Source organism: Gossypium arboreum, chromosome 4 (assembly GCF_025698485.1).
Source record: "Gossypium arboreum isolate Shixiya-1 chromosome 4, ASM2569848v2, whole genome shotgun sequence".
NCBI lineage: Eukaryota > Viridiplantae > Streptophyta > Magnoliopsida > Malvales > Malvaceae > Gossypium > Gossypium arboreum.
In genome coordinates, this window is record NC_069073.1 from 31,227,136 (window position 1) to 31,299,224 (window position 72,089).

Sequence of the window (72,089 nt, forward strand, 5' to 3'; positions counted from 1 at the left end):
AACATCTAATTTAGACAAATTTTGAACAACTAAACGGCACTTGTTCACAACATTAAACAACTACATGTTCGGCTAGAACATGGTACTTAACTACATCGATTTTAAGCATAATAATTACTCAAACCTAATCAAATTCACATTCGGTCTTGGTACCTAATAAGGTAGCCGATTCCTTTCCCTTAGCACCTAATGCTCACATATGATTATTTGTATAGTTCAAACACTCATCTACCCTTGTTCATCTAAATTTAACAAGAAACAAAAACCTTATTTCTCCATAGCTACAATGGCCGAAAGTTCTAGACATCTCATTACCGAAATTTCTAACATGGGTTGTCTAAAGAATTTGGTAAGGAGTTCAAATTTATCTAACATTTCAAGTAACTTAACACATCTATATAGCTAACATGCTAGTAGTATCAAGGCATCAACTAATATTTTGAAGCCTCTTAGCCGAATCCTAACTCTCCAACAACCCCAATTCCATCCATGAGATAGATAGAATTAAGCTAATCATCCAAAGGATGTATAAACCTCCAAAAGCAACATTGAACATACCTTTAATCTAAAGAACCACCTTGGCCGAACTTCCCCTCTTCTTCTTCCTCTAGTTACGGCAATGGAGGAGCAACCTAGCTAACTCTTTTTTTTTTGTTTCTTCTCCTACTAACCACTATTATTTTATTATCCATGCTCTTTATTTTATTATTTTTAACACAAATGTTAACATAACATATTTATAATATGTTTTAACCCATAGCATGGCCGGCCACCATCTAGACTTTTGGCTAATTTGACATGCAAGTACAAGTATTTTCTAACATGCTTTAATAGGCCACTATAACATTTTCCTAGCACATTTCTACATTTCCTCACATAAGTCCTATTTAATAATTTCACATACTAATGACAAAATTGGAGCATGAAACTTTCACACATGCCTATTTCACATACAATAAACACAAAACTTAATGGTTAATTATTTTTACGACCCGGTTTTGTGGTCTCGAAACCACTTTCTGACTAGGGTCAAATTAGGGCTGTCACAACTTGTTCTACTCGGTTTTAAGTGAAAACGAGAAAAAGGGCTTAATCGGTAAAAATACCTAATATTCATAAGTACATGTTAGAGTGTGAATTTGATGTTGCTATAGAAGGGAAAAATGATCAACATGTCATAAAACATAAGAAAATAGGATGATGTTTAAGTTACGAGCCTTGGGGCAAAAATGTAAATATGTGAAAGTTTAGGGACAAAATGGTAATTTTGCCAAAGTTTGTACAGGGGGCTGTTTTGATGAATGTATGTATTAAATAAATTAATTTGGTATTATAGATCAACAGAAACAAGATTCAAGTCGTGATCGAGGGAAAAACAAAGTTTTCAAGGAATAGGCTCGATTGCTAAAATTTTATATCGAGTTTTGACAAGCCAGCTTGAGAATCGGGATAGGTCAAAGGCTCGTTCACACTATCTGAAGCCCTAAATTGGTAAAATGGCTTGTATATTTTGAGTGTGGCATGTATAGCACTATACTCACTTTGTGTAAATGATCTTATGATATGGTTATGGTTTGGTAAGAAAAGAGTTTGTAAATAATTAGCCATTGGAATGGCCAATCTAAATCATATTTTATGTCATGCATATTTAAAATGTTATTTAGTCCATGAAAATCTATAGTAAAGTAAAATTTGCTATAAAATAGAATACTGCCGCAGCAATGACGTGAATTTGAAAAATCACTAAAAATATTAAAAATGGAATTAAATGATGAATAAGTTATGGAATCGAAGCTTGATGAGTCTATTTTCATATGAAGGAAACAAAATAGGTAATGAGTTATATTTTATAAGATACTTAAATTTTTGTGAAACACGGCCTGAACGATTTCTGAATCCCCTGTTCTAACTTTATAAATTCACTAAAAATTGTAAAACAATAATTAGAAGTCATTCTTTATATGTAGAGATTCCTTATCGAGTCTAGTTTTAAGAGAAAGAAATGGCATAGTCTTTTGAGTTCTGTACAAAGATAAAAGTGGTTCATAGTGAACAGAGGTCAAAGCAGTTGAATGCTGAAATAGGGTATACTTTAACTAATAAACTGTACTAATTGGCCTAACCAAAAATTTTAGAAAAACATTAGTAGATTGATATATGAGTCTAGTTTCAGGAAAAATTTACGGATCTTAATTTTGAGTTTTGGAAATCGAGATATGAATTTTTAAGCTACTGTGTCGCAGATTAACAGTTTATTGCGAAAGTTGGAATAGTTGATTTAAAATTCTTTAAATGATAAATTAAGTTTAGTAACACCTCAAGCTCGACTCTGGCGACGGTCTCGGGCGTAGGGGCGTAGGGGCGTTACAATATCTATTAATATTTATGTTTTTGGAATGGTTAATTTAATCAGTTTAGCTTGAATTTAATTCGTGTTGGTTTGATTGCATTTCATCTGCTTAAATCATTAAAATTGTGTTTATGCTGTTATAGGCCTCGATAAAATGCTTGATTAAGTAATATCATGCCTAAGTTATTCTTGCATAACAATTGAAAGGTAGCTAATGAATTAATTATTTAAACGGATTGAAATTGTAATTAATGGACACAATACTTAATCAGTGCTTGTTTATTCTTCTAAGGTAGCTGAAGGTTAAATTAGCAATGTATCTGGCAATACACTTGCCTTGCATAACTTGCAAGATTATTGTGATTAAACTATTTCAAGGTAAGAATACCTTGTTACCTCACATAGTCTTTTATGTGCTTATTAGATTTAATTATTCGTTTGAATTGACATAGGGATATGCAAGAGATTAGTTCAATTTAATGAGTATGTATGTGCCATAACATGTTTGCTTATTAAAATCTGTTTAATCGTTTGAATCAACATAGGGATATGTTAAGAGATGAATGAATTTGTGTAGGTGAATATGTTCATAAGTTAGCAAATTATCGAGTTGTCGTGAATTTATTCGTTACAACATAGACATGAGTTTAATAATTCTAAGTTAAAGAAATGTAATTAAATCAACACAATTATGTCATCTTGATTAAATCATATATTGATATCGTGCATTTGAGATTTATTTCTTTAGCTACTTACTTTAAAATCCTAGTTTTTAATCACCCTCTTCGACAAAATATTATTCTTCACCAGAGTGTTTTAAAGAACATTCATAAATAGTTCTTTTCACAGTCCCTGTGGGTACGATAACTCGACATTTACTTGTCACTTTATTACTTGTCGCGATTGTGTACACTTTCACATTTCCGTCGTTCTAGCTACTAAAGTGTGGACTAGCGGAAGTTGTTCTCATGTCTTTATTTTGTTATTTCTTTAGTGCTCTCTTTTGAACTGACTTGGTTGTAAACGATGGTGATGGTTTGGAATTATATTTTCCAATCGATGAGTTAAATCTCATCGAGTTGGGGTTATTTTCATGATACTTAACTGTTTTAAGTTTTAATGATATAAATCTGATTACTTTATTGCTCATTCAATTATTTAAGTGCAATCCTTAGGAATAATCGATGGCATAAGCAACATCCAAGATTATTCGTATTAAATTAATTTAATGTAGGAAATGTTATATTACTTAACTAATATTGGATGGCATATGCAACATTTGAATGATGCTTGCATCATAAAAAAGGAATTACACAAGTTACTGTAGTAAGATCTTATATGAGTAGGGACAGTGACTTGAGGTTTTACCCCTGAAAAAGGCATGCCACTATAGGACTCTTCTGCACAGTAAGTTAATCAATCCTTTGTCACAACATTATTGCCAGTAAGGTTGGTTCTGAGTAATCGCAACCTTCCACATAAATATCGTAGGCACTATACTTGATTCTCTACCGAAATATCTTCGTCTTAGCACTCTTAGTTGATTATTTGTTCATTTTTGTATTATTCATGCAATAGTTCCCATATTTACATTTTAGTTATCACCTTTACCATAACAATTCCAATTATTTACACAGAATTACATATTTACCTTAGTTTATGCCATAACATTTCCTTCAATCATTTTACTATAGTATTAACTTGACCTTATTAAGTTAACTTGACCAATTTTATGCCCCAATCCGATCCTTGTGGGAGCGATACTCAGTTACCTCTTTATTACTTGAATCGACATGTATACTTGTACAAAAATCGGACAACAATTTACATACGACAAGTTTCTGCTGTCGTTGCCAGGGATCGACATTTTGTTGAAATTTAATTTGGTTATTTTACATAGTAGTTTTACTTAATTTAGTTTAATTTAATTTTTACAAGTTTGCCATCAGTGCGTGGGAAGAGGCATTCTTGTTAACACAGAATACCTTTCTGATCCAGAGATAGGTAGGACTTTGAAACGAAAGAGAAAAGAATTGAGAAAAATGCTTGGAAACATGAATGATCTCAATGGCAATCCAAATGATCATAATGATAATCCTCACATGAGGCATGTGGTGGATGATCGAGATAGGCCAATCAGAGAGCATGTTGTCTCGATGCTAGATGACTTGAATCCAGGAATAATCAAACCGGCTATACAAGCTCAGCAATTCGAGTTGAAACCAATAATGCTCTAGATGTTACAAACTGTAGGGCAATTTGGTGGTTTACCCACTGAAGACACATGACTAATTTTAAGAATATTTCTAGAAGTCTATGACGCATTCAAACAACAAGGTGTTCCCAAAGACGCCTTGAGACTTAAGCTATTCACGTATTCCTTAAGAGATCGTGTAACAACCCATTTTTGGGTCAAAACAAAAAAGTAGTTCCGAGACCACAAATTTGAACTAGAAATATATAATTTATTATTTCTTTAAGGTTTACAACATGATAGAATAATTGTGTGAAAATTTCGTTAAGAAATTTTATCGATTGAGTGCTCAATTTGACTAAAAGGACTAAACTGCAATAGGTGCAAAATTTGAGTGCTATAGGTTAAAGGTAGTAAATAGCTAGTCCTTAAATGGAAATTAGACCATTATACTTTAGGGTGGACAAAAAGGAACATGGTTAGGTGAAACTCTAAAGTTATGCATTATGGGCATTTTGGTAATTTCGTAAGTAAAGACAAAATTAACTAAATAAAAGATGTCCATCTTCTTCAATTTAGTCCCTATCTGAATTTTTGAAGAGAAACCATAGCTAGGGTTTGGCCAAGCTTTCAAGCTCGATTGTAAGTCCGTTCTTGTCCCATTTTTAATGATTTTTATATTTTTGCAATCGTTATAGCTTGATCTAGCTATTTCAAGGACTAATTTGAAAGAAAGTTAAATTCTAAAGTTTTACCCATGTTTAATATGTTTTTATTTTCATGTTTGATGGTAGAAAATACATGTTTGTTGTTAGTTAAACAACATTTGTAAATTGATTTTCGATAAAAACGTCAAATAGGGACTTATTTGTAAAAGACCATAAAATGTGTAGAAAAGTGTGAATAAATGAAAAATGTGGGCTATTTTTATTACAAATAATATTCAGCTAGGCTTGGGTTGTGATGAAATTGAAAGAAATTCATTTTACGAGCCTAGGGACAAAATTGTAAAATGTTGAAATCTTAGGGCCAAAAATGTAATTTTTGCCATAATGTGATTTTGGACTAAATTGAATAGCTTGATGATTAAATAAGTTAAATGTGGTATTGTAGATCAAGAAAAACAAAGTTCGGGTGTAGATCAGGGGAAAAACAAAATAATTGACGAATAGATCCCTTTTTTCATTTTTGCATTCGAGGTAAAGTTCGTATGTGAATAAGCTGTATTATAATTTTATTTTAAATTATTTAATTTTGTATTCATTGTGTGAATGACTCTATGGGCACGTTCAATGACGTTTTGGCAAGCGAGAAATCTCAATCGAACTTTAGGAATAGATTAGGATACAAGTAACCTGTCACTAGGGTACTATGTTATGTGATCCGGGTGCTGGCTTTGTACATCCTTCCGGTGGCTGAGTATACTGGTATATGTTGTGGTTACTTGACACCTTGTGTGAGTAGCACCGTGTAGCTACGTCTTGACTAACAGCTTGTGTGAACAGACCCATTGATGGCTCAAGAGCATGCATATATGTGTTATGGGATAGAGGTAGAAATGGCTACATATGTGACGCCTTGTCTGCAAGGCTTCCCAAGCATCCAACATTATTATTCTGAGTGGTTCATTAGGTATGTCGAAGATGAGAATAAGTATGATACTATTACGAGTTTGTACAAGTATGTGCATAAAACTTGTGATTATTAAATTCATGTATGTGCATAAACTTGTGATTATTAAATTCGTGAAATGATGAATTCAAGGTAAGTTTGTGATGGAATGAATTATGGCTATGAGACTATGGTAAATTACATTGACTTATATTATATTTCTTGAATGTGAAATATATGACTTATATTATATTATGGTTATGAGACTATGGTAAATTACATTGACCATGTTTTATAATGTTACCAAGCTAGCTCGGGTTGGAGGTCATCGGAGATCACATCACACTATCAAACTATCATTTTGGGTATCGATGATTTTAAACATTTTGAGTATATGGCATGTATAAGGACTTGGTCATTTTGTTATATGTGTCATCATGATTTTGGCCGAATGTATTAACCTGTAATAGTCAAAGGCTTGATTTGGTATTTGGCCATGCAAATTGGTTCATTTTGATTAAATTGATTGTAAGTTTATATATATTTATACATATATGCATGTATGTACCAATGCCCTTGATAATGTGGTTTATATTGATTTGCTAAATGTTGATTGTAGCTTAATGATTTGATGTGAAATGGATGAGTTTGGTTCATTGATAGGCTAGAGTACCTTGATAAGTTAATGCAAGTTGAAAGTAGTCTTAGTGATGTTTTTGAAGGTGAAATTTGTATATTTGATTTGGCATAATGAAATATCATGAGTGTGATAGACAATGGTAATGCATTAACATGTATTGGCCATGATTCTGGATGTTTTGGTTGCCTAAGTATACCATGATTTATGCCATTGAATCTGTGTATGTGTATGTGTAAATGAGGGTGACAAATGGCTTGGTAAATAGCCTTTATTTTTTCCACATGGGTAGACACAAGGCCGTGTGTAACACACAGATTGTCCTATAGGCATGTGTTTTGGCCGTGTGTCCCCTGTACCTTAATTTTGAGAAACAGAATGCTCAGAATTGAGCACATAAGTAGAGACACGGATGTATGTCTCAGCCGTGTGAGGGGCACGACCTTGGACATGGGCGTGTGTCCTGACCGTGTGAAGTCCGCACCTATTTTCTGAAAATTAATTAAACGCACGGCCTAGCATATGGGTGTATGGCTTGGCCGTGTGACTTCAATTTGTTCATGCCTTGCATATAGAGAGTTACACGGGTTAGGGACAAAGGCGTGTGTGACCACACAGCCTGCCCACACGGGCGTGTCCCAAACCACACGGGCATGTGACCCCTATTTATAGCAATAATTTTCTAATTTTTTTAAAAATTCATTGAGTTACCGGTTTAGTCCTGAACTACTTTCGAAGCATGTTTTGGGCATTGTAGGCTCGTATTAGGGACTTTGTGATTGAATACAAATGGTTTTAATTTGGATGCAAATTTATGACTTGATCTGTATGTTCACTTACGATGTAAGTCCGGTAATGCCTTGTATCTTATTCCAGCATTGAATACAAGTAAGGGGTGTTACATTTAGTGGTATCAGACCAATTCTTGGACTAACATAATGTGTATCAGACTAACATAACGTGTATCAGAGTCTAGCTATACATGCCATATATAATTGTGATAGTGTAACGACTCCTGACAACTTAAAATTGTGCTTTCATATAGTAAATAGATCCCGACCGAGATGTAGTTGATGATGTTGAAAGTAATACGATAGCTCTGAAAGTAGACCAGTAATGATTAGTTAGGGAGGAGTGGCTAGGTAAGCCTTCTTCCAAAGGATGAATGAGGGGTTTGCCGAGTTTGTTCGAATAAATCTGGCTGCCCAACATCCTCCACCCCCACCTAGCCCCTAACCGATTCCCGTAGCTCCTCAAGGTGAATTGTTAAGACTAAAAAGCCACTAGTTGATAAGATTAGAAAACAAGAGGCTGAAGAATTTAGAGCTAATGTACCCGAGAGAGCAGAGTTTTGGCTTGAAAACTCTATTAGGGTATTTGATGAGCTTTCTTGTACACTCGATGAGTGCTTGAAATGTGCTATATCACTTCTAAGGGACTCAGCATATTAGTGGTGGAATACTCTTGTATCCGTGGTACTGAGAGAAAGGGTTACCTAGGAATTCTTTCAAGATGAGTTTAGAAAGAAATATATCAATCAACGGTTCATTGATCAGAAACGCAAAGAGTTTTTAAAGCTGAATTAGGGCCGTATGCCTGTGACTGAATATGAGCGAGAGTTTGTTAGGTTTAAGTATGCTCAGAAATGTGTTTTCACCAAGGCCATCATGTGTAAAAGATTTGAAGATGGATTGAATGAGGATATCAGGCTGTTAGTTAGGATTTTAAAGTTGAAAGAATTTGGTGTGCTAGTTGTAACATCCCGAAATAGGGCCTAAACGGAACAGTGGTTGCGAAACCAAAAATTTGAGGTATAAAAATTTATTTTATTATCATTTTAAGGTCTATGGCATGATTGCATGATTGTGTGAAAATTTCGTTTAGAAATTTTATCGATAGAGGGTCCAATTTGATATTTAGGACTATATTGCAAAAGTTGTAAAATGTGTGTTCTAGTTCACAAAGGTATTAAGTACTTGTGAGTAATGGGTTTTTAAAGTGGAGGTCCTTGGATAGTAATTAGACCATTATACTAGTTTGGACAGAAATACCTAAAGGAAAATAAAACACCATAGTTTTTAATTAAGGGCATTTTGGTCATTTAGTTATTAAAATGAATTGAAAACAAAATTAAAAGTCAATTTTTGTCCATCTTCTTCATTAGGCTGAAATTACAAGGTTTCTCCATAGCTAGGGTTTATTCCAAGTTTCCAAGCTCCATAGTAAGTGATTCCAAGCCCTATTTTTAATGTTCTTTACGTTTTTGGAGTCCCGGTTACTTGATTAAGCTTATTCTAACAATAATTCAACCTAGAGTTCATATTTGGAAAAATACCCATAGGTGAAATTTGTGTATTTTGGTGTTTTATGATATAATGTGAGGTTTTAAATTATGTTAGACAACTTGTGCTACTCGGTTTTAAGTGAAAACGAGTAAAAGGGCTTAATCGGTAAAAATACCTAATAGTCATAAGTACATGTTAGAGTGGGAATTTGATGTTGTCATGGAAGGGAAAAATGATCAGCATGTCATAAAACATATGAAAATAGGATGCAGTTCAAATTCCGAGCCTTGGGGAAAAAGTGTAAATATGTAAAAGCTTAGGGGCAAAAATGTAATTTTGCCAAAGTTTGGGTCAAGGACTGTTTTAATAAATGTGATTATGGAATAAGCTAAATTTTTTATTATAGATCAAGAAGAACAAAATCTAGAGTTAGACCAGGGAAAGAAAAAGATAGTGGACTAAATCGATATAGTTGATCGTATTTTGTTTCGAGGTAAGTTTGCAATAAATAAATGCAATATTCTATTATTTTATGTTAATTTTGTTAATTTTCAGCATGTGTATATTTATTTTATGAAATTATTCAAAGAAGACTCAAGCATGAATTGACGGAGAAGTAATTTTAGAAAGTCCCGGTTGAAACTTAGGAATGTGTAGGATACAAGTGTCATGACATTAGGGTTTAAGGATACCATGTAAGACCATGCCAAGGCATGGCAATTGGTAAGGTTTATAAGGCAAGGAAATCATGTAAGACCATGTCAAGACATGGCATTGATAAGTTACTATAAGGCAAAGGTCCCATGTAAGACCATGCCAAGGCATGGCATTGGTGAGTTCATAAGGCAAGGATACCATGTAAGACCATGTCAAGACATGGCAATGGTAAGTTTCAAAAGGATACCACGTAAGACCATGACAAGTCATGGCAATGGTAAGGTACCCGCGTATCCTTAGTATTCCAAGTTGTTCAACGGGAAAATTTAAAGAGAATATCAAGGTAAGGTAAGGTAAGACGAGTTATACTAAAAAGGTAAGACAAGTTCATGCTAGAAGAGCAAAGGAAAGTACATAATGTTCATGTATGCTTGATAAGGAAAAAGGTAAGTAAAATGTATTAATAAATTTGATTAAGTAAGTAAGTATTTAAGTAAGTGAGTAAGTGAAGAAGTTTAAAATATGTCTATGACAATTAATGAAGTTGCATTAAGTAGTATCATGCCAAGTAGTAAGATAATTCTTATGAATGTTGTTATTTATTTGCATGCAAACTTACTAAGCTTAATGCTTACCCCCTTTATTTTCCTTCTTTTTATAGTTTTGTAAAGCTAACTCGGGGATCGTAAAGTACGTCGGAGGTCCAGGCACACTATCACGAGGATTATTTTTGTATAGCTAGACGTTCCATTTTTAGTATGGCATGTATAGCATCGTAGCCATTTTGTGTGTACGATCTTATGATATGGTTGATGAATGGTATGTAAATGCTTGATAATGATTAGCTGTTGAAATGGCTAATCAAGGACATGTTTGGTGTTATGTATGCCTAAATGCTAGTTATTCCATGGAAATCATGAAAAAGGTGAAATTAGCTTTAAAATAGTATCGGACAACAATAATGACGTGAATTTGGAAAATCACTAAAAATAGTAGAAATGGATTTAGATAGTGAATGAGATATAGAATTAAAGCTTGATGAGTCTATTTTCATATGGATGGAGCAAAACAAGTATATGAGTTATATTTTATGAGATAAATTTTTGTGAAATAGGGCCAGAGCGATTTCTGGATCCCCTGTTTTGAATTTGGAAATTCACCAAAAATTGTACAAAGATAATTAGAAGTCATGCTTTACATGTACAGATTCCTTATTGAGTCTAGTTTTATTAAAAACAAACAGCATAATAATTGAAACTCAAGACAGGAGATATTTAATTAAGTAATACGTGGGTCGAGTAGTGAACCACAAGCAGGGAGACTTTAACTAATAAACTGTACTAGTTGGCCCGACCAAAAATTCTAGAAAAAATTTAGTTGATAGATATATGAGTCTAGTTTCAGGGAAAATTTATGGAATTGAATTTCGATTTGTAACTCGAGATATGAATTTTTAAGGAACTGTGACGCAATTAGGTAGCTTGTCTGGAAGTTCTAAAATAAATTGTTTGAGCTGTTTAATTAATGAATTAAGTCCGTTAACACCTCGTGCTTGACTCTGGCAACGGTCTCAGGTTCGGGGCGTTACACTAGTTGACCAAGCTTGTAAAGCTGAAGAGTTGAGCAAAGAAAAGAGAAAAGTTGCGTTTGCGACTAAATATTCGAGAAAAAGACTGTTGAATAAACCATTTCATTCTTCGTCAAGGAAATCAAGGGATTTGTATACTCGTTCAAATGTTTCAACTAGGTATTCCAACAGAGATCATGGAAAGTAATATTTGGGTTCTAAGGCCCAAACAACGGCAATAGCGAGCGTTGGTAATGCTAGGTATAATAGACTTGAATGTCAACACTATGGTAGACGACATCCCGGTGAATGCAGAATAAGCAACCGGGCTTGCTTTAAATGTGGCTCCCCAGATCATTTCTTTCGAGATTGCCCTAAAATGACTGAGAATGATAATTTTCAGAATGTAAGACCAAGCAACACTGCCACTAGAGGAAGGACACCGAGAAATACTGGAACTAGGAACAATAGCAGAGGTGTAACAAAATATTTAACTGCGAGATCAGAGGTCAAAGCACCTGCTAGAACCTATACTATTCGCGCTCGTGAAGATGCGTCATCCGCTGATGTTATCACTGGTACATTTTCGCTCTGTGATATTAATGTAATTGCATTGATTGATCCTGGATTGACTCATTCTTATATTTGCATGAATTTGGTATCTAGTAAGAATTTTCCTGTTGAGTCTACTGAGTATGTGATTAAAGTGTCGAACCCCTTAGGTAAATATGTTTTAGTTGATAAAGTTTGCAAGAGTTGTCCTTTAATGATTCGGGGTCACTATTTTTCGGCTAACTTAATGCTTTTACCATTTGATGAGTTCGATGTAATTCTTGGAATGGATTAGTTAACTTTACATGATGTCGTAGTGAATTGTAGATGAATGATTATTGAATTGAAATGTCAAAATAATGAAATTCTTCGAATTGAATCGGATGAGTCGGGTGAGTTGCCTAATATTATTTTGACTATGTCGGCTCTGAGGTATGTAAGGACAGGGTGTGAAGCTTATCTTGCATATCTATTGAATACAAAAGTGTCTGAATTGAAGATTGAATCTGTGCTGGTAATTTGTGAATATCAAGATTTGTTTCCAGAGGAGTTGCCTGGATTACCACTGATCAGAGAGGTTGAGTTTACTATTGATTTAGTACTGGGAACTTCAACGATACCTATAGTTCCATATGGAATGGCTCTGACTGACTTGAAAGAATTGAAGTCTCAATTGTAAGAGTTGACAGATAAGGGTTTTGCGAGACTGAGTTTTTTGCCCTGGGGTGCACCAGTGTTATTCGTCAAGAAGAAAGACAGATCCATGAGACTTCGTATTTATTATCGTCAGCTTAACAAGGTTACGATGAAGAACAAGTATCCCTTTTTGAGAATTAATGATTTGTTCTATCATTTGAAAGGGGTAACAATGTTCTCAAAGATAGACTTGAGATCAGGCTATTACCAGTTGAGAGTTAAAGATTTAGATGTGCCAAAACCCATATTCAGAACAAGGTATGGGCATTATGAATTTCCTGTTATGCCTTTGGATTACCAAATGCTCCTGCAGTTTTTTATGGACTTGATGAATCAAATCTTCTGACCATATTTAGATAAGTTCGTGGTTGTATTTATTGATGACTTCCAGATTTATTCCCGAGATGAGTCTGAGCATGCTGAACATTTAAGAATTGTATTGCAGACCTTAAAAAATAAGAAATTATTTGCTAAATTCAACAAAAGTGAGTTTTGGCTCTGAGAAATTGGATTTTTGGGACATATTGTTTCAGCAGAAGGTATACGGGTTGATCCGAGTAAGATTTCGATAGTTATTGATTGGAAACCACTGAGAAATGTATCCAAAGTTAGAAGCTTTTTGGGCTTGGCTGATTATTATCGATGTTTTGTTAAGGGATTTTCGATGATTGCTACACCTATGACAAGATTGTTACAAAAAGATGTGAAATTCGAGTGGTCTGAGAAATGTCAACAGAGTTTTGAGCAGCTAAAAGCGTTGTTGACGAAGGCACCGGTGTTAGTGCAACTTGAGTCAGGAAAAGAGTTTGTGACTTTCAGTGGCGCATTATTGAACGGTTTAAGTTGTGTGTTGATGCAAGAGGGTAAAGTGATAGTTTATGCCTCGAGACAATTGAAACAGCCCGAAAAGAACTATCTGATGCACGACATAGAACTAGCCGCTATTGTGTTCGCTTTAAAAATTTGGAGGCACCATTTATTCGGATAGAAGTGTTATATCTTTACCGACCACAAGAGTTTAAAGTATTTAATGACTCAAAAAAATTTGAATTTGCGATAATAGAGATGGCTTGAAGTATTGAAGGATTATGAGTTAGTGATCGACTATCACCCGGGTAAAGCAAACATAGTCGTAGATTCTTTAAGTAGAAAGTCTTTTTTTGCTTTGAGAGCAATGAATACGCAACTAACCTTATCCAATTATGGATCGATTTTGGCCGAGTTGAAAGCTAGATTGGTATTTTTTCAGCAAATTTGTGAAGCTCAGAAAGGTGATAACAAGTTGCAAGCTAAAATAGTTTAGTGCAAATCGAATAGTGATTTAGAATATCAGGTTGGATTGGATGATTGTTTGAGGCTTCGAGGTAGGATTTGTGTATCGATTGTAACATTTCGAAATAGGGCCTAATCAGAATAGTGGTTTCAGGACCACAAATTTGACATCAAAATATTTGTTTTATGATTATTATGAGGCCTAGAATATGAGTATAAGCATGTGTTAAAGTTTCATGAAGAAATTCTTTGAGCCAGGTGTTCAATTGGGAATTAGGGACTAAATTGAATAAATTGCAAAACTTGATTTCTAGAAGCAATTTTTATGAAATTGTTTTGGGTTATGAATTAGAAGGTCTCGGAGAGAAATTTACCCAAATTCTAAATTTTTGGACAAAAATGGGCTTGCATGGATGAAATTTTAAAGAAAGGGCATGAGGGCATTTTGGTCATTTGGCTTTTTAATGAAATAAAATGGGAAAAATGAACCAAAATCAGCTCATTTCCTCCTTCATCCATTCGAAATTCCCAAGTCACCCTAGCTATGGTTTTCAAGCTTTCCAAGCTCAATAATAAGTGCTCCCAAGCCCCGTTTTTCATACTCTTCGTATTTTTGAAATCCTGGTAGCTTGCTCTCTCCATTTCTACCCATATTTCATGCTAGGGTTCACGTTTAAAAATTTACCCATGCATGAGTTGCTTTTATTTTGCTGGATTATGGAGGAATATGAAAGATGAATGTGTATTAAACATCTTTTCCTAGTTGATTGTCATGAAAAACCCTTATAGGGACTATTTTGCAAAAGATGTAAATGTGTGGTAGAAATGAGAAAATAATGGATAATGTGGGCTACCATAAGAAGGAAAAGTGTTCGGCTAGGCTTGGGTAAGATAGAAAGTGCATGTGTTTCGTTATACGAGCTTAGGGACTAAATCGTAAAAATGTGAAAGGTTAGGGGCAAGAAGGTTATTTGGACCGGGGGTAGATATTAAAATTGAAATGCATAATGTAGTGAATTAATGAGTTAATTTTGTTGATATAGACCCCGAGGAACAAATTTCGGAGGTCGATCGTGGTAAATGCAAGGTTTCGGAATAACCGAAACATAACTCGAAAAAGAATACCAAGTAAGTTCAGATAACTTAAAGTAAACCCCTAATATGCATAATTGTATGAATTATGAATGCATGATGATTGCATTTATTATTGGTATGAAATATCATAGAAATGCATATTTAATGATAACATGTGAAAAATGTCTTGGTTGAGGTTAAAAAGGGAATTCGATGGTTTAACCATGATTCACAAGCAAATTGAGATCCTGCATGTGTTACAGAAAGGATTTAGCCCGGACGGGTTATCTGTGATCTCAATTATGAAAAGGATCTAGCCCGAATGGGTGTTCCTTGAATGATCAAGCCTCCCGAAGAATATGTGTTCATTATGGATTTAGGCCGGACGGGTAATCCGATTAGGGTCTAAATTTAGCCTGGACTAGTAATGCAGATCCGAGCTCATTAAGGGTGTTTTTCGCTATAAGGGATTTAGTATGGACTGGTAATCCCGACATCATCTTATGAGTTCATGATATGGGGGATTTAGCCCGGACTGGTAATCCTTCCATAAGGATTGAGGTTCGCGAGAGTGCATATATGTGAAATGATCATTCGTAAGAATTGACGGATAATGGGTATTCCATTGAGATTCCCTAGAAACTCAACGGGATTAATATTATGTATGTCAATAAGATGATGAATGATGAGCTCATCTACATAAATTACATGATGCTTTGTTATGTGACTAACTCATTGATCGAGTGCATGTGATAGGGAATTATTTTATAATTAATGATTTCATGATTTAAATATGGATGTATGCTAAGTACCCGGTAAGTTTACTTTCTGGTTATTCGAGCTTACTAAGAAGGAAAATGCTTACCCCTCTCTTTTTCTCTGTTCCACAGAGCTTGAGGACTCGAAAGAATTGGAAGACGATTGGAGAGTCAACTCACTATCAACTAGACAAGCTTTGGTATAAAGACTTTGTTTGTTTTGTTCAATGGCATGTATAGTATTTTTTAGCATTTTGTTATTTGTGTCATTTGATTTGCCAAATGAAGGCATGTAAAATATGTTTATCTCTTTGTTTATGGCCACGAAAACTAGCTCAAATGAAGTGGACTATGACCTACCAATTTATGCATGGTTTTATTTACAAGTGATGGGTCATTACCAATTGCCAATGAGTCACATGAACGAGCCAATTTCGAATGAATTAAAGTGACATGGGAACCCATAAACACTAAATGGGAAATAACCTATGTATGAAACCAATGATATAAGGTTTCCATACATGTAGTTTAATCAAGATTATTTACAAGTGTATAATTGTGTTTTACTTTGAATTTGGTAATCACTAAGCACAAGTAGTAGAAAGGGGTGACTAAAGGCTTGGAAAATAGCCTATTAGAGTCCACATGGTCCCCTCCCATGGGCATGTGCTATGACTGTGTGTCCCCTGTACTTAAAATTTTAGCTCAAAGTCGTACATGGGTAGGCCACACGGGCGTGCACCATGGCCGTGTTAAAAAGACAGTGTCGTCCGTGGGCAGGCAGCACGGGTGTGTGCCATGGCCGTGTTGATAAGCCAGTGTTGCCCAAGGTTGAAGGGCATGAGCGTGCCCCAAGTCACACAGGCGTGTGAGTCCACACGGCCCATCTACACGGGCGTGTGACACTTTATGAATAAAAAAAATTCCTAAGGAGCCCAAGGTTTATCAAATCTACCCAAATTTGGCCCGCACTGCCTCTAGGTATGTTATAGGCATCGAAGGCCTATATAAGGGACGAGTTGTTCATGGATGAAAAGCTTAAATTTTGAGTAAAACTTGGTGACCCAATTTGGTACATTTTGAAATGTAAGGTCCTAGTAATGCCTAAAACCCTATCCTGGCGACGGGTACGGGTGAGGGGTGTTACATCGAGAAATACTGAACTGATCTAGAAAATTCTTCATGAGGCACATAATGGATGTCTATCTGTTCATCTTGGAAGTACAAAAATGTCTAATGATTTGAAGGAATTGTATTGGTTGTTAGGCATGAAACGAGATATTTTAGAGTTTGTAACGAGATGTTTGATTTGTCAACGAGTGAAAGCCAAACATCATGTGCCTTCGGGTTTACTTCAGCTTGTGGTTGTACCTGAATGGAAATGGGATAGAGTTACGATGGATTTTGTATCGAGGTTACCTCTAACTCCAAAAATGAAAGATTTTGTTTGGGTCGTTGTTGATAGGTTAACGGAATCGACTCATTTAATTCTGGTATGTACCGATTATTCACTTGATAAATGATAAATCATAATTTATACATATTTTTACCCCATGTTTAACGCATTTTATGGATGATTTCTATTAGAATTGGTGAATTTGATGCTCCTAATGCTTTAATTTCATTTTTTATACTTAGGAGAGCATAGGAGAGAGAAAAGAACGAGAAATGGGCCAAAAACGGAGAAAATGGGCCAAAGTACAAAATCAACACGGCCTAGACTTCCTCACACAGGCAGCCCACACGGCCGTGTCAATCCGGCGGAATCGAAGCACGAGTTACACGGGTGAACACACGCCCATGCCATTCTAACAGTCTCAAACACAGCCTGAAATAATCACACACAGGCGTGGCACACGAGCGTGTCCCTACCGAGCCCAAGTTGAGTCCAATTCAGAAAAGGCCACTTTAGAGAGCTCATAGGCATTCCAAAGCCTATAAATACACCCTAGAAGAGGAGAAAAGAGGACACATAAAATCAGGAGTAAGGAATTACTCCATGGAAGCCGATTGATTCATCTCAGAAGTCGGATTCATCATCAAGACTGAAGATCTCTCCTCAATTCCCCTTCAGGAGTTTTGGGTTTTCTTTATGTTTTGTATTCTTTATTATTCTAAGATGTTTTCTAATTTAGTTATGAACTAAATTCCCTAAATACCTAAGGGGGATGAAACCTAAGACGAATCTTGTTATTATTTTTTGAATTGTATGATAAATATTTAACTTGTTCTTAATTATGTGTTCTTAATTCTTATTTTGATATCCCAGGATACTGATTCAAGATAAGCTCTTATTCAGAGGAGGAATAGGCCCTGTCTAAGAGTACATTTTTCATAATTAAGCGGTGTTGATTGCACGCCTAGATATATGGTGACAAGATTTTACAGTATTAGGGTGAAACCTAATAAGGGGATCCATAGAACGAGTTAATGCAACCCTAGGGTGTTAATTAGGGAAAGGTATCAATTATTCAATCTAGGGATTAGACGTTATTAGTCTTGAATAGGGATAATAACATAAATTGGGGATCTCTACGGAAGAAGTTATATGAATAAATCGTCTGATTCGGAGCCAGAATAACAAGGACAATCTAGGTGGATTTTTCCTTAGGTATTGTCTTAATTCAATCACTTTTCCCAAAAGCAATTCCCCAATTCTATTTTTCGTGAGTTCTTAGTTAAGATAATTAGTTAGTTAAAACAAAACCCCATTATTCTTAGGCTAGATAATAAAAAGACAGTCATTACTAGTACTTTTAGTTCCTTTGGGTTCGACAATCTAGTCTTGCTAAAACTATACTACTGTTCGATAGGTACACTTGCTTACATCGCAATAATAGTTAGTTTCAATAACGAGTAATTATAAATATTTAAAACCTATCACGAAATCCCGCGATCAATAAACTAGCTGAATTGTACATTGCTGAGCTTGTTACACTGCACAGGGTGCCTACTTCTATTATTTCGGATAGAGATCCGAGGTTTACGTCACCATTTTGGAAGAAATTGCAAGAAGCATTGGGTACAAATTTGAATTTAGTACTGCATTTCATCTGCAAATTGATGGTCCATCTGAGAGGGTAATCCAAATTCTAGAAGATATGTTTCATTGTTGTGTTTTAGAGTTCGAAGGTAGTTGGGAGAAATATCTACCATTAGTCGAATTTGCTTATAACAACAGTTTTCAATCGAGTATAAAAATGGCACCGTATAAAGCATTGTATGGCCGCAAGTGTCGAACTTCGCTGTACTGGACCGAGCACAGTGAGAAATAGATTCACGGGGTTGATTTGGTCAGAGAAAGTGAAAGTAATTCATAATTGTTTGAAAGTATATTCGGATCGACAAAAATCATACGTGGATTTCAAAACGGAAGGATGTTAAATTTCAAGTTGGAGATAAAGTGTTTCTGAAAGTGTCTCCGTAGAAGAAAATTCTTAGATGTGGTCCCAAATGCAAGTTAAGTCTGTGTTTCATTGGGCCGTATGAGATTATTGAAAGAACAGGGTCAGTGGCATATCGATTAGTTTTGCTGTCGGAGTTGGGAAGGATCTACAATGTATTCCATGTGTCGATGTTGCAATGATATCGATCAGATCCATCGCATGTAACCTCATCGTCTGAGATTGAGATTTGACCTGATATGACATATGATGAAGAACTGATCAAAGTGTTAACTCGAGGGTTAAATAGTTGAGAAATAAAAGCATAGCTTTAGTAAAAGTTTTGTGGCGACGAAACGGGTTCGAAGAAGCTGCGTGGGAATCCGAGGAAGCTAGGAGAAAATAGTACCCTAACCTCTTTTCTGGTAAGATTTTTGAGGATGACAATCCCTAAAAAGGGAGAGTTATAACAACCTATTTTTGGGTCAAATTGGAACGGTGGTTTCAAGACCACAAATTCGAAGTAAAAATATTTATTTTATTATTTCTTTAAGGTTTACAGCATGATACAATAATTTTGTGAAAATTTCGTTAAGAAATTTTATGGATTGAGTGCTCAATTTGACTAAAAGGACTAAATTGCAATAGGTGCAAAATTTGAGTTCTATAGGTTAAAGATAGTAAATAGCTATGAGATTTTAAATTGGAGGTCTTTAAATGGTAATTAGACCATTATATTTAGGGTGGACAAAAATAGACATGGTTAGGTGAAATTTTACAATTATGCATTAAGGGCATTTTGGTAATTTGGTAAATAAAGACAAAATTAACTAAATAAAAGATGTTCATCTTCTTCAATTTAGTCCCCTAGCCGAATTTTTGAAGAGAAACCATAGCTAGGGTTTGGCCAAGATTTTAAGCTCGATTGTAGTCCGTTCTTGTCCCGTTTTTAATGATTTTATATTTTTGAGATCGTTATAGATTGCTCTAGCTATTTCAAGGACTAATTTGAAAGAAAGTTAAAGTCTAAATTTTACCCATGTTGAATATATTTGTATTTTGATGTTTAATGGTAGAAAATGCATGTTTGCTGTTAGTTAAACAACATTTGTAAAGTGATTTTCGATAAAAATGTCAAAAAGGGACTTATTTGTAAAAAACCATAAAATGTGTAGAAAAGTGTGAATAAATAAAAAATGTGGGCTATTATGAGTACAAGTAATATTCGAATAGGCTTGGGTTGTGATGAAATTGAAAGAAATTCATTTTACAAGCCTAGGGACTAAATTGTAAAACGTTGAAATGTTAGAGGCAAAAATGTAATTTTTGCCATAATGTGATTTTGGACTGAATTAAATAGCTTGATGATTAAATAAGTTAAATTTGGCATCATAGATCAAGAAAAACAAAGTTCGGGTGTAGATCGGGGGAAAAACAAAATAATTGACGAATAGATCCCTTTTGCCATTTTTGCATTTGATGTAAGTTCGTATGTAAATAAGCTTTATTATAATTGTATTTTAAATGCTTTAATTTCGTATGAATTGCGTGAACAACTCTATGGGCACTTTTGACGATGTTTTGGAAAGCGAGAAATCCTAATCGAACCTTAAGAATAGATTAGGATACAAGTGACATGTCACTAGGGTATTATGTTATGTGATCCGAGTGCTGGTCTTGTACGTCCTATTGGTGGCTGAGTATACCGGCATATGTTGCGGTTACTTGACAGCTTGTGTGAGTAGTATCGTGTAGCTACTACCTCTGAACAGGCCCGTTGATGGCTCAAGAGCGAGCATATATGTGTTATGAGATAGAGGTTGGAACTGCTTACATATGCAACGCCTTGTGTACAAGGTTTCTTGAGTATCCAACATTATTATTCCGAGTGTCTCATTAGGTATGTCGAATATGAGATTAAGTATGATACCATTACAAATTGGTACAAGTATGTGCATAAAACTTGTGTGCATAAAACTTGTGGTTATTAAATTCACGAAATGATGAATTCAAGGTAAGTTTGTGATGGAATGAATTATGGTTATGAGACTATGTTAAATTATTTTTCCTTATATTATATTACTTGAATGTTAAATATATGGTAAGATTTGCTTATTTCTTCATACGAGCTTACTAAGCTATATAGCTGATTTCGTTTTATTTTTCCATGTTTTATAGTGTTACCAAGCTAGCTCGGGTTGGAGGTTGTTGGAGATCCCATCACACTATCAAACTGTCATTTTGGGTATCGATGATTTTAAACATTTTGAACATTTGGCATGTATAGCGACTTGGTCATTTTGTTATATGTGTCATAATGATTTTGGCCAACTGTATTGGCTTGTAATAGTCAAAGGCTTGATTTGGTATTTGGCCACGCAAATTGGCTCATTTTGGTTAAATTGATTGTAAGCTTATATATATTTATACATATATGCATGTATGTGCCAATGCCCTTGATGATATGGTTTATATTGATTTACTAAATGTTGATTGTGGCTTAATGATTTGTTGTGAAATGGATGAATTTGTTTCATTGATAGGATAGAGTATCTTGGTAAGTTAATGCAAGTTGAAAGTAGTCTTAATGGTGTTTTTAAATATGAAATTTGTATATTTGATTTGGCATAATGAAATATCATGAAATTTGTATATTTGATTTGGCATAATGAAATATCATGTGTGATAGATGATGGTAATGCATTAACATGTATTGGCCATGATTCTGGATGTTTTGGTTGCTTAAGTATACCATGATTTATGCCATTGAATCTGTGTATGTGTATGTGTAAATGAGGGTGACAAATGGCTTGATAAATAGTCAAAGGCTTGATTTGGTATTTGGCCGTGCAAATTGGCTCATTTTGGTTAAATTGATTGTAAGCTTATATATATTTATACATATATGCATGTATGTGGCAACGCCTTTGATGATATGGTTTATATTGATTTACTAAATGTTGATTGTGGCTTAATGATTTGTTGTGAATTGGATGAATTTGATTCATTGATAGGCTAGAGTATCTAGGTAAGTTAATGCAAGTTGAAAGTAGTCTTAGTGGTGTTTTTAAATGTGAAATTTGTATATTTGATTTGGCATAATGAAATATCATGAGTGTGATAGATGATGGTAATGCATTAACATGTATTGGCCATGATTCTGGATGTTTTGGTTGCCTAAGTATACCATGATTTATTCCATTGAATCTGTGTATGTGTATGTGTAAATGAGTGTGACAAATGGCTTGGTAAATAGCCTTTATTTTTTCCACACGAGTAGACACAAGCGTGTATGTCTAGGCCATGTGTAATACACGGATTATCCTATGGGCTTGTGTTTTGGCTGTGTGTCCCTTGCACCTTCATTTTGAGATACAAAATGCATAGAATTGAGCATACGGGCAAAGACACAGGTGTGTGTCTCAGCCGTGTGTGTGACACGGCCCCGGACTTGGGTGTGTGTCCTGGCCGTGAGACTTCAATTTTTTCATGCCTTGCAAAGCAGAGAGTTACACAGGTTAGGGACACAGGCGTGTGTGACCACATAGCTTACCCACACGGGCGTGTCCCAAAGCACACAGGCCTGTAACCCCTATTTATAGCCACAATTTTCTAAGTTTTGTAAAAATTCCTTAAGTTAACGGTTTAGTCCCGAAGCACTTCCAAAGCATGTTTTGGGCATCGTAGGCTCATATTAGGGACTTTGTGATTGAATACAAATGGTTTTAATTTGGATGCAAATTTATGACTCGATCTGTATGTTCACTTGCAATATAAGTCCGGTAATGCCTCATATCCTGTTCTGGCATTGAATACTGGTAAGGGGTGTTACAGATTGTGCCAGTGCATGGTTGAATACTTTATCATTAGAAACAGTGGCATTATTGAATGACCTTTGCCAAATATTTTTGTTAAGGTATAATCCTCTCACTATGAATGGCAAGTTAAGAAATGATATTACATCCTTTCGACAATTTAAAGATGAAACGTTATATGATGTGTGAGAATGATTTAAGGAGTTAATTAGGAAATGTCCGATGCATGGATTCCAGCACTGGACTCAAATGAAGATGTTTTACAGTGGGCTAAATGTGTATACACGAATGATAGTTGATGCTTCAGCAAAAGGTACTTTCTTGGATAAGACATATAATGAAGCATACGAAATTTTGGAACGAATTGCCAAAAATGATTACCAGTATCCAACTACATGAGTTGAGACGAGTAAGAGAGCTACCAGTACTATCGAGCTTGATGCAACCACTTCTTTGATGACCCAGGTATATTCTCTAGCTAATATAATTAAAACCATGAAACCTTCAACTACTGTGCAAGAAAGAAAAGCAGTTGAATCATCATGTGTTTCTTGTGTTGAAAGTCACACGTTTGATCAAATGTCCATCCAATCCAGTGTTAGTATACTATATGAGGAACTCTAATCGAAACAATAATCCATACTTCAATACATACAATTCGAGGTGGAGGCAACATTCAAATTTTAGTTAGATTAATCAAAGTGTAGGAAATTTTAATACTCGCAAGGCAAAATCTCAACAATGCACCATCAAAATACGTTCAACCAATGCCTCGACAAAATAATCACTATAGTCAGGCATCATCATTTACTTCTATGGAAGCTTTGTTAAAAAAGTATATGACCAAGAATGATGTTGTGATCTAGAGTCAAGTTGCATCTCTCTGAGCACTTGAGAATCAAGTAGGGTAGATAGCCAATGCTTTGAACAGAAGACCACAAGGAGCATTACCCAGTGACACCAAAAGTTCAAAGACATACTGCAGTTACTTTTAGAAGTGGAATTCAACTACGTGATGTTGTTCAAAATGTCGCAGTAGAAGAGGAAGACTTAAGATGTAACCAGGTAAAGATTTTAGAGCCATTTGAAAACATGCTGCATTTGAAAAGGGTAAGCAGAAGAATGTTGTGCCAGAACTAGATCAAGATACCGACAAAAATGCCACAGAAAAACAGTATCTACAGCTTGAAAGATTACCAACTCTACCATTTCCTTAGCAATTTCATAATTCTAGGCAAAATGCTCAGTTTAAAAGATTTTTAGATGTTTTGAAACAACTCTATGTCAACATACCGTCAGTCGAAGCATTAGAGAAAATGCCTAACTACGTAAAACTCATGAAGGACATATTATCGATGAAACGCAGATTAGGAGAATTTGAGATTGTTGCTCTCACTAAAGGGTGCACAACAATGTTGATGAATAAGTTACCACTGAAGTTAAAAGTTCCAAGGATTTTACTATCCGATGTTTAATTGAAAATCACTATATAGGTAAGGCATTATGTGATTTAGGCACAAGTATAAATCTAATGCCTATGTCTATTTTCAGGAAGCTAGGAATTGGGAAAGCAAGACCTACCACAGTGAAGTTGTAATTAACTGATAGATCTTTTGCCTATCTAGAAGGTAAAATTGAAGACGTATTGGTAGTGGTAGATAAATTTTCTTTCCTACAGATTTTCTTATTTTAGAATGTGAAGCTGACCATGATGTTCCAATTACTCTTGAAAGAACATTTCTTGCTATTGGCAGGACTCTAATTGATGTACAGAAAGGTGAGCTAACTATGAGAGTGAATGATCAATAGGTCACTTTCAATGTGCTTAATGCGTTGCAGTTTGTAAATGAGAATGAGGAATGCCATACGGTTGATGTGATAGAAACAACATTAGGAAAATTTGCAAAATTTTGCTACAGCAGTGCTGACAGCGAAGATTACTTGATGGAGCAAGGTAAAGAATTAATATCTAAAGAGCTTCATGAATTTAGGGAAACCTAGTAGATAGTGGACAGGCCAGGGAAGAAATTTGAGACTTTAGATTTATCTGGAAAATCCTTTCAGCCTCTTAAACCTTCTCTATAAGAATCACCTGTACTAGAGTTAAAGCCTCTGCCACAACATTTGAAATATGCATACTTGGGGAATAACCGTACTTTGCCAGTTGTAATTTCTACAAAGTTAAAACCTAAGTAAGAGAAGAGGTTGTTGGAAGTGTTACGACAATCCAAAAGGGCATTAGGATGGACCCTTGCTGGTATAAAAGGAATTATCACAACATTATGTATGCACAAGATTGTGTTGAAAGATTGCCGGAACAATTCCATTGAACAGTAGAGACGACTAAATCCAATTATGAAAGTTGTCAAGAGGGAGATTATCAAGTGGCTTGACACTGGCATTATTTATCCCATTTCTGACAGCTCATGTGTAAGCCCTATGCAATGCATACCCAAGAAAGGAGGTGTTACAGTGCTAAGTAACGAAAATGATGAGCTCATACCCACTCGCACCATTATAGGATGGAGGTTTTGTATGGACTATCTCGCAAGCTTAACAAGGCAACAAGGAAGGACCATTTCCCTTTGTTGTTCATTGATCAGATATTGGATAGATTAGCTAGTCAGGCTTTTATTATTTTCTAGATGGTTATTCCGGTTACAACTAGATTGCCATTGCACCATCAGACCAAGAGAAGACCACTTTCACTTATCGATATGGCACTTTTGCGTTTAGACGAATTTCGTTCAAGTTATGTAATTCCCTAACAAATTTCCAATGTTGCATAATGGCTATATTTTTAGACATGCTGGAGAATTTCCTTTAAGTTTTTATGGACGACTTCTCCGTGTTTGGGAATAATTTTGAGGATTGTTTGACGAATTTAGTGACGGTATTATGCCTCTATGAAGAAACAAATCTTATGTTGAATTAGGAAAAATGCCACCTCATGGTATGTGAAAGCATCGTCTTGGGACATAAGGTGTCACAGGAAGGAATTGAGGTGGACCAAGCAAAAATAGAAGTGATTGAAATTTTACACCTCTCACCAATGTAAAGGGTATTCAAAGTTTCCTAGGACATGTAAGATTTTATAGAAGATTTATCAATGACTTCTCAAAAATCTCTAAACCCGTATGTACTCTACTTGAAATAAATAATCCTTTTAATTTTGATGATCAATGTTTACAGGCTTTCGAGGCACTTAAGGAGTGACTAGTAGCAACACCAATTATAAAACTCATGTGTAAAGCCAATGATTTTGCTGTGGGAGCAGTGTTGGGGAAAAAAAAGGAGAAGGTATTACACATAATATACTATGCCAGTAGAACGCTGATAGAAGCTCAGGTTAGCTAGACCACCATAGAAAAAAAATTGCTGGCAGTAGTCTTTGCATTTGACAAATTACGATCTTACTTAGTAGGGACAAAAGTTACAGTTTACTCAAATCACTCGACTATCAAATATTTGATATGCAAGAAGCATGTCAAGCCGAGATTAATTAGGTGGATACTTTTGCTACAAGAGTTTGATTTGGAAATCAATGATAGGAAGGGAATCAAAAACCAAGTGGCTGACTATTTGTCAAGCTATACATACTTTTGGTAGTAGACTATGTCTCTAAATGGGTAGAAGCAGTAGCTCTAGCCTCTAATGATGCTAAGTCGGTACTGAAATTTTTACATAAGAATATTTTCACAAGATTTGGGACACCGAGAGCAATCATCAATGACGAAGGATCCCATTTCGATTGTAAATTAATAGCCAATTTTTGGCCCAGATATGGGGTGAAACACAAAATTTCCATGGCATATCATCCCCAGACCAACAGCCAAGCCGAAATCTCTAAAAGAGAAATTAAGGAAATTTTGGAAAAAGTAGTAAATCCTTCTTGAAAAGTCTAGTCTACCAGATTGGATGAAGCTCTATGGGCATACCGAACAACATTTAAAACATCATTAAGGATGTTACCTTTCAAGCTTGTTTATGGTATGTCATGTCATTTTCTTGTTAAATGATAAACCGTAAATTATACATATTTTTACCCAATGTTTAATGCATTTTATGGATGATTTCTCATTAGAATTGGTGAATTCGATGCCCCTAATGCTTTAATTTCATGTTTTATACTTAGGAGAGCATAGGAGAGCAAAAGGAACGAGAAACGGGCCAAACACAGAGAAAATGGGCCAAAGTACGAACTCAACACAGCCTAGACTTCCTCACACGGGCAGCCCACACGGCTGTGTTAATCTGGCAGAATCGAAGCACGACTCACACGGGTATAGCACACGCCCGTGCCATTCTAACAGGCTCGAACACAGCCTGAAGTAATTGTAAACGGGTGTGTCCCTGCTGAGCCCAAGTTAAGTCCAATTCAGAAAAAGGCCACTTTTGAGGGCTCATAGGCATTCCAAAGCCTATAAATACACCCTAGAAGAGGAGAAAAGGGAGACGAAGAATAAGGGGTAAGGAATTTCTCCACAGAAGGCGATTGATCCATCTGAGAAGCCAGATTTATCATCAAGACTGAAGATCTCTCCTCAATTTCCCTTCAGGAGTTTTAGGTTTTCTTTATGTTTTGTATTATTTATTCTTCTGAGATATTTTCTTATTTAGTTATGAACTAAAACCCCTAAACACCTAAAGGGAATGAAACCTAAGACGAATCTTGTTATTATTTTCCGAATCGTATGATAAATATTCAACTTGTTCTTAATTGTGTTCTTTATTCTTGTTTTGATATCCTAGGATACTGATTCAAGATAAGCTCTTATTCAGAGGAGGAATAGACCTTGGCTAAGAGTACATCTGTCATGACTAAGCGAAGTTGATTGCGCTCCTAGACATAGGGTGACAAGATTTTTCCGGATTAGGGTGAAACCTAATAAGGGGATCCATAGATCGACTTAATGCAACCATAGAATGTTAATTCGAGAAAAGTCTCGGTTATTCAATCTAGAGATTGGATGTTATTAGTCTTGAATAGGGATAATAACATAACTTAGGGATCTCTACGGAACAAGTTGAATGAATACATTGTCCAATTCGGAGCCAGAATAACAAGTAAAGTCTAGGTGGATTTGTCCTTAGGTATTGTCTTAAGTCAATCGATTTTTCCCAAAAGAAGTTCCCCAATTCTTTTCTCTGTGATTTCTTAGTTTAGATAATTAGTTAATTAAAACAAAACCTCTCTATTCTTAGGCTAGATAATAAAAAGACAGTCATTACTAGTACTTTTAGTTCCTTTGGGTTCAACAATCCGATCATGCTAAAACTATACTATTTTTCGATAGGTACACTGGCCTACATCGCGATAATAGTTAGTTCAAGTACGAGTAATTAAAATATTTAAAACCTATCACGAAATCACGCAATCAAGTTTTTGGCGCCGTTACCAGGGAACTAAGATATTAGGAACGCTTAATTTTTATTACTTTAGCCATTTATTTTTCTTGAAATTTAATTTAAGTTTATTATTATTTATTAACTTATTTTTTCCTTCTCTTGGCAGGTTTTCATAATTTATGACTAGAGGAAACCCATTGGGACCATTACTTTTTGACGAAGAAATCGATTGCACAATTTGTAGAAACCAAAGAGAAATAAGGCAAAGCTTAAGATACACGAAGAATGAGCAAGAAGACGATACTCAACCCCCAACCGAAGAGATGGCTGAAAACCAAGGCAATCAGCTACCTCTTGCAATTGCGGTTAATCAAAATCCTGCTCCACGCACTATGTATGATTATGCTAAATCCTCTTTAACAGGAACTGAATCAAGCATAGTTAGACCTATTGTAGCTGTAAATACTTTTGAATTACAACCTAGCACTATTCAAATGATATAGCAATTTGTTTAGTTTGATGGTTTGCAGGATGAGGATCCCAACACTCATTTAGCCAACTTTTTAGAGCTATTCAATACATTTAAAATCAATGGCGTTTCTGATAATGCCATTCGTCTTTGGTTGTTTCCCTTTTCATTGAGGAACAAAGCTAAATAGTGGTTGAACTTGTTATCACGAGGGTCAATTACTACTTGGGAACAAATAACCAAAAAATTTTTAGGAACTAATAACCAAAAAAAATTTACTAAAATAGTTTTCGCTGGCTAAAACGGCTAAATTACGTAATGACATCTCTTTTTTTGTGAAAATGGATTTAGAAACACTCTACGATGCATAGGAGAGATACAAGGACCTTCTGAGAAGGTGCCCTCACCATTGGTTACCGCTTTGGCTCCAAGTACAAACATTTCACAATGGTTTGAGTTCTTCGACTCGGGAAATGGTTGACGCAGCGGCGGGTGGAACCATCAATAATAAAACACCAAAAGATGCCTATGAGTTTATAGAGGAGATGTCACTGAATAACTATCAGTGGCAAGTCATGAGGACAAAGCCAATGAAAACAGCCGGCGTTTATAACGTCGATTCGGTCACCATGCTCTCTAATCAGGTAGAACTCTTAAATAAAAAGATTGACGGTTTTCTTAGATCTTCACAGGTTTACCCAGTATTGTAGTGTGAAGCAAGTAGTGGTGGAACAAACCATTCGGAATACCAACATTATGGCAACAACATGGATAACGAGCAATTAAACTACATGGGTAATAATCCTCGACCTCAAAACAATCTATATAGTAACACTTATAATGCAGGTTGGAGGAACCACCCCAATTTCTCGTGGGGCGGTTAAGGAAATCAAAGTCCACAACATCCTCCGGGCTACCAACAACCACCCTACCAATAGGAAAAGAAGCTAAATCTTGAAGAGATGCTCTCAAAGTTCATATCAGTGTCAGAAACCTGTTTTTAGAACACTAAGACAGCACTTAAGAATGAACAAGTGTCGATCCAAGGGCTCGAAACTTAGATAAGCCAGCTATCCAAATTGATCTCGGAAAGACTACTAGGAAGTTTACTTAGTAACACTAAAGAGCATGTCAAAGTAGTTACACTAAGGAGTGGGAAACTGTTAGCAGAATTTGAAAAGAAGTTAGTACAAGAAGCCATGGAAAGCGAAAGGAGGGAAGAAAAACCCAAAAATAGTGACAAACCAGTACCAGAGGAATACAAACCACCAGTTCCATATCCAACAAAATTAAAAAAAGATCGCATTGATGCATAATTCGGTAAGTTTCTTAAACTTTTTAAGCAATTACATATCAACTTACCTTTTGTTGAAGCCATCTCGTAGATGCCTACATACGCAAAATTTTTGAAGGAGCTTCTAACAAATAAAATGAAGTTCGAGGACTTATCTATAGTAGAACTCAATGAGGAGTGCTCAGCCATACTCCAAAACAAACTACCAACCAAACTGAAAGATCCAAGAAGTTTTACTATCCCTTGCTTAATTGGCAGTCTGAATGTTGAAAGAGCACTAGCTGATTTAGGTGCTAGCATTAATTTGATGCCATATAAAATGTTCAAACAACTTGGTCTTGGGGAACCTAAACCTACTAGGATGAGTATTCAATTAGCCGATAGATCTATTAAATACCCTAGGGGTATTATAGAAGACGTACTCGTAAAAGTAGATAAATTCATATTCCCTGTTGATTTTGTTGTGCTTGACATGGATAAAGATGTGGAAGTACCCTTAATTTTAGGGCGCCCATTTCTAGCCACTGCTAGGGCTGTAATTGATGTGGGTGACGGTAAATTCGTACTTAGAGTAGGTAACGAGGAGATTATCTTTAAAATTTATGATGCTATGAGATTATCTAGGGAAAAAGATGATTCATGTTATTTTATTGACTCTATTGATCATATTACTTAAGACTCTTTTCAGGAAATTGTACAGAAGGTGACAGCGGGACCGTATCCAGTCGAAGGCGAGGAGACAGGTGATGAACCTAATGACCATTCGTCAAGACAAGTAGAATATGAGGGTATTAAGATAAATGATGAACTTAAGCAAAAACCCTCTATTGAGGAGCCTCCCAAACTAGAACTTAAACAATTGCCAAACCAATTAGAATAGGCAGTCCTTGGAAATAATTCTACATTACCAGTTATTATTGCTTCTAACTTGTAACCCAAGGAGAAAGAGGAATTAATCCAAGTATTAAAAGAACATAAAAAGGCTATAGCTTGGAAAATTTCTGACATTAAATAAATCAGCCCTTCTTTTTGCACACACAAAATTTTGATGGAAGATGAGTACAAACCATGTGTGCAAGCTCAAAGACGTCTGAACCCCAACATGAAGGAAGTTGTAAAAGTCGAGGTAATTAAACTTCTAGATGCTGGAATTATTTATCCTATTTTTGACAGTTCTTGTGTGACAGCCCAAAATTGACCCTAGTCGGAATGTGGTTTCGGGACCACAAAACCGAGGCATAAAAATAATTAAAAATTTATTTTGATGCCTATGATATGTGTTAAATTGTGTATGACATTTTGATGTTTCAATTTAGAATTATAAATGTGAATTTCACTAGAAAGGACCTAGTAGTAAACTTTGAAAGTATGATGGGGAAATGTGTGATGACTAGTTGAGCATGCATGCAAAAATAAGGATTTGCATGTCAAATTTCCCCAAAGATGGTATAGTGGCCGCCATGACAAGGAATATGGGCAAGGAAAACATGTTATGACATGTTTTGTTAATGCATGATGTGATAAATGATAAAAAATTAAGCATGTAGGAAGAGAAACAAAAATCAAAATTTGCTCATCCTTCCCCCCTTTGCCGTGAGTGAAAGAGAAGCAAAGAAAAAATTTTGTTCACCTATTTTCTCTTCTTTGGCCGAAAATACTAAGGAAGAAGGAAGGATTTTTGCTTCATTTTCTTTGTTTAGAAGAGATCTAGAAGGAAATTTGGCTAAACTTGCAACAAGATTAAGGTATGTATGAGGTTGTGTTGGGAGTTTCATGCATGTTTTGGTTGCTAATTTGATGTGCATGTTAGCCATGGCTCAAATCTTTGTTATGCCATGGAAATGGCATTTGGCCAAAGTTGTTATGGTGATAAAGCCATTGCATGCTAAGTGTGAAGCTTGATGATGATGCATGCAATGATGGATTGTCTACTCTTGAGTAAGATTTTGAGTTTTCTTTTTGTTTAACCATGATTGAAGTTGAAAAGGGCATGATTGTCATATTCGCCATGATGCATTCATGAGCATGGTTCATGCTTCTTGCATGTTAGTTAAAATTTGTGTTTTGGATGGCTATGGACACCTTGAAATTCGCCATGCTCATATATGTATATATATGTTTGCACATGATGTTTTGGTTATGAACTAAGTGATGAATATATTGGTTTAAAGAAGAAGATGTGGAAGAATGCTTGTGAAATTGCAAGCACAATTCGCCTAGCACACATATAAGTGCTTGATGCTATATTATAAGTTTTGGGCCACAATGTGCAAAGCATTAATTAGTAAATTGCATGCTGTTTTGTGAGGTATTAAGTGCAAAATTGACCTCAACATGTACATGAATATTCGCCTTGGGTAGCCTATTGAAGGCCTTAGCATTTCCTTGATGCTCGAATAAATTGTATTGAATTGCTTGATGTAGTATAAAATGTGCATGACCATTGTGTATTCAAGCTAAAGGGTGGCTATATGACCATTTAAACTCCTTGTCATATTCGCCATAAGCTAGCACAATGAGGTTTTAATAAATTGAATTTGTTTGAATTAACTCAAGAGCTTAGAGGGCCACAATTGGACAAGGGAAGGAGAAAGTGATCGAATAGCCGAAAAAGCCGTTCGACAACATCCGAGGTAAGTCCTCAAGAAGTGACCCTACTTGAATTGTGTGAAATAAAGTATGGATGTGTATTGATTATTGATTATGTGTGCATGAGTATTTGAATTCTACCGGGCTAAGTCCCAAGGCGAATATGCTTGTGACTATAATTGCGTTTGAACCTTATAACGAAAATGAATTATGTATGTCCAATGATAATTGATGTATGTGTTCATGGAAATTGAATGATATCCGGCTAAATCTCAAGACAATTATGCTGGAAATTATATCCGGTTAAGACCAAGGCAATTGTGCTAGTGGCTACATCCGGCTAACACCAAGGCATTCGTGCGAGACATTCTATCCGGGCTAAGACCCGAAGGCATTTGTGCACATGGTTATATCCGGTTATAGTCCGAAGAATCTTGGGCTGGAGGTGAGTGTTGGTTGCTGTAATAAATTCAATGAGTACACTCAAAAAGCCCAAAGAATGAGGTACGTTTATATGTGCATTGAAAGTCAACATGTTTGAGCAACATTCGCTCAATCGACTAATGAATTTCAGTTATTGAATTGATTGATACTTTGTGAAATTATATAATGATGAAGTGTGAAGTAAGAATGTGTATTAATGAAATGATGCATTTGGCTATGTGAATGTATTGCTGTAATTAGAGTTGATTATATTCCTTGAGACTTACTAAGCATAAAATGCTTACCCGTTGCTTTGGCTCTCGGTTTTCTAGATTTCGCTCAAGCAATCGGATTTGGGATCGTTGAAGTCAAGTCATCCACACTATCAAGCCTCCATTTTGGTATAAATTTTGGTTGAACTTGAGATGGCATGTATAGGACTACCCTTGTTGGTTAAATATGTTGTGATGTATATATGTACGGCCATGCGAAAATGGCTCAAAAAGGAAGCATGAACTTAGACTATTTGTGGTTTGTATGTATATATTGGTGTCATGATGTGGCTATGGATTGGAAATGGGAATGTTGGTCACATGATCAGCCATTGGCATGGTTAAAATGATCATATATGAACCTATGTATGGCAAGATTAGTTGGTTCATGGAGACTACCAAATAGGTAAGACCTACCTTAAAACAGATGCTGCCAGCTGCAGTGACGTGAATGTGAAAAATCACCAAAATTTGTAGGAATGGTATTAAATAGTGAATAAGCTATGTAAATGAACCTTGATGAGTCTATTTTCATATGGAAGAAACGAAATGGTCATAGGAGTTACATGTTAAGAGATATTAAGGCTATTGTGAGACAGGGCCAGAACGGTTTCTGGGTCCCCTGTCGCAACTTTAAAAATTTACTATAAATTATCCAGAAAGAATTAGGAGTCATGCCTTATATGTACAGATTCCATTTTGAGTCTAGTTTCATTTGGAACAAACGGCACCAGTGTTAAAGCCCTGTACAGAGAGATATTCAAGTTATAACACGCGAAGGTCAGAGCAGTCGATCCCTGTAACATGGGTGACTTTAACTAATAAACTGTACCAATTGGCCTGACCAAAAATTCTAGAAATAAATCCATGGATGGATATATGAGTCTAAATTCAGGGAAAATTTACGAAACCAGTTTCTTAGTTTTGAAACTCGAGATATGATTTTTAAGGCGACAGTGACGCAGTTTTCCAGCCTGACTGGAAATGTCAAATTGGTGGGCAAAACATGTGAACTTGGCTTGTTAACCCTCGTGTCCGACACGGCGATGGTCTCGGGTTCGGGTGTTACAATTTTATTGGTATCAGAGCCACGGTTTAGTCGATTCTAGGACTACCGTGATGTGTTTGGGGTCTAGCTATACATGCCATTAAATGATGAATTGATAGTGTGATGATTTCTGACAATTTGACTTTGTGTTTGTTTATAGCAATGGATCCCGATCCCAACCGAGCGATAGCTGATGATGTGGAGAGTGTGGCGCTGCTCCGCGCAAAGGGACAGCGCCGGACTCTCAACCTATGGCCAGCAATCCTAATGACGAGGCTAGGCAAGCCTTTTATAGTGTGATGAACGAATGGTTTAATCAATACATTCGAACCAACACGGTGTTCCACAACCTCCATTCCCGACAAATGCAACCCCAAGACCTACAATACCTCCGGTGACTGACCAAATAAGGTCAAGTAAGCCCCGATCGATAGGATTCAAAACATGGGGCCACTGAATTTAAGGCTACGGATGATGATGATGCCGAGCGAGCTGAATTTTGGTTAGATAACACTATCCGGTGCTTGATGAGCTATCCCATACACCGATGAGTGCTTAAAGTGTACCATCTCCTTGCTACTGAGTCCGCCTACTATTGGTGGAGTACTCGACTGTGGTGCCTAGAGAGCAAGTGACTTGGGAATTCTTTCAAACCGAGTTCAAAAAAGTATATCATCGAGATTCATCGACCAAAAGCGGAGGGAATTTCTTGATCTTAAGCAAGGTTCGATGTCCGTTATCGACTACGAACGAAAGTTTGTGAGGCTTAGCCGGTACGTGCGAGAATGCATTTCGTCCGAAGCTATTATGTGTAAACGCTCGAGGATGGGCTGAATGATGATATAAGGATGTTTGTTGGCATTCTCGAGATACGAGAGTTCGTAGTACTTGTTGAGCGAGCTTGTAAAGTAGAAGAGCTTAGAAAGGAGAAACAAAAAGCGATGTGGGAACCGGAGAATTCGAAGAGGTCCTCGGAAAGTCTCTTCAACAAGCATCGAAGAGATTTCGAGATGATGCGAGCCGGTCTAGAGGCGTTTGGGCTTTTCTAGACGAGGACGCGATCGACCCCTGTGACCACACGAGTCACTTCGATCGCCGATGGTGGAAATGATCGTAGAGAGGGCGGAGTGTCCACATTGTGGCAAATGGCATTCGTGGAGCTGTTGGTTTCGTGATCGCCTCGCTATAAGTGTGGATCGGCCGACCACTTTATGAAGGATTGCCCGAGGATGCTTGAGCAGAATGTGAGTCGAGTGGAAACCCGGTGCTACCATCGCCGAGGTAGGCCACCTAGAAATATGGGCAATGTCGTTGGCGGTCGAGAGGATCTAGAGATGCTACCATCGATCCGAGGCTCGTGCTCTCGCAAGGACTTATGCCATACTGCGCGCGTGAGGATCTTGCCTCTCTAGATGTCATTACCGGTACTTTCACTCTTTTCAATACAAATGTGATTGCTTTGATTGACCCCGGTTCTACTCATTCATATATATGTGAAACCTTAGCATCCAAAGAAGACTTTGCCTATTGAGTCTCTCGAGTTTGTAATTCGGTGTCAAACCCTTGGGTCATTACGTGCTTGTCAACAAAGTGTGCAAGAAAAGTCCCCTAGTGTTCCGAGGTTCTTGTTTTCCGCGGACTTGATGCTTTTGCCGTTCGATGAGTTCGACGTTATTCTTGGTTTGGATTGGTTGACCATGCACGATGCGGTTGTAAATTGCAAGAGGAAGACTATCGATTTGAGGTGCGCAAATAATGAAATAATTCGGGTTGAGTCTACGGACTTAAAGGGGTTGCTAGTGTAATATCGCGATGTTGGCCCGTAAATATGTAAGAAAAGGGTGCGGCGTACCTTGCGACGTGCTTTCGATGGCAAGGAATCGAAAAGAAACCCGAATCTGTGCCGTGGTTTGTGAATACCGGATGTTTTCCCAAGAATTGCCGGGTTTACCACTGTCGGGAAATAGAATTTGGCATCGAATTGGTACTGGTACCACTCAATTTCGATAGCTCCGTATCGTATGGCACCAACGGAATTAAAGGAGTTGAAAGCTCGGTTGCAAGAATTGGTGGATAGAGGTTTTGCTCACCGAGTTTTTCGCCTTTGGGTGCGCCAAGATTGTTCGTGAAGAAGAAGGATGGAACTATGCGGTTGTGCATCGACTATCGTCAGCTTAACAAAGCGACGATAAAGAACAAATATCCGTTGCCACGTATTGATGACTTGTTCGATCAACTGAAGGGAGCCTCGGTGTTCTCGAAAATAGATTTGAGATCGGGCTATTATCAATTGCGAATCCGAGATTTGGACGTACCCAAGACCGCCTTGAGCGAGATATGGTCACTATGAGTTCCTAGTGATGCCGTTTGGGCTCACTATTGCCCTCGCGGTATTTATGGATTTAATGAATCGGATTTTTAGACCATATTTGGATCGATTAAGTAGTCGTGTTCATTGATGACATCTTGGTCTATTCAAGAAATGAGACCGAACATCTGAACACTGCGGTTAGTGCTGCAAATTTTACGGGATAAGCAACTATATGCTAAGTTCAGCAAGTGTGAGTTCGGTTAAGAGAGGTTAGCTTCTTGGGTCATGTGGTATTCAGACGGGTATTCGAGTCGACCGAATAAAATTTCAGCCATACTTAATTGGAAGCCTCAGAAATATTCGAGGTTCGAGCTTTTTGGGGCTTAGGTTATTACCGACGATTTGTAAAGGCTTCTCAACGATAGCCACGCCGATGACGGCTACTCCAAAAGGATGTTAAGTTCGAATGGACGGAGAAATGCCAAAAAGTTTCGATCAACTGAAAACTTATTTGATGAAGCCTCAATTCTAGTGCAACCCGAGTCCAAGCAAAGAGTTTTTCATCTATAGCGACGCCTCTCTACTTGGGTTAGGTTGCGTATTAATGCAAGAAGGTCGAGTTGTGGCCTATGCGTCGAGGCAATTAAAGCCACATGAGAAAAATTATCCGACTCATGATCTCGAATTGGCTGCCATCGTATTCGCCTTAAAGATTTGGCGACATTACTTATTTGGTGAAAGGTGCCATGTATACTCGGATCACAAAAGTCTCAAATATTTGATGACCCAAAGAGACTTAAATCTGCGACAAAGACGTTGGCTCGAGCTGTTAAAGGATTATGAGCTGATCATTGACTATCACCCGGGAAAGGCGAATGTGGTTGCGGATGCCTTGAGTCGTAAATCGTTATTCACTTTACGAGCGATGAATGTGCACTTGTTTGTCCGATCCGACAGTGTGTTTGTGGCTGAATTGAAAGCCAAACCATTATTGACACACCAAATTCGAGAAGCTCAGAAAGTCGACGACGAGTTGGTTGCAAAACGGGCTGCATGTGTTCCGAACAAGGACTCGGAGTTTCAAATCGACGATGACGATTGTTTGAGGTTCAAAAGTCGTCAGATGTCCCAAAGAATTCGGAACTCATTTCGATAATTCTGAATGAAGCCCATTGTAGCCGAATGGCAATCCACCCGGGGAGTACGAAGATGTACAATGAATTGAAACGTCGGTTTTGGTGGCATGGTATGAAGCGAGACATCTCCGACTTTGTTTGAGATGTTTAATATGTCAACAAGTGAAAGCGGAACATCGGTGCCTTCAGATTACTTCACCAATCACGATACCCGAGTGGAAATGGGATCGAGTCACAATGGACTTTGTACCGGACCGCCATTGTCGCAAGTAAGAAGGATGCGGTTTGGGTCGTGGTAGATCGATTGACTAAGTCGGCCCACTTTGTCCCCGTGACGCATTGATTTTCAATGGACAAATTAGCGTAATTGTACGTTTCTCGATTGTGAGATTACACGGGTGCCTATTTCTATCGTGTCGGATAGAGATCCGAGATTTACCTCGCGATTTTGGAAAAAGTTGCAAGAAGCTTTGGGTACCAAGTTGCATTTCAAAGACCGCTTTCACCCCCAAACCGATGGTCAATCCGGCGGATAATTCAGATACTTGAGGATATGTTAAGATGTTGCGTCCTCAAGTTTAGTGGTTCATGGGAACAGATTTGCCGTTGATTGAATTCGCACAACAACAAACTTTCAATCAAGTATTAAGATGGCACCCTACGAGGCCTTGTACGATTCGTAAATGTCGACGCCATTGTTTTGGACCGAGCTCGGTGAAAGCAAGATTTTCGGTGGATTTGATTAGGGATGCTGAGCAGAAAGTGAAAGTAATCCGTGAAAGTCGAAGATAGCCTCCGATCGTCGAAGTCGACGCGGATCAAGCGTAAGGATATCGAGTATCGTGGGTGATAAAGTGTTTCTCAAGGTATCGCCTTGGAAAAAGATACTCGTGTTCGGCCGTAAGGGCAAGTTGAGCCAAGGTTCATTGGACCATATGAGATATCGAGCGAGTCGGTCCGGTGGCATATCGCTTGATTTTGCCCCGAACTCAAAAGGTTCACGATGTCTTTCACGTTTCGATGCTTCGACGCTATAGATCCGATCCATCGCACGTGATTAGTCCATCAGAAATTGAAATTCAAGCTAATATGAGTTATGAGGAAGAACCGATTCGTATCCTATCACGAGAAGTGAAAGAGTTGCGAAACAAGCGGGTTCCGCTAGTGAAAGTGTTATGGCTCAAGCACGGGATAGACGAAGCTACTTGGGAGACCGAGAACTCTATGAAAGAGCGATATCCAAACCTATTTACCGGTAAGATTTTCGGGGACGAAAATTTCTTAAGTGGGGGAGAGTTGTGACAGCCCAAAATTGACCCTAGTCGGAATGTGGTTTCGGGACCACAAAATCGAGGCATAAAAATAATTAAAAATTTATTTTGATGCCTATGATATGTGTTAAATTGTGTATGACATTTTGATGTTTCAATTTAGAATTATAAATGTGAATTTCACTAGAAAGGACCTAGTAGTAAACTTTGAAAGTATGATGGGGAAATGTGTGATGACTAGTTGAGCATGCATGCAAAAATAAGGGATTTGCATGTCAAATTTCCCCAAAGATGGTATAGTGGCCGGCCATGACAAGGGAATATGGGCAAGGAAAACATGTTATGACATGTTTTGTTAATGCATGATGTGATAAATGATAAAAAATTAAGCATGTAGGAAGAGAAACAAAAAATAAAAATTTGCTCATCCTTCCCCCCTTTGCCGTGAGTGAAAGAGAAGCAAAGAAAAAATTTGTTCACCTATTTTCTCTTCTTTGGCGAAAATACTAAGGAAGAAAGAAGAATTTTGCTTCATTTTCTTTGTTTAGAAGAGATCTAGAAGGAAATTTGGCTAAACTTGCAACAAGAGTAAGGTATGTATGAGGTTGTGTTGGGAGTTTCATGCATGTTTTGGTTGCTAATTTGATGTGCATGTTAGCCATGGCTCAAATCTTTGTTATGCCATGGAAATGGCATTTGGCCAAAGTTGTTATGGTGATAAAGCCATTGCATGCTAAGTGTGAAGCTTGATGATGATGCATGCAATGATGGATTGTCTACTCTTGAGTAAGATTTTGAGTTTTCTTTTTGTTTAACCATGATTGAAGTTGAAAAGGGCATGATTGTCATATTCGCCATGATGCATTCATGAGCATGGTTCATGCTTCTTGCATGTTAGTTAAAATTTGTGTTTTGGATGGCTATGGACACCTTGAAATTCGCCATGCTCATATATGTATATATATGTTTGCACATGATGTTTTGGTTATGAACTAAGTGATGAATATATTGGTTTAAAGAAGAAGATGTGGAAGAATGCTTGTGAAATTGCAAGCACAATTCGCCTAGCACACATATAAGTGCTTGATGCTATATTATAAGTTTTGGGCCACAATGTGCAAAGCATTAATTAGTAAATTGCATGCTGTTTTTGTGAGGTATTAAGTGCAAAATTGACCTCAACATGTACATGAATATTCGCCTTGGGTAGCCTATTGAAGGCCTTAGCATTTCCTTGATGCTCGAATAAATTGTATTGAATTGCTTGATGTAGTATAAAATGTGCATGACCATTGTGTATTCAAGCTAAAGGGTGGCCATATGACCATTTAAACTCCTTGTCATATTCGCCATAAGCTAGCACAATGAGGTTTTAATAAATTGAATTTGTTTGAATTAGCTCAAGAGCTTAGAGGGCCACAATTGGACAAGGGAAGGAGAAAGTGATCGAATAGCCGAAAAAGCCGTTCGACAACATCCGAGGTAAGTCCTCAAGAAGTGACCCTACTTGAATTGTGTGAAATAAAGTATGGATGTGTATTGATTATTGATTATGTGTGCATGAGTATTTGAATTCTACCCGGGCTAAGTCCCGAAGGCGAATATGCTTGTGACTATAATTGCGTTTGAGCCTTAGTAACGAAAATGAATTATGTATGTCCAATGATAATTGATGTATGTGTTCATGGGAAATTGAATGATATCCGGCTAAACTCAAGACAATTATGTTGAAATTATATCCGGTTAAGACCCGAAGGCAATTGTGCTAGTGGCTACATCCGGGCTAAGACCCGAAGGCATTCGTGCGAGACATTCTATCCGGGCTAAGACCCGAAGGCATTTGTGCACATGGTTATATCCGGTTATATTCTGAAGAATCTTGGGTTGGAGGTGAGTGTTGGTTGCTGTAATAAATTCAATGAGTACACTCAAAAAGCCCAAAGAATGAGGTACGTTTATATGTGCATTGGAAAGTCGACATGTTTGAGCAACATTCGCTCAATCGACTAATGAATTTCAGTTATTGAATTGATTGATACTTTGTGAAATTATATAATGATGAAGTGTGAAGTAAGAATGTGTATTAATGAAATGATGCATTTGGCTATGTGAATGTATTGCTGTAATTAGAGTTGATTATATTCCTTGAGACTTACTAAGCATAAAATGCTTACCCGTTGCTTTGGCTCTCGGTTTTCTAGATTTCGCTCAAGCAATCGGATTTGGGATCGTTGAAGTCAAGTCATCCACACTATCAAGCCTCCATTTTGGTATAAATTTTGGTTGAACTTGAGATGGCATGTATAGGACTACCCTTGTTGGTTAAATATGTTGTGATGTATATATGTACGGCCATGCGAAAATGGCTCAAAAAGGAAGCATGAACTTAGACTATTTGTGGTTTGTATGTATATATTGGTGTCATGATGTGGCTATGGATTGGAAATGGGAATGTTGGTCACATGATCAGCCATTGGCATGGTTAAAATGATCATATATGAACCTATGTATGGCAAGATTAGTTGGTTCATGGAGACTACCAAATAGGTAAGACCTACCTTAAAAACAGATGCTGCCAGCTGCAGTGACGTGAATGTGAAAAATCACCAAAATTTTTAGGAATGGTATTAAATAGTGAATAAGCTATGTAAATGAACCTTGATGAGTCTATTTTCATATGGAAGAAACGAAATGGTCATAGGAGTTACATGTTAAGAGATATTAAGGCTATTGTGAGACAGGGCCAGAACGGTTTCTGGGTCCCCTGTCGCAACTTTAAAAATTTACTATAAATTATACAGAAAGAATTAGGAGTCATGCCTTATATTTACAGATTCCATTTTGAGTCTAGTTTCATTTGGAACAAACGGCACCAGTGTTAAAGCCCTGTACAGAGAGATATTCAAGTTATAACGCGCGAAGGTCAGAGCAGTTGATCCCTGTAACATGGGTGACTTTAACTAATAAACTGTACCAATTGGCCTGACCAAAAATTCTAGAAATAAATCCATGGATGGATATATGAGTCTAAATTCAGGGAAAATTTACAAAACCAGTTTCCGAGTTTTGAAACTCGAGATATGATTTTTAAGGCGACAGTGACGCAGTTTTCCAGCCTGACTGGAAATGTCAAATTGGTGGGCAAAACATGTGAACTTGGCTTGTTAACCCCTCGTGTCCGACACCGGCGATGGTCTCGGGTTCGGGGTGTTACATCTTGGGTAAGTCCAGTGCAGGTTGTCCCCAAGAAAGGAGGCATGACGGTTGTGACCAACGAGAAGAATGAATTAATCCCAACAAGAACAGTCACAGGATGGAGAGTTTGCATAGACTACAGGTAACTAAATGATGCCGCAAGAAAAGATCACTTTCCCTTGCCATTCATTGACCAAATGTTGGAAAGATTATCTGGACACATGTATTACTGCTTTCTAGACGGACTCTCTGGTTACTTCCGAATCCCAATAGCTCTTGAAGATTAAGAAAAGACGATATTCACATGACCATATGGTACGCTCTCTTATCGTAGAAAGCCTTTTGGATTATGTAATGCTCCTGCCACTTTTCAGCGCTGTATGATAACCATATTCGATGAACTCATGGAAGATATCATGGAAGTATTTATGGATGATTTTTTGGTATTTGGTAACTCTTTCCATCTCTGCCTTAAAAATTTAAAACGAGTTTTAATAAGATGTGAGGAAACAAACCTTGTGCTTAACTGGGAGAAATGTCACTTCATGGTTCAAGAAGGTATTGTATTAGGACATAAAATTTCTAGTAAAGCGATTGAGGTAGATAAATCTAAAATAGAAACAATCGAGAAGTTACCACCTCCTAGTTCGATTAAGGCTACTAGAAGCTTTTTAGGACATGTTGGTTTTTATAGAAGATTTATTAAGGATTTTTCTAAAATAGCTAAACCTTTGACTAAATTGCTAGAAAAAGATATACCTTTTAACTTCGATCAGGAATGTTTAGAAGCATTTAATACTTTAAAGGATAAATTAATTAATGCCCCAATCATAATTGCACCTAATTGGAACTTGCCATTTGAACTAATGTGCGATGTGAGTGATTTTGCAGTAGGCGCAGTATTGGGACAGTGAAGAGACAAGCATTTTCAAGCTATCTACTACGCCAGCAAAACCTTAAACGACTGCATAAGAAAATTATACTACTACGGAAAAAGAGTTGCTAGCTGTGGTTTTTGCATTTGTTAAATTTTGATCATATCTCATATTATCTAAAGTTGTTTTCTTTCCATTAAGTTTTTTTTTAAACACGCTTATCTTTGTGACGACTATCAGATTATTCCCTTCACTCTCTTTTTATCATTCATAATCATGCGTGACATCCAGATTCATTTCCAATTCTCGATCTCAGCAAACCAAGAATAACATCCATTCTTAATACAGGAAGTTTCACTTCTCTCCCTATCTTATTTTTATACTCTAATATCTATCTTTGTACATTGAGGGCAATGCACATCTTGAGTGTGGAGGTGTACTTATTTCATTATCAGAAAAATCCCTGAATAATTGCCTTGTTCTCTTAAAAAGCTCTCATATCATATTTAGGATAAATTTTAATTGTTTTATAATTTTGATTGATATATCTTGAATTAAAACATAGGGATTTATGTATTGATTGTTTAAACTTTAAGACATTAGAGAATCAAGTATGATAAGTTGATTTTTAAGAATTTAAAATCTTAGGCTGTTTCCCCAAAGTTTAGGTATTACTTTGAACTGGAATTTACAAGTTTTTAACATCAAAAAGCCATAATTTTTGTGAGATTTTTTAGCCTTTTGAGCATCTTGTAATTCTTTCATGCTCACTTTTATTATTGCTTTGAGTGCGTCAGCATTGAATTGTTATTTTAGAACTTACTTGATTATGCATGTCGAGACCACACCATTTGATATGATATATCAAAATGATTAAGGCACTTAGGATTAACCCACTCATGCCATGAAAAGCCTACCTCCATGATTAACCCCTAGTAAACCCCCTTGAGCCTAACAAGCCATTTCTTGTATTAACCTTAATATTAACCCTTAACCTATTGTTGTTGAAATCCCCTAAATTAATCCCTACTTTTGTCGAGATTTGAATTGAATAAATTGTTTAGCTATGTCTTGTTCTTAATAGTTAGTCTATGTTATGTAACTTGTTCTTAAATAATAATAAAAAATATGTATGCATATCTGTAATTTCATATGCTGAGAGAAGCTCTGTTGTACGCAAGTGAAGATTAACTCTTTTTCTAGTTAGGCAATTTTTCAATTCAATCTCGATTCTAACACTTTCTTTCAGCTTGTGACCACACCCCCCTAACCAAGCCTCACTACAACCCTCTAAAGACCCTTTGATTGATGTATCATATTAAATTATAGTGGTGGAGATTTGATTTTCATGCAAGCCTATGGTAATGACTTTTAATTATTGACTATTGAGTGCTTCATTTATTGTCCTTAAACACCTCGAATGATTTGAGTGAACCTTTAGTGAGGATGTGAAACTCTGTGATATTCTGAATCAAAGGTAATTACTTGGACGAAGGGAAGCACCTAAGTTTGCATGACTAAATACTCAACTTGGAATGTTTGAAAATTTTATGTTCTTTTAGTTTAATTCTCAATGTATGATTACCTATGGATTAGTTTGAGATATTATCAATAGAAATTATAAGTTGAGGAGAATTTATTTTGATTATGAGTTGAGAATTTTGCTTGAGGACAAGCAAATGCTTAGGTGTGGGGGTATTTGATAAACTGTAAATTATACATATTTTTACCCCATGTGTAATCCATTTTATGGATGATTTCTCATTAGAATTGGTGAATTTGATGCTCCTAATGCTTTAATTTCATGTTTTATACTTAGGAGAGCATAGGAGAGTGAAAGGAACGAGAAATGAGCCAAAAACAGAGAAAATGGGCCAAAGTACGAACTTAACACCGCCTGGACTTCCTCACACGGGCAGCCCACACGGCTGTGTCAATCTGGCAGAATCAAAGCACGACTCACACGGGTATAGCACACGCCCGTGCCATTCTAACAGGCTCGAACACGGCCTGAAGTAATCATAAACGGGTGTGTCACACGGGCGTGTCCCTGCCGAGCCCAAGTTAAGTCCAATTCGGAAAAGGCCACTTTTGAGGGCTCATAGACATTCCAAAGCTTATAAATACACTCTAGAAGAGGAGAAAAGGGAGACAGAGAATAGGGGGTAAGGAATTACTCCAAGGAAGCCGATTGATCCATATGAGAAGCCGGATTTATCATCAAGACTGAAGATCTCTCCTCAATTTCCCTTCAGGAGTTTTGGGTTTTCTTTATGTTTTGTATTCTTTATTCTTCTGAGATGTTTTCTTATTTAGTTATGAACTAAAACCCCTAAATACCTAAGTGGAATGAAACCTAAGACAAATCTTATTATTATTTTCTGAATTGTATGATAAATATTTAACTTGTTCTTAATTATGTGTTCTTTATTCTTGTTTTGATATCCCAGGATACTGGTTCAAGACAAGCTCTTATTTAGAGGAGAAATAGACCCTGGCTAAGAGTATATTTATCATAATTAAGCGGAGTTGATTGCGCGCCTGGACATAGGGTGACAAGATTTTTCCTGATTAGGGTGAAACCTAATAAGTTGATCCATAGATCAAGTTAATGCAACCCTAGAATGTTAATTAGAGAAAAGTCTCGGTTATTCAATCTAGGATTAGACATTATTAGTCTTGAATAGGGATAATAACATAACTTAGGGTTATCTACGGAACAAGTTGGATGAATACATCGTCCGATTTGGAGCCAGAATAACAAGTAATGTCTAGGTGGATTTGTCCTTAGGTATTGTCTTAAGTCAATCGATTTTTCCCCAAAGCAATTCCCCAATTCTTTTCTCTGTGAGTTCTTAGTTTAGTTAATTAGTTAATTAAAACAAAACCTCTTTATTCTTAGGCTAGATAATAAAAAGATAGTCATTACTAGTACTTTTAGTTCCTTTGGGTTCGACAATCCGGTCTTGCTAAAACTATACTACTGTTTGATAGGTACACTTGCCTACATCGCGATAATAGTTAGTTCAAGAACGAGTAATTATAGATATTTAAAACCTATCACGAAATCACGCGATCATTAAACATGAGCATAAGGCATTTTCGGCAATTAAAGGGTTGAATATGGACTAGGCCACTGCTAGCAGCAAAAGATTATTAGAGTTGAGTGAGATGGAAAAATTTTGCACTCAAGCATATGAAAGTGCTCGTTTATATAAGGAAAAGACCAAGCAATGGCATGATAGTAGAATTTTTCCGAGACAATTTGAACCTGGACAACAGGTGCTGTTGTTAAATTCCAGACTCAAGTTATTCCTTGGTAAATTAAAATCTTGATGGTCAGGACGTTTGAAATAATTCAAGTACTTTCACATGGAGCTATTACTGTCAAAAATTTGGAAACAGGAGCAACATTCAAAGTTAACAGGCAACGCCTGAAACATTAGTATGGTGCTCCTATTGAACGTGACTAGCAAACCATTAATCTTCGTAACATTTAATTTAGCAATTTTTCTTTTAATTTCTGTATTTCAATTAATAATAAAAATTTTCATTATTTTCTTATTATTAATATTTTATTATTTATAGTTTAAATAGAAGTAGAATAAAAGTATTAAGATGTGCTAGTATGCGCTGAGTAGTAATGTTGCAGCATTAGAGAGGAGTATCATGCCACAACAAACTGGGTGATGTGTTAAGACTTTATCAATTGGAAAACTCCAAAAGAAATATTTGTTGGCAAACCCTTTCAGGAAACTCAAATAGAAGACCTAAATAGAGGGCTTAGATATTTCATTTCCCTCGAAAACTTTGTTTCTTTTTTTCCCATGTCATAATCCCTTTTCTCATGTTTCCCATTCCCTAAAAACTACCATCATTATCCGCTTTTAATTAATTTTTCTTCTAATTGCTCACGTCTCTTACCTCTCATAAAGTTTTCATTTTTACACTAATTCCATATTTAACTACTTTGTTACTCTCTTCACATTCGGGAGTTTCTATTGAAAGATGAACCCTATTTTGGACATGACAAATCGAGGGCGTTAGTTATCGAAAAGTGCAATTGGAGTAAGATTTTCTTGCATCTAGAAGATGTTTTAGGCAAAATGGTGTGAGATTTTTATGCTCATGTTGATTCCCTAGATTCCCCATTCGTCTATGTGAGAGGTAAATCTGTTCCATTTGAAGAAGATCGAATAAATACCCATTTCGATCTCGAAAAGGTTAAAGATGAGCATTCGAAGTTTTTTTACAATATTACACCAATAGGATAATCATGGGTTTTGAATGATTTGTGTGTTGAAGGAACACAGTGGACTATTTGAAGCCACAATTGTTACACCGTTGAGCGTGCTGCATTGAAGCCAGTAGGGAAGGTCTGGTATCACTTCCTGAGAATTAGAATGATGCCATCAACACATAATATAACGGTGTTAAAGAAGAGAATGATGTTGTTGCATTCTATTATTCAAGGCCGAAGGATAAATATTGGGAGAATTATATTCCAGGAAGTTCAGAAGTGTGCATATAAGAATACTAGCAGTTTAAACTTTCATTCTCTTATCTCGGCCCTATTTGAAGTAGCAAATGTGCCATTAACTGATGCTGAGGATGTTACCCCCAAAAAGGTTAGGATAACATGAGTTACTTTCATCAAACTCAGAGGAGTTGAGTTTGCCGCGACATCCCAGCACCATCAAGCTTCACCTACCATGCAAATTCCCACAACAACGTCTCTTGACTTTCGTGATTGCCTTAACCATAAAATCTTACTTTTTTGACGTAGCTAGAGTGAAGGCTGTCCCTTTTTGAAGTCCAATAGTACCACCTCCTTGAAGAGTTGTGACAACTTAATGCACACTATGCTCAATATTGGGCATATACAATAATTCAAGACTTGGCTTTACGAATATCCCTTTAGAAGAATTTTTCAAAACCCATGCCACTATTTCTTATGTTTCCATTGACCTTCCTATCAAATAATGATTCTGAGGAGGAGCCAGATCAGCTTGCTATTAGTAATGAATCTGTGGAAGAAGAAGCCATTCCTAAGGAAAGCTACTGAGGATGAGCTAGGAAAATCTACATTTAAGGACCTTGGAGAAGGACAGAAAGATAAGCAACCCACTGTCATTGCCACTACCACTACGACTACCATTGCTACTAAAAAGGGTAAAACTTTTGTACCCGTGTCTTCACTGACTCCCGTGATGTAGCAAGACTAAGAAATCAATCAATTGATTGATGATATTATGGAAATTGATAAGGAAGGTGGAGAGAGCACCATTTTGAAACAAAAAATGAGGTACAAATTGTAAGCCCACTAGAACGTGAGACAACTTGAATGATACACCTACAGTCCAGTCTAAGTCCAATAAGTTTTTTCTTTCCTTCTTTTTTTTCTTAATACATTGCATATTATTTTTGTCTATATCCATGCATATACTTATGTTTTTGTTGTTTCATACATTGGAAACAATGCATCCCTTAGGTTTGGGGTGTATTGGGCCTCTAGGTTGCATTTTGTATTTAGGATATATCCATATTGTTGCATATATGAGTATTTTGCCATGGCATTGTAACTATCGATATATTGTTTGTCTATACGAACTACAATTTTTATTAATGATGTTCGATGATGATTATAAATATTATTTTTCGAATTGCCTGAATTTGTCCAAAAAGGATTTGGTAAGCTTTGTTGAGGCTAGATTGCTTGGAAATTGATTTCTAAAAATAAGATGCCTTATACTCTACAGTTTTGTTTTTTGAATTATAGTGAGTATCTTTTAATGCCTTAGGGATTATACAACCCAGTATCATTAACAATGCTACTGCATATTATTGAAATAAAGAATAGTAGACACTTCAATGCTTCAACATCGCTAAGTAGGACAGTACTAGTTTGTTTGCTCCATCATGTCGTTGATTAGAAAGGTGGGTCTAAGTATGAGTGTGTAATAAAAATTGTAACACCTTTTACCCGTACCCGAGACTGGGGCCAGGTATGAGGCATTACCAAACACATACTCAAACATTTTTGAAAAACACGGGTTATAAAATTTCATTTTAATTTAAAACCAATCAGACAACATTTTAGTGTCCTTATTATGGGCCTACGGGGCCCTAGATATATATTGAGAATGATCCAGGACTAAACCGCGAACTTGTAAAAGTTCATGAAAAATTTTCTATGTAAAGCCTCACACGCCCGTGTGGAGGTAATGCACACGCCCGTGTGCTTTGGGACACACCCGTATCCCTTATCCGTTTGGAATTAATGCAATTTATTTTCTACTTCGAACCTACAGGAGTTTTCACATAAGCACACACCCGTGTCCCTGGCCCGTGTCCTTCACAAGGCCTAGACATGCTCGTGTGGTCACCCGTGTTCAAAAACTCGAGCATTCTATTTGTGACGTCAGCATGCATTTAGGGGCACACAGCCAAAACGCACGCCCGTGTGCTAGGCTGTGCCCTCCACATGATTGAGACACACGGCCGTGTCTCTACCTGTGTGTTTACTACCATGCATTCTAACTTTAAAATTTGGAGTACAAGGGACACACGGCCATACCACACTCCCATAGTGCGATCCGTGTGTCACACACGGCTTAGACACATGTTCGTGTGTCTACCCGTGTCGACCGTATTAGGCTATTTTCCAAGCCTTTGGTCACCCTCTAATATCCACTTTTACTGATGGACTCTAACAATAAATAGCATAGCCTAATTATACTCTTAAAGGCCTTGATAATCCTCATTGCATGCAAACCTCATCTCATTGGTTTTACACATGCTAGGTTATTCCCTTTATATTAAGGATTTCTATACCTTACGTGTAACACCCCAAACCCGGCCCGGACGTTATGGCTGTGTCCAGCGTGTCACATTAAAGTGTTTTATTGAAAACCTTGTTTTCATTGAAACCCTTCAAAAGAGAAAATTTAAATAACATTCAATTTCTATTTAGTTTCAAAGCATAGTAATGACAATGAAATAATATCTAGTGAATAGGCCTTATTACAATCCAGACTGAAATAAATTAAAATACTAGAAATTATATGCTTAAGAAAATAGGTCCAACTCGTCTTGCTAGCTGGCCACCTCGAAGTCCCTCCAACCATCGAAGCATCTACTGAGGATCACCTAAGAAAAATAAAAGAGAAGGGTGAGTTTTCGAAAACTCAGTGTATACAACCCTCGGCAAATAGTAAAGCATGCAATAGCAAGTCTTTTTGGGCCTGAGCCCAATTCAATATCAGCACAGATGTAAAGCAATCAAATATGCATGAATCCTACCCATCCAACTGCTGCACACCATGTGGGGATATAAATATCGACCCACCCATCCGATACACTCCAATGGTAGCTCGGTTGCTGTACTACCTAACGTTGCAGCAAGCTACTATTCATATATTGGGCTTAAAAAGCCACCGGTGGATCCACGGTCGTCAAACAACCATGCGATTCTCATATTCTTCCTCCGTTCCATAAATCACAACCTATATGCAATCTAATCAGACTATCCTATGAATGCAGCAGGAATACATGTAACATCCATAAATCTTACATTCCACACGTAAGGGTATTTTAGTCATTTTTTCCCTTAGGGGCATTTTGATAATTTCTCTTTATTATGGGTTTATTACCTACCTTGGCCCATTAACAAGTCCTCATTAGCTAAAGTGAATAGATATTATGCACCAGATAGGATTCCAGAGAAGAAGAGGTGAGTCATTAAGACCGTTTAAGAACCAAGCTTTCCCTAGATCCAATCCTAGACAAGCATATCCCCATTGCCACACCTTAACCTTATGAATCGTCCACGGTCGCGATTAATTAATTATTTAATTTTTATGTCTAATTGAGTAGTTACCAAAAACTAGGTTCACAACCCCTTACTAAAGACTAACAGATCAACACTTATTCATTTGGCCCCTTTAGGCTCAATCTCATTCATATGGCCTATCGGCCCCAATCACATTCATATGGCCCATCAGGCCCAATCACATTCATAGTCATGCAATCATATGATTTTTCATCACATAGTATCAAATTTATAATTTTGCCTATTATGGGCCCTACAGCCCATCGGCCTATTTAGCCCATTCTGGCCCGGTTGGCCAATACATGGCCCCAGTCTATGGAATCACTCATGGGGCCTCTGATAACCTATCGGTTTCCCCCCTTACGAGTGTTCGCGCACTCGCAAGACTACTGAAGCCAAACTTCTGGCTTTTTGGCATTTAGGGATTTTCCGGTCTACTTTGTGTGTACAGTGTGTAACACCCCTAACCCGAGACCGTCGCCGGAGTCGGACACGAGGTGTTAACAAACTTCAAACCACTTATTGATAATTTCCCAGACAAGCTGCCAATCTGTGTACTAGTCGCTTCAAAAATCATAACTTGAGTTCTACCACTCGAAAATCAGTTTTGTAATTTTTCCCTGAAACTAGACTCATATGTCCATCTACAGATTTGTTTCTAGAATTTTTGGTTGATCCAATTAGTACAGTTTATTAGTTAAAGTCTCCCATGTTACAGGGGTCAACTACACTGACCTTCGTGCGTTACAACTCAAATAACTCCCTGTGCAGGGCTTCAATACTGATGCCGTTTATTTCTATAGAAACTAGACTCAAAAAGGAATCTATACATATATGGCATGATTTCTAAATGTCTCGGGTTAATTTATAATGAATTTTCAAAGTCGGAACAGGGAATCCAGAAACAAATCTGGCCCTGTTTCACGAAAACCCAAATATCTCTTAACACACAACTCATATGACCGTTTCGTTTCTTCCATATGAATATAGATTCATCAAGGTTCATTTACATAATTTATTCACTATTTAATTCCATTCTTACTATTTTTAGTGATTTTTCACATCCACATCACTGTTGCTGCCAGCATCTATTTCTAGGGTAGACTTTCTCTAACACATAGTTTCTATGATTCAACCACCCCTTTTTCATATATAGTCCAAAATATAATCATGATGACCCATTCTAATGGCTGGTCATTGCCAAACATTTCCGTGCCTCTTAATGAGCATATACATACCAAATAATTATAACAATATGCTCAAAACATTTATAAGCCATTTTCGCATGGCTTTTCAAAATTTTACATACCAAGTTCAAACAAAACATAATAGCCTATACATGCCGAAATGTTCTCTTAGACCATCTAAGAAGAAGATACCAAAAAGTCGCTAGTCGGTGTGATGACTTCGATAACGGTCTCGAATACGCAAAAACTCGAGTCCAAGAAACCTAAAATAGGTGACAAGCAAACACCGAATGAGTATATAACTCAGTAAGTCATAAGCAATGCACTACCAACCATTAATAACATTATCGCAAAAGGAAACAAAATGGAACGAGGCTAATTACTCCATTCAAACCGAACTATACCATAGTTCCTTAGACCATTCGATTCAACCACATACCAAGTTACACATTCACATTCCATATACTAATCAATAGGATATTTGAAGCATTTCTATACACCATTTTGTTTTCGTCACAATCATACATCTACATGACCTTTCACTCATTCCACGATAATTCTTATGTACGTGACTTCAATTTACATTGTCACATAGGTTCAAACTTACCAAGCTCAACCCCAAATATAAACATAGCGCCTATTAGCCATGAACTCAAGGTACTTACCCGATCCGCTGTCCGTGATCAACTCAATAGTGTCGCACACTCAGTGTCAATAGTGATTCAAAAGCATATAGTGAGTCCGCACACTTAGTGCTATATAATCAACTCGCACACTTAGTGCTATATGATCAAACTCGCACACTTAGTGCTGTACAAGTTTTAAACCCGCACACTTAGTGCCATTCTCATGATCACAAATGTTTATACCCGCACACTTAGTGCCGAAATCAACAACTCAATACATCTCACCTCTTTTCCTTTCATTCAATACTTCCATCACCACATACATACATGTATATAAATTCATCATTCCTTTCGGCATAATTCTATAGACATTATGTCTATTCAAATCAATACAAAATATATGCTTAGTGACTTACCTTGTGTTGGGTAAAATAGTCCAAGTCGGCTACTCGATGACCTTCGTCTTTCCCTTGCTTGATTATCCTTCTTTAACTCCTTGAGCTTAATCAATAAATCAACTAGTTTAACCATCTTGCTAAACATTCATAATTCAATTACACATGCATATGTATGTTTGTATATTCGGCAACCATCCTCACTTATTACCCATTTAGTCAATAATCTAAGCCAAGATAAGGCTTCAATATGGTTGCCTCTAACCGAATACATGCACACCAATCTACTTCATCGGCCGAATATGCATGTCTATGTTGAGGCCAATTTTACACTTAATACTACACAAAAAACAGCATACATTTTACTAACTAACGCATTACATATCGTAGCTCAATACACATCTCTCATTTACTTCATAACCGAAACAACATCACAAGCAAATATACACCTTAAAATAGTATATATGTCATACCAATACATCATGTGCAAACATATATTCATGTAGGTGCAAGGGTAGAATCTCAAGTGTTTATATCCAAATATAAACACATATCCAAAGCTCAAATCTTACCTACCATGCAACATGCATGAATCATACTTATGGATATACCATGACCGAATACATCACAACACCATAATTTTGGTCATGATTAAGCAAAGAACTTAATGTCTTACTCAAAAATACTAAAAAGAAAGTCCAAGAGCCATCAATCCACCATCACATATACCATTAGCAAGCTTCATATTTAACATGCAATGGCATTAACACAAAATCCACCTTGGCCAAATACCATCCCCATGATATAACAAATATTTGAACCATGGGCTAATAAGAACATCAAGCTAGCAACTAAAAACATGCATGAATCTCATGGCACAACCTCAAACATACCTTAATCTTGATGCAAGTATAGCCAAATCTCTTCCTAATCCCCTTCCAAACCAAACATGAAGCAAAAATTCCTTCCTTCCTCTTTGGTATTTTCGGTCAAGAGAGAATGAAATGGATGAGCAAAATTTTTTTCTTTTCTTTTCTTCAATGCACCGCAATGGGGGGGGTTCACTCACACACATTTTTCTTTCTTTCTTTATTACCCATACTTATTTGTTTATTGTTTCTCGCTAATGCACCAACAAAACATGTTTCATGACATGTTTAGCCCATACTCCCTTGTCATGGTCGGCCACCTCCTATAAAAAGAGGGATATTTGACATGCAAGGCCATTGTTTTGCATGCATGCTTTAATTAGTCATCATACATTTCCCCATCATACTTTCAAAGTTTTCTACTAGGTCCTTTCTAGTGAAATTCACATTTATAACTCTAAATCAAACATCAAAATGTCACACACAATTAACACATTTCATAAGCATCAAAATGAGCATTAAATTATTTTTATGCCTCGGTTTTATGGTCCGAAACCACATTCCGACTAGGGTCAATTTTGGGCTGTCACAACTCTCCCCACTTAAGAAATTTTCGTCCCGAAAATCTTACCGTAAATAGATTTGGGTATCGCTCTTTCATAGAGTTCTCGGGTTCCCAAGTAGCTTCTTCTATCCCGTGTTTGAGCCATAACACTTTCACCAATGGACCCTTTTGTTTCAATAACTCCTTCACTTTACGAGCTAGGATCTGAATTGGTTCTTCTTCATAGCTCATATCGGCTTGAATTTCAACCTCGATGGACTAATTACGTGTGATGGATCAGATTTATAGCGTCGAAGCATCGAAACATGAAAGACGTCGTGAATCTTTTCAAGTTCGGGGCAAAATCAAACGACACATAACCGGACCGACTCGTTCGGATATCTCATATGGCCCGATGAACCTCGGACTCAATTTGCCTTACTGACCAAATCGAGTATCTTTTTCCAAAGCGAAACTTTAAGAAACACTTTATCTCCCACGATACTCAATGTCTTTTCGCTTCAAATTCGCGCGACGATTTACGACGATCTGTGGCGCCTTCGGACTTTCACGGATTACCTTTACTTTCATTTAGCATCTTTAATCAAATCCACTCGAAAATTTTGCTTTCGCGAGCTCGGTCCAAAACAATGGTGTACGGCATTTACGCCCGTACAAGGCCTCGTAAGGCGCCATCTTAATACTTGATTGAAAACTATTGTTGTAAGCGAATTCAATCAAAGGTAAATACCGTTCCCATGAACCACTAAACTCGAGGACGCAACATCTCAACATATCCTCAAGTATCTGAATTATCAGCTCGGATTGACCATCGGTTTGTGGATGAAAAGCGGTGATAAAATGCAGCTTGGTACCCAAAGCTTCTTGTAATTTCTTCCAAAATCGCGAGGTGAATCTCGGATCTCTATCCGACACAACAGAAATCGTTACCCCGTGTAATCTCACAATCTGAGAAACGTACAATTCAACTAGTTTATCCAATGAAAAATTTGTACGCACGGGGATAAAGTGAGCCGACTTAGTCAGTCTATCAACAACAACCCAAATCGCATCCTTCTTGCTCGCTGACAATGGCAGTCCGGACACAAAGTCCATTGTGACTCGATCCCATTTCCACTCGGGTATCATGATCAGTTGAAGTAACCCTGAAGGCACTTGATGTTCCGCTTTCACTTGTTGACATATTAAACATCTCGAAACAAAGTCGGAGATGTCTCGTTTCATACCATGCCACCAAAACCGACATTTCAAATCATTGTACATCTTCGTACTCCCTGTGGTGAATTGACATTCGGCTACAATGAGCTTCGTTCAGAATCATCGAAATGAGTTCTGAATTTCTTGGAACACACAAACGATTTCTGAACCTCAAACAATCGTCATCATCAATTTGAAACTCCGATTCCTTGTTCGGAACACACTCAGCCCGTTTTGCAACCAACTCATCGTCAACTTTCTGAGTTTCGCGAATTTGATGAGTCAATAATGGTTTGGCCTTTAATTCGACTATTAACACATTGTCGGGTAGGATAAACTAGTGTACATTCATAGCTCGTAAAGCAAATAGTGATTTTCAGCTTAAGGCGTCCGCAACCACATTAGCCTTTCCCGGGTGATAATCAATGACAAGCTCATAATCTTTTAACAGCTCGAGCCAACGTCTTTGTCGCAGATTTAAGTCTCTTTGAGTCATCAAATATTTGAGACTTTTGTGATCCGAATACACATGGCACTTCTCACCAAATAAGTAGTGTCGCCATATCTTTAAGGCGAATACGATGGCAGCCAATTCGAGATCATGGGTCAAATAATTTTTTTCATGTGGCTTTAATTGTCTCGACGCATAGGCCACAACTCGACCTTCTTGCATCAATACGCAACCTAACCCAAGTAGGGAGGCATCACTATAGATGACAAACTCTTTGCCGATTAAATTTGTACTAGTCTTGGAGCTTCCGTCAATTGAGTTTTCAATTGATCGAAACTTTTCGACACTTTTCCGTCCATTCAAACTTGACATCTTTACGAAGCGGTTTCGTCATGGGTGTGGCTATCATCGAGAATCCTTTTACAAACCGTCGGTAAGTAAAGCAAGTCCCAAAAAGCTCCGAACCTCAGTAACACTCGGAGGCTTCCAGTTAAGTATGGCTGAAATTTTGCTTGGGTCGACTCGAATACCCGATGCAGATACCACATGACCCAAGAAGCTAACCTCTCTTAACCAGAACTCACACTTGCTGAACTTAGCATAGAACTGCTTATCCCGTAATATTTGCAACACTATTCTCAGGTGCTCCGCATGTTCGGTCTCATCTCTTGAATAGACCAGGATGTCGTCAATGAACACAACTACGAACCGATCCAAATATGGTCTGAAGATCCGATTCATCAAATCCATAAATACCGCAGGGGCATTAGTGAGCCCAAACGGCATCACTAAGAACTCGTAGTGACCATATCTCGTTCTGAAGGCAGTTTTGGGTATGTCCGAATCTCGTATTCACAACTGGTAATAGCCCGATCTCAAATCTATTTTTGAGAACACTGAGGCTCCCTTCAGTTGATCGAACAAATCATCGATACGCGGTAACGGATATTTGTTCTTTATTGTCACTTTATTAAGCTGACGATAGTCGATGCACAACCTCATGGTTCCGTCCTTCTTTTTCACAAACAACACTGGTACACCCCAAGGTGAAAAACTTGGTCGAGCGAAACCTCTATCCGTCAACTCTTGCAACTGAGCTTTCAACTCCTTTAACTCGGTTGGTGCCATACGATACGGAGCTATCGAAATTGGCGTAGTCCTGTACAAGCTCAATACCAAACTCTACTTCCCGAGCGGTGGTAAACCCGGTAATTCTTGGGAAAAACATCCGGTATTCATAAACCACCGCGCAGATTCGGTTTTATTTCTAACTCCTTATCATCAAGTACATACGCAAGGTATGCTTCGCACCCTTTTCTTACATATTTCGGGCCAACATTGATGATATTACAGTTGGCAACCCTTCAAGTCCGTAGACTCAATTGAATCATCTCGTTATTTGCGCACCTCAAATCAATAGTCTTGCTTTTGCAATTCACAACCGCATCATGCACGGTCAACCAATCTAAACCGAGTATAACATCAAATTCATCAAACGGCAAAAGCATCAGGTCCGCCGGAAAGCAGGACCCTCAGATTACTAGGGGACATTTCTTGCACAGTTTGTCGACAAGCACGTATTGACCCAAAGGGTTTGACACTCGAATTACGAACTTAGTAGACTCAATAGGTAGAGTCTTATTGGATGCTAAGGTTTCACATACATATGAATGAGTAGAGCCAGGGTCAATCAACGCAATCACACTAGTATCAAAGAGAGTGAAAGTACCAGTGATAACATCAGGGGAGGATGCTTCCTCTCGTGCACGGATGGCATATGCCCTAGCAGAGTCTGGTCTCGGATCGAACAGCCGTATCAGTGGCCCCTCTCTGACTACCACCCCTACCTCCTGAAATTCTTGGTGGTCTACCTCTAGCTGTCATTCCACTAGGTCTTGCACCTTGCATCTTATTCTTCTCATCAATCTCCGTGCAATCTCTAATAAAGTGGTCCTTCGAACCGCATCCGTAACAAGCCCTATTGGTAGACTTACCCGAACATTCACTTATGTGTCTTCTCCCACATTGGGGGCATTCAGGTTTCTCTTGACGGTTATTGCCCACACTAGCTACCGAAGTAGCTCGGGAGTCCGCCAATGGTCGTGCTCTTATGGAAATTCCCTTGATCGTCCTCGATTTATTGGTGTCCTCCCCGAACTTCTTTGATGAGAATGGAGCTTTACCCGTCGATCTTTTGCGATAGTCTCTAGCTTCAAATTCAGCCTTCTTCTTCTCTTTTCCAAGTTCCTCCGCTTGCGAGCTCGTTCAACTAGTGTTACGAATTCTTTTATCTCCAAAATACCCACTAGTACCTTTAAATCTTCATTCAATCCTTCTTCAAACCTCTTGCACATAGCAACCTCATCACCACACACTCCGGGCATACCGACTAAGTCTTACGAACTCATGTTCAGATTGAGATCTTGTCATACGGCCTTGCTTAAGCTCCAAGAATTCCTTACGCTTTTGATCGATGAACACTGACTAATATATTTCTTTGAAATTCTATTTGAAAGAAATCCCAAGTAACTCGTTCGTTTGGGACTATGGAAATCAAAGTCCTCCACCAATAGTAAGTGAGTCTCATAACAAGGACATAGCACACTTTAGACATTCATCGGTGTGCATGATAGTTCATCAAACACCGAATGGTGTTATCAAGCGAACTCGGCCCTTCGGCATCATCACTAACTATGGCGCTGAACTCTTCACCCGCGCTTCTAATCAAGTCTCTGGTGGCTTACTCACCTCACAGGTCGATGAATCGATGGCATTACGGGCTCTTGGGGTGGATTATTCAAATTCGGAATTGTTGGACAGTAGGATTGGTTCGGGCATATTGCGCGACCCACTCATTCATCATGGTAAAGAAGGCTTGTTTAGCCCCCTCACCTTGATCACTAATCACGAGTATTTCTTAAATCTGCATCAATCTTAATCATTAAGAACTAAACAACAAGTGACTCACAATCATCTTAAGTCACTCTTAAATCATCCATGACTATTCAGCCAACCTTAACAAATAAAAGAGGAAAACTTACCGAAAACCCCAAAACGCCTAATGAGCAATTCGGCAGAGATCTAAAATCTGAGATTCGATACTAATCCCCTACCAAAACCAATTTAGAAAGAGTGAGGGAGAGAAGAAATCGGTACTAGGAAGACCAACTAAAAGAAAGTAAAGCACTTGCACAAGAGTCGATCGGCCGACGTTGAAGAAAAAAGTGGCGGCACAACAGGATTTTGGCCAAAAGATATTCGGCTTTAGAGAAAGTAACTAGGAGCAAGAAAGAAAAGAGTTTGATGAGAAAGGAAGGGAAGAAATTGGCACAAAATAAACGAGAATGAATAAGGTATTTTGGCTTTTCTATATTTGGAAAGAAAAGTGTTTTTGGTAAAATAGAAAGGGAGAATTCGGCATTAGCCTAGAATCCCCAAAATCGGCACCTATATATACTATAGCCAAATTTACCTATCCCCAAATTCCCAATTCGGCTCCACTTCTCTACACCCCTCATATCCTAAATTTTCTCCCTAATAACTCTTTAATCCTTTCCTTAAATTTCTCCTCTAATCACTCCCTCCAGAGTTCACATCCAGCGCCACTACTGGCCATTTATTGAGCAAAAATAAATCCTTCTTTTGAGCAAGGAAGGATTCAAACCCCAAACCTCCTTGCCATGCATGTGACGCCACCTCTAATCCCCTCATGTGACGCTAGTTGCCATTCCAACACAAGGCTCCTTGTGTCCAATTCCTCATTCATTTATTTAAAAACCAAACTACTTGCCATCAAGGTTCTTTTAATTATTAAACTATAATTTCCTTCACCCTAAAGTTCAAACTCAAAAACTTAACCACGGTCTATTATCACATAAATAACACTTGACTAGGAATATTAAGTACACCTTTAGCAAAACCAAAAAAAAAAGAAGAAAGTTCAGGATTTTTGGGGCGTTACATTATGACACTTTTAATGTTCGCTCATTATTATAACTCATTGCCAATTATGGTCAAGCGATCCCGTGTGAATTAGTTAAATCATGTGTGTCTAAATGTGAGATACCACACTTGATCCTCACTAGAACAATTGAACATAAGCATGCATAAATTTGTAAGTCATAGCCTACATCAAAATGAGTCAATTCCCATAGCCATATACAAGTAGATATGTATAACTTTACATGCCTTCATTTTGGCCAATTAAATGACACATATAACAAAATATACAAAAGCCCTATACATGCCATTGAACAAAATAAAAGTGTCTATATACCAAAGCTGGAATAGTTCATAGTGTGTTGACTCTTCAATTGTCTTCCAATCTTTACGACTCCTCGAGCTCTGTAAGACAAGGAAAAATAGAGGGGTAAGCATTTACATGCTTAGTAAGCTCGAATAATTGGAAAGTAAACTTACCGAGTAATTAGCATACAACCATATTAGGCAGTCAAACCAACAAGCATGAGGCTTCCCTATCACATGTACTCAATCAACAAGTTAGTCTCATAACAATACACCATGTAATTTGTCTTACATGAGCTCATCATCCAATATTTTCATTTTTTTATATCTCATATTAGTCCTGTTGAGTTTCTTGGAAATCTCGATGGGTTATCCATTTATCATCAAGTCATAAAAGCGACCATCTCATGTATGCACTCCCGCGAACCTCACATCTTACGGTAGGATTACCAGTCCAGGCTAAATCCCTATTAGTGACAAACACCCTTAATGAGCTTGGATCTGAATTACCAGTCTAGGCTAAATCAGTATCTAATCGAATTACCCGTCCGGGCTAAATCCACAATACACACATATTCTTCGGGAGGCTCGATCACTTAAAGAACACCCGTCTGGGCTAGATCCTTTCTATATTTAAGCTGAACGAATTACCCGTCCGGGATAAATCCTTTTCTACCACACATGCAGCATCTCAAGTCACATGTAAAACTTGGTTCATCCATCGAACTTCCTTTTCAACCTCAATCGGGACATTTATCAATATGTAATTATTAAGGATACATTTCATGAATTTTCATGCCTTCATCAAATGCAAGTACCATACATTCATAAACCATGCAATTAAGCATACTATGGGTTTACTTTAAGTTATTCGAACTTACCTGGTACTCGTCTCGGTATCGTGTTTCGGTTATTCTGAAACCTTTCATTTTCCTCGATCGACCTCCGAAATTTGTTCCTCGGGGTCTATAACAATAAAAATGAATCATTAACACCTCACATTATACTATTCGAGTCTAAATTTCACCTGTCCAAATGACCGTTTTTCCCCTAAACTTTCACATTTTTATGATTTAGTCCCTAGGCTTATACAATGAAATGCATACAATTTCTACATTACCCAAGCCTAGCCGAACATTCTTTCTTATTATGGCAGGCCACATTTTCCATTATTCCACATTTCTACCACATATTTTACACTTTTTTTAAAAAGGTCCTTTAGGGGTTTTGCATGAAAATCACCTAGAAAAAGATGTTTAACACACATCCAACTTTTATATTCCTCCATAAAACATCAAAGAATAAACATGTCACACATGGGTCATTTTGCAAACATGAACCCTAACTCAAAATATAGGTAGAAATGGAGAGAGTAAGCTAGCGAGATTTCAAAAATACAAAGAACATTAAAAATGGGGCTAGGGAGCACTTACTATTGAGCTTGAAAATGTTGAAAACCCTAGCTATGGAGAGCTTGAGAATTTCGACTGGATGAATTAGAAGAATGGCTGATTTTTGGCTTATTTTTAGCATTTTACTTCATTAATTAGCCAAATGACCAAAATGCCCTCAAGCCCTTTCTTTATAATTTCATCCATACAAGGCCATTTTTGTCCAAAAACTTAGAAATTGGGAAAATTACTCTTTAAGACCTTCTAATTAATAATCTAAAGTAATTTCATACAAGTTGCTTCTAGAGTCCAAGTTTTACAATTTATTCAATTTGGTCCTTATTTTCCAATTGGACACCTTACTCATAGAATTTCTTCATGAAACTTTAGCACATGTATATTCTCATATTCTAGGTCTCATAATAACCATAAAATAAATATTTCAATGTCAGATTTGTGGTCTCAAAACCACTGTTCGGACTAAGCCCTATTTCGGGATGTTACAAAAATTGTTAGGGACATTCCACTGTAGCTCATGATTGAGCAGCTAATAAGGTCATTGTATGCTCCATCCATCATTTTAATCAAAGGCCCTAGCTCCATGAATACTTGTTTAAATTGTGACATATGTAATGTAACAACCCGTTTTTAGTTAAATCAAAATAGTGGTTTTGGAACCACAAATCTGAGGTCAAAATATTTATTTATTATTATTTTAATTCCTACAACATGATAATGTGATTGTGTGAAAATTTTGTTAAGAAATTTTATTGTTTAATTGGTCAATTTGATAAAAAGGATTAAATCGCGTAATGTGAAAAAGTTTTATTCTATTAGTTAAAGGTGTCTAATAGCTATAGAACCTGAAATTCAAGGTCCTTATGTTGTAATTAGACCATTAATACCATGAGTGGACATAAATGAACATTATTTGGATGTTATTAAATGGTTTATAATAAGATTAAAATAGTATATTATTATTAACTTAAGTGAAATAATAAAATAACCAAAGCTATCATTTTTCTTCTCTAATTATTCCACCAAAAAGTGAAAGCTTAAGAAGCCATGGGGGTGTTTTAGGGTTCGGTAACTTCATAGTGAAATTAGTAAGTAATTTTGACTCAGTTTTTAGTGATTTCTATGTTTTTGAGATCGTTGCAACTAGTACCAGCTAGCCCAGGGACTATTTTGCAAAACTGTTTAAGATTTTGAATGATTCTAGTGATGAATTCATGTGTATTTTGAAGTTTCTTGATAGATTATGAATGCTTATTGATAGATATAAAAGTTTTGTTAAGTGATTTTTAGTGAAAATGCAAAATAGGGATTAAATTGAGAAATGTTGAAACTTTGTGGTTAAAATGTGAAATAAATGAAAAATTGTAACACCCCGTACCCGAGTCCGCTGCCGGAGTTGGACAGAGGGGTTAACGGCTTAAACCATTCACTTCCGCAGTCCATTTTAAAAATTTTCCAGGCAGTTGGCTAACTGCATCACTGTCACTTTAAAAATCATATCTTGAGTTCCAAAACTCGAAAACCAGTTTTGTAATTTTTTCCTGAAACTAGACTCATATATGCATCTACAAATTTTTTTCTAGAATTTTTGGTCGGGCCAATTAGTACAGTTTATTAGTTAAAGTCTCCCCTGTTACAGGGTGAGACTACACTGACCTTCATGCATTACGACCTGGATATCTCCCTGTACAGGGCTTCAATACTGATGCCGTTTATTTCTATAGAAATTAGACTCAAAAAGGAATCTATACATATATGGCATGACTTCTAAATGTATCTGGTTAATTTATAATGAATTTTCAAAATTCAGATCAGGGGATCCAGAAACTGTTCTGGCCCTGTCTCACGAAAACCTAAATATCTCTTAACATACAACTCATATGACCGTTTCGTTTCTTCCATATGAAAGTAGATTCATTAAGGTTCAATTACATAATTTATTCACTATTTAATTTCATTCCTACTAGCCCTTTTAGCATACATGGCACAAAGATGATCACGATTAACCATTCCAAGGGCTAATCGATTCCAAACATTTCCACATCTCTTAATGGACAACATACAAAATGATTATGATACCATGCCAAAGTGTATACAAGCCATTTTCGCATGGCTATCCAAATTTATACAAAATCAAAGGGTCTATGACCAACAAACGAAAGAGTAGTCCTATACATTAACCAAAATATCCTCTCACTACTAGTATATTTTATGCATGCCATAAGATATTCCAAAACATAGAAGTACCAAACAGTGGATAGTGATAGTGTGACTAGTTGCTGACGATCCCCGAGCACAGTAAGCTTCAATGAGACCTATAAGGCAGAGGAAACAGAGTAAACGGAGTAAGCATTACAATCCTTAGTAAGTTTTAAGCAGTGTCAACAGATAACAATCGAATTATAACATAGTTGTTCGTATTTTTATTTCACTTTTCCTTCGGGCATACCATCCCTTTACCGAATATGCACATCTTATCATATACAATAGACAGATAAACTCTCACATAAAAGTGAGCTCATGTGACATAGATATATCGTATGATTTCACATAACCTCTCACACTAATCCGATGTCACGTAATCATAGGAATAGTCCCATAGGTTGCTCTCGTATGCATCATATATAAACTTGGAGTACATACCTGTTTAACCTTTCGCATTGCGTATATTTATAAGCAATTCTTATTACGAAGTCGTACCCGGAGATAATCTCCACACGTAGTCATCGGGTCTCACCCGGAACATATTTCCAAGTTTCATGTACACTTAATCACATGTTACAAATTCACATTAGCCATTCGGCTTTACCACATATATATATACACTTTCACATTCATCACGTCGGCCATTAGGCCTTATCACATATATATACATTTTCACATTCATCACATCGGCCATTAGGCCTTATCACATATATATACACTTTCACATTCATCACAGGCCTTATCACATATATATACACTTAGCTTATGAGAACATATGTATTACTTCATAAACACATCTTTAAGCATTCTTTTATTCCATCAACTCAAAACACATTCATCCCTCTCAATAACTAAACTCAAATTCGGCAATGGCCTCCAATATAGTGACCGATTCTTCTCAACTAGCACCTAGTGTACACACATGATCATTTGTTTGATTCAAGCACCTATCCACCAAAAATTCATCCAAATTTACAAGAACAACAACCACATTCTTTGTTATCTACCATGATGAAACCCATATTCATTCACCAAATATCAAAATTTATCATCAATTTGACATATAAGGACATAACCAAATGTTTCTTGCAACACAAAACTCAAAAATTAACACATGGGTCATGTTATGAGCACCAAAACAAACTCAACTTCACAAAAATTCCAAAAGAATCACATGATGTCATACCTTAATCTAACAACCACCATAGCCGATTTTCTCAAGCTCTTCCCTTCCTTCCTTTCCTCTATTCGCCAAGGATGTTCAAGAATGAACATTTTTTCATTTTTTGTTTTCTTTCCTTCAACTCACGGCAAAAGGGGGGGGGGGGGAAACATGGATGAGACAACTTTGTTCTCATCACCCCTCCCATTCATTTCTTTATTACTAACCCTTTGTTTTATTCTTTCTCCCATAACACACTAACACAACATGTTTCCAACATGTTTCACCCCATAACATTTTGTCCATCCTCATGCTCATGGCTGGCCACTACATATTAGGGGGGAAAAATTGACATGCAAGTCCTCCCTTTTGATTACATGCACTATTAGATCCTTGTAGATTAGCCTATCACATTTCGAAAGTGTCACACAAGTCCTTTTGACTAAATTCACATGCAATTTACTAAATCAAAGCTTAAAATTTTCGCACATTCATATTCACATATTTTAGACCATAAATATCACATCCAAATAATTTGGTGACTCGGTTTAGTGGTCCCAAAACCGCTTTCCGACTAGGGTCACTTTAGGGCTGTCACAAAAATATAGGCTACTAGGGGCATAATAGTAATTCAGCTAGCATGTGTCTATTGTGAATTTCATTAATTTGTGATTTTATGAAATAAGGCCTAAATTGTGAAAATGTGAAATATGTGGGGCAAAAGTGTAAATGTGTTTTAAAGTAATTTTTTGACTAAATTGAATGAATAGATGATTGAATAAATCAAATTTGAATATATTTAGATCAGGAAAGGAGAAATACGAACTTTGATTGGGCAAAGAAGAAAGTTATGAAATAGTTGACTCGATTCATCGTTTCAGCTTCCAAGGTAAGTTTGTATGTTATAATTTCATTTCAAATGTATTCTATATGCTTTGATATAGCATAAATTATGATTACGTGACTTCGAACAAGTTGGGAATGATTCGAAGATGATTCGACAGTTGAAATCCCGGTTGAACCTTAAGAATAGTTTAGGATGCTAGTCACATGTCATTAGGAGTTGGCTTCGGGCCATGATACAACACTTCAGGTGTGAGATAAACCAATTTGGCTTCAGGCCATGTAGATGGGATGATTTGGCTTCGGGCCATGATATTAGTATTTCAAGGATAAGTTACCTTGATTTGGCTACGTGCCATGGTATAGGTACTTATCGAGTGAGATCCTTGAGTATCTGAATTCTTTTCTGAATGGTTCAATGGGTAAATGTAAGACGAGAATGTGTATGAGATATGTACAAAATGGTACAGGTATGTGTATAAACTATTTTAGCATTGAGTCGAAGAAATGATGATGATGGAAGTATATAGTTTTCTAGCAGCCCAATTTTAGGGCTAGGCAGAACAATGGTTTTGAGACCACCAATTCGATGATAGAAAAATTATTTTATTATTTTTTTGAGTCATAGCATGTTTATATTAGTGCATGAAAAATTTGGTGAATTAATTTTGACGTTTGTGAGCCCAATTGTGAAAAAGGACTAAATCGCATAAAGTACAAAGTCTTAAATTGATAGCTAAGGGTGTCAAATTTACCATGTATCATAAATTGGGGGTCTCTAAAGTGAAATTAGGTCATTAAATAGGTGATGGTCGGCCATGAGACAAGGAAAATCAAAATAGTCAAATATTAGGTGAAGTTGGTGACTTATTTTGACCAAAAAAGAAATAAAATAAAAGAAAGATGATATCATCCTATTTCCCCATTTCTTCTCCACCAATTTTTCAACCATTTTTAGGGGTTTTGAGCTTCAAAAACCCCAACAACCTATTCCTCTTTCAAGTAAGTGATTCACATACTTTTTGTTGATGATTTTTGCATTTTTTGACCCCTTGAAGCATGAGCTTTCAAATGAGGAGGCTATTTTGCAAAATGGTTTAAAGTTTAGGGTTTTCCCATGACAGCAAACAGGTTGTTTTCTAAAATTTTATGGAAGAATATGAGTCTTGGCTGTGAAATAAAAAACTTTTGTGAAGGGATTTCTCACTAAAACCCTAATAGGACCCTTTTGTAAAGTTTGTAAAATAGATAGTAGTGTTGTGAAATATTGGAAATTTGGGGTCGTCATAAGAGAGATAAATGGCAGGTTAGGCTTGGATGATAAGGAAATTCCATAAAAATTGATTTTCGGACATAGGAGTAAAATGGTTATTTTGCAAAAGTCTAGGGGCAAAATGGTCATTTTGCCCAATTATAGATTTATTGAATCCCTAGATCGATAAAATGATTAAATGTGTGAATTTTGTTATTATAGATCAAGAAATTCAAAATCCGAACTTAGACAGAGGGGAGGCTAAGCAAATTGATTAAACCGACCAGTCGCTATATTTTGTAACCCAAGGTAAATTGTATGGAAATAACACAACTACATTGTCATTATATGTGTTGAATTGATTTAGCAAGAATTACTTGATTGTGGAAATCAGAATGTATGATGACGATTGAGATAGTAAAATTCCTAGTTGAACCATAAGAATTAAATCGGATATTCATGCCATGACATACGGGTTATTTTAGGCTAGTGTAAGACATGTCTGGGACATGCATCAGCCACATTATCAGAGCCACTGTAAGACCATGTCTGGGACATGGTATCGGCATTGAGACGAGAGCTAGTGTACGACATGCTTGGGACATGCATCGGCCTCGAGATGTAAGCCAGTGTAAGACATGTCTGGGACATGCATCGGATACAAGATGAGCCAGTGTAAGACCATGTTTGGGACATGGCATCAGCATTCTACCCCATGTTTGAGGCCTAATGAATATCTGGTAGTGTTCCGAATGGTTCAACGGTGAGAGTTTTGGTTTAAGATCATGAGAAAAGTATAACCGTGTTGTGAGTGATACAGGTACGTATTTGTTATATATATATAAGATGAGAGTTCGATATATGCTACATGATGGGTATTAGAATAGTGATGAGTAAGTTATGCTTACTGTAATAGCCCAAAATTGGGTCTAGTTGGAACAGAGGTTTCAAGACCACAAGATCAGAGATAGAAATAATTATTTTATGATTATTTTGAGGTCTATGATATGATTGCATGATTGTGTGAAAATTTCGTGAAGAAATTCTATGCATAAAGTGCTCAATTTGAAGTTAGGGACTAAATTGAATAAGTTGCAAAACTTGCATTCTAGAAGTTTCTAGTATGAAATTGCTTTGAAATATTAATTAGGAGGTCTTAAATAGAAATTTGACCAATTTCTAAGTGATGGACAAAAATTGGACATAGATGGAATTTTTGAAAGTTTAGTAAGGAAGGGCATTTTGGTCATTTGGTAATTAAAAGAAATAAAAAGGGAAAATAAAGCCAAAATTGACTCATCTTTCTCATGGAGGAAAAATTTAGCATGGGGGAAGACATGGCTAGGGTTTTCAAGCTTTTCGAGCTCAATAGTAAGTCCATTATAACCCCGTTTTTCAAGTTCTTTACGTTTTTAGAATCCAAGTAATTTGATTAAGCTTATTCTAGCAATAATTTAAGCTAGGGTTCATATTTGGAAAAATACCCATAGGTGAAATGTGTTTATTTTGCTGTTTTATAATAGAATATGAGGTTTTAAATTATGTTAGACAACTTGTGCTACTCGGTTTTGAGTGAAAACGAGTAAAAGGGCTTAATCGGTAAAAATACCTAATAGTCATAAGTATATGTTAGAGTGAGAATTTGATGTTTCCATAGAAGGGAAAAGTGATCAGCATGTCATAAAACATAAGAATAAGGGATGAAGTTTAATTCCCGAGCCTAGGGGCAAAAGTGTAAATATGCAAAAGTTTAGGCGCAAAATTGTAATTTTTCCAAAGTTTGAGTTAAGGACTGTTTTGAATAGTACATTAATTAAATAAGTAAAATGTGATGTTTTAGATCCCGAAAAACGAGATTTGAACCTAAAATGAGAGAAAAATCAAAAATTGGGAAAGTTGGTAAAATGACCGTTTTAGTATCGAGGTAAGTTCATATGTATAATAAGCATTAATTTATGCATCTTTCAATGTAAAATTGATATATTCATTATGATTTCGAGGTGTTGAAAGTATGTAACTTGGTATGATAATAATACAACAATAATGTTGTAATTTATATTTGAAAGTTAAATTTAGTGAATTAGTTGAATTATATTAAATTAAATGATTATGGTGCCAAGTTTATGAATTGATTTAAAAATATTTCTATGGTACATGAAGTGCATTGAATTATCATACATAAATGTGATTTCTATGATTATGGATATTATGGGAAATTGTAAGTTCATATGATTTTTAACAAGGCAATGTGTAATTTAATGTTATTGCCTTGATATTAAATGAGATGTAAGTTTATATGTAAGTAATACATCAATATTACTTGTATTATGATATTTTATAATAATATTGGAAATATGTTTATGGATAATTACTTGATTTGTGAAATTGTTGGAAAAGAGAGAGAAGTCCAAGTTGAACCTTTGGAAAGATTGGATGATACGGATAGTATGTAGCTAGGTCACATGTATGGTGCTGAATGCACATCATGTGTACACCATGTAGCTAGGTCGCATGGGTGATACTATGTGTACACCATGTAGACAAGAGAGCTACAGGATATATGTATCTAGGTCGCATGCGTGGTTCCAGGTGAAGGACACCATGTAGATAAGAGAGCTACGAGATAAATTGGCTAGGTCACATGGGTGGTACTGAGTATTCACCATGTGTACAAGAGAGCCGAACTATATGATGGGTGGAGCTATGTACTAAAACCACCAAGTATCGAGGATTGATCAGAAGTGTTCAACGGGAGGCTCTCTATGTATTGCTTTGTGAGTTTTGTGATGAATAAGCGCAGGAACTTGATTATGTGAATGATGTGTTCATTAAGTGACTAGGATGTGGTGAGGTTATAAACAAGTAAGTTATACATGAGGATGATTTTATGATGACCTTGTGATCATGGGCCTATACTTGTGATGTATGAAATCTGGAGAAAATGATTTGTGATATGTATGTTAAAATAAGGTTAATACAAAGAAAGTGTGAAAGAGTGAATTAGCAATAAAATTGTTTTGGACAGTAGCAGTGATGTGATTTTGAAAAATCACCAAAACTAGTAGAAATTGAATCAGAGACTGAATGAGATATCAAATTAAATATTAATAAGTCTATTTTCATATAAAAGAAACAGAGCAAGAAAAAGAATCAGAGACTGGTTTAGAATGATTACGTGATCCCCTGTTCTGACTTTGGAAAATCACAAAATTTCGAATAAAATAATTAGAGGCTTAAACTTATATTTTTAAAATCCCTAATGAGTCTATTTTCAAGATAAATCAACAAGAACATTATCCGAGTTCATCATTGTGAGATAATTAATTTTTAGTGAAGAGAGGTCGAATCGCCGAAAGTGAAACAGGGAAATTTTAATGAATAAATCAGACTAATTGGCTAAACCAAAATTATGAAAATTTTATGGTGGAAAGATATATGAGTCTAGTTTTAGGGAAATTTACGTATCTTAATTTGGATCTCTTTAGCTCGAATTATAAATAAGTAAGTGACTATGACTTGTGTGCTCAGTTTGATGTGAGCATTTATTAGTAAATTGTGAAATCGTACTTACAAGAATGCTATATACATTAAGGATGTGGAATGGAGAGGAGGAGGAGGAAAATAAATATATGTGGAATACATGGAAACTATGGTATATGAAATATTGATATAATGAAATAAATGATATGTGTTTATAAGAAAACAGAAAGAGAATGATATGTATCATGACATGTATATATATATATGACTAGTCTCAATGTAATGCTTGTTGGGCATGGAGTTGAATTGAAATGTTTCAGGCAAACATGTTATTTTGCGTATCTGAATTGTGGAATTTTATAAAGATATGATCTAGTTTTAAATATGAATGCTTGATGATTAAGCTGAAGATATTTTGTAAGATGATAATCTTGGTATAAATGTATAAGTGGTACTATAATAAACAAGGTTAAATGAGTATGAGAGACACATGTATGATGACATACAAATGCTATGTTTGTGGTTTAATTGAGAATATTTAATCATTAAATGAATACCATGTTATATGCTTTTGATTTTGTATAAGTGTGTAAGAGATTAAGGTTGACCAAAGCTTGGAAAACAGCCTAGGTATATTCCAAACAGGCAGAGACACGACCATGTGTCTCAGCCGTGTATGGAACACGACTTTGGGACTCGGGCATGTGGAGCCTTAAAGCATGAAATTTCCAAGATTTTTGTAAGTTCTCGGTTTAGTCCCGAACCCTTTCTAAAGTATGTTTTGGGCTTCGTAGACTCAAATAAGGGACTATGTGTAAGTGAATGAACGTTTTGAAATATGAATGAAATTTTATGGCCCGTATTTTACTTTAATGTTTGTATGTTTGTCTGATAACACCTCGTACCTTATCCCGGCCTCGGGTATGGGTAAGGGGTGTTACACTTACGCCTACTTTTGTATTAAGACCATGTTGTTAAATGGTAAAGTTGTTGTTATGTATTTGTATGCTTCTTACTAAGCTTTATGCTTACTCTTTCTCTTTTCCTATTTTCTTAAAGTGACGCCTAAATAGCTCGAAGATTCAACGGACATCGGAGGCTATGATCACACTATCATCTGAAGCACTCGATATAGTTAGACTTCTTATTTTTGAATATGGCATGTATTTGGCTTAGACTTTATTGTTTTGTGTCCTTGAGAAATTAGCCAAATGTGTGGCTTGGGTTAAATCCTTTCATTTTGTATAAGGCCGTGGATAATGGGCAATATTCATTTTGATATTGCGTAG

The 72,089-nt window shown here is 36.7% G+C and overlaps 2 non-coding genes across 2 annotated transcripts; both read right to left on the reverse strand.

Moving 5' to 3' along the window:
* Positions 1 to 22,977: 22,977 nt before the first annotated feature.
* Positions 22,978 to 23,084, reverse strand: LOC128291987 (small nucleolar RNA R71). Its single transcript, XR_008281971.1, has one exon. It is a non-coding gene; the product is annotated as a small nucleolar RNA R71 (small nucleolar RNA).
* Positions 23,085 to 28,977: 5,893 nt separating this feature from the next.
* Positions 28,978 to 29,084, reverse strand: LOC128292518 (small nucleolar RNA R71). The gene has a single exon (XR_008282503.1). It is a non-coding gene; the product is annotated as a small nucleolar RNA R71 (small nucleolar RNA).
* Between the last annotated feature and the right edge of the window lie 43,005 nt (positions 29,085 to 72,089).